Source organism: Vicia villosa, linkage group LG7, assembly GCF_029867415.1.
Source record: "Vicia villosa cultivar HV-30 ecotype Madison, WI linkage group LG7, Vvil1.0, whole genome shotgun sequence".
Lineage (NCBI taxonomy): Eukaryota > Viridiplantae > Streptophyta > Magnoliopsida > Fabales > Fabaceae > Vicia > Vicia villosa.
The window spans coordinates 101,871,557-101,923,184 of NC_081186.1; the positions used below are offsets into that span (position 1 = coordinate 101,871,557).

General features: G+C 35.1%; 3 protein-coding genes and 2 pseudogenes across 6 annotated transcripts; 2 read left to right on the forward strand and 3 right to left on the reverse strand.

The window, feature by feature from the left end:
- Positions 1–3,703: 3,703 nt before the first annotated feature.
- On the reverse strand, positions 3,704–4,529 carry LOC131619864 (uncharacterized). Its single transcript, XM_058890909.1, has 2 exons — positions 4,210–4,529; positions 3,704–4,133 (listed from the first exon to the last, which is right to left on the reverse strand). Exons 1-2 carry the CDS (start codon positions 4,527–4,529, stop codon positions 3,704–3,706), a joined length of 750 nt encoding a protein of 249 aa, XP_058746892.1.
- A 1,555-nt stretch (positions 4,530–6,084) lies between these two features.
- Positions 6,085–10,218, forward strand: LOC131616229 (pentatricopeptide repeat-containing protein At1g79540-like). 4 transcript variants are annotated; one of them, XM_058887502.1, is made up of 6 exons: positions 6,085–8,834; positions 9,251–9,328; positions 9,421–9,487; positions 9,733–9,830; positions 9,942–10,047; positions 10,153–10,218. In XM_058887502.1, exon 1 carries the CDS (start codon positions 6,441–6,443, stop codon positions 8,682–8,684), a length of 2,244 nt encoding a protein of 747 aa, XP_058743485.1. In that variant the 5' UTR covers positions 6,085–6,440; the 3' UTR covers positions 8,685–8,834; positions 9,251–9,328; positions 9,421–9,487; positions 9,733–9,830; positions 9,942–10,047; positions 10,153–10,218. The 4 variants fall into 4 exon arrangements, with proteins under 4 accessions (XP_058743485.1, XP_058743481.1, XP_058743484.1 ...); XM_058887498.1 differs by having other exon boundaries at positions 9,251–9,487; XM_058887501.1 differs by having other exon boundaries at positions 9,251–9,487; positions 9,733–9,802.
- Positions 10,219–10,856: 638 nt separating this feature from the next.
- Positions 10,857–12,033, forward strand: LOC131619865 (uncharacterized; annotated as a pseudogene).
- Positions 12,034–14,361: 2,328 nt separating this feature from the next.
- LOC131619866 (uncharacterized) lies at positions 14,362–32,792 on the reverse strand (annotated as a pseudogene).
- A 3,590-nt stretch (positions 32,793–36,382) lies between these two features.
- LOC131618076 (uncharacterized) lies at positions 36,383–38,333 on the reverse strand. Its single transcript, XM_058889345.1, has one exon. The coding sequence runs from the start codon at positions 38,190–38,192 to the stop codon at positions 37,080–37,082; it is 1,113 nt and encodes a 370-aa protein (XP_058745328.1). The 5' UTR covers positions 38,193–38,333; the 3' UTR covers positions 36,383–37,079.
- Positions 38,334–51,628: the final 13,295 nt, after the last annotated feature.

Sequence of the window (51,628 nt, forward strand, 5' to 3'; positions counted from 1 at the left end):
TGTGTGTATGACTACCTCATGATCTCTGGCCCACAAACTCATGTGTGTTATTACCTCATGATTTTTTGTCTAAGCTACTAACTTCTGTTGATGCTGATGTTTGTTCTGATGGGATATTCTTTTGCTACTTCTGATTGGTCTGAGTATGGAATGCCCTTGATATCCAGTTGTGTCTTGATTGAAGAGTTATTTTGCTAATTTTTTTCAAAGGGGGAGATTGTTGTTCCTTTTGATTGCCTGCTGGGTTGGTGTCATTATGCAAAACAACATGATGTTTGTTCAAGCCGTTTGATGCAGAAGGGACACATGTGGAACACAATGTTTCAACATGTGTGCTGCAACATCTGGTCTATGGCAACAGAAATATGGTATTGTAGTTTTGGCTTAGGCTTAATCCTATCTAAGATTCAGTATACAATAAAAGATCTACAAGTCATGGAGAAGAGTTAATTTGGATGTTCTCGTGCGACACGTGGAACGCGATATTCCAACATGTGTGTTGCCCAACATCTGCCCTTATCAGGAGGCCTTGATAAATGTTGATGATTGTGCGTTTTTTATTAAGACTTAATCAAATTTGATACAGTTTATTTAGCAATGTGTGGCTGATTTGTTTGACAGTTATTGAAGATCAAATCAAATTTGAATTTGAATATAACAAATATATCTTTTGGAGATTTTTATGGAGAAATCAAATCCAACAAAATTCTAAATTATTTTAGACGAATTTAAGTCAGAGATCCATGAAAAAAAGAGCCCAAAATACATTGTTATATAAGGAGACTCAACTCTCATGTTTTGGAAGGTTTTCTATGCAAGATTGATTTCTTTGTGTTTAGGGTTTGTGAGTCTTCTATTTCTTGTATTCCAAACTAATGTCATTATAAAAATTAGTGTTGAATCTTTAAGTACACCACTTTATGTTTTAGTAACTTGGAATAGTTGTTGGTTTGTCTTAGTTAAGTTATAAATTCAGCAATCAATAAGTTGGTATTGAGGTTTATCACTTGGGATTAGTGACTAAGGAAAAGTGATAGGGATTCTCATATTTAGGGGGGAGACCTAAATAGAAAGTCACTAGAATTAAGAAGAGGCTTTGAACATCATGGGGTTCATATAAGGCTAATTGTACTAATCGAAAGTAGTGAATTTCCTTTTTTGGGTATAGTGCCCTCAAGATATAGGTGTTGTTTGTATCAAATTGAGTTATCAATCTCTTGTGTTGTTTTATTGCTTTTTCTTTTGTGTTTCTATATTGTTGTCATACTGGTGTTAAAAGTTGGAACAATTATTCCAACATCGTGTCCAACATATGACCCCTACGGAACCAAATTTAATTATGTCCTTTTAATCATGATGAAATGTCCATATTTTCTATGATAACATGGAGTATTTGGAAAAAACTAAATATAAAACATTGGGAAGGTGTGATTATTCGAGCAACGTATATGCTTAGCTCATGGATACATGCTCGAAAAAATCAAATGACTCAAGCCATGTTAAATCCTCTATCAAGTATTTATCGAGAACTCCTCATATTGTTCTTTCAAATGTAATGTAAATGGTGTTGTATTTCAACAATAAGCTTGGTTGAATATTGGAATATGTGTGTGTAAGATGATATTGGTCGTTTTGTTATGGCTATAGAACATATTGGTGTCACATGAATCTTCAAGTAGTAGAGTGTGAAACTTGAAGTTTATAAAACACTACAATGGATTTTGGTAATAGGTTTTGCAAGTATCATTTTCGAGTTAGGTTGTAAGAAAGTGGTTGATGATATTCATCGTGTAACTTTTAATAGGTTGAGAATATGACTTTGTTATTGGTTTTTCTGAAAGGATATATATATATATATATATATATATATATATATATATATATATATATATATATATATATATATATATATATATATATATATATATATATATATATAAGAGGAATGCTAGGGATACTCTCTTTTCAACACTCTCTCAAACACTTACTTTTTTATTGGTTGAAACATGTGTGGGTCCCTCACTTTGGAAATTGGTGCCACTTAAAGTGGTAGGACCCACACATGTTTCAACCAATAAGAAAGTGAGTGTTTGGGAGAGTGTTGAAAAGAGAGTGTTCCTATCACTCCTCATGTATATAAAAGCGGGTCAGAGGGAGAAAACTCCCCAAAATACAAAAAAAAAATGCAGGTTGCACAATGAGTGTGAAGAAACCCAAAAAGCAAAATAAGAAGTTAAAGAAACAAAAGAAATATAAAATCCTGAGCATGAGGTCAAGGTCATCCTTCAACAGAAGACACCAACCAAACAAAGCTCACAAGCACCAAAGCAACGCCCAACAAAAAAGCGATCTAGGGCTCTATTATTGATGATTACAGAGATAATCTAAAGAGGCCCAACAACTTCAAGGTTGTTTTTACTAGGCGAGAAACTAATGATAATGTTCATGCTTTGAAAAGGGAGTCTATCTCTTATCCTCCTAAATTTATTTGGTAGTAATATGAGTTAATATGGTATGAGTAAAAAAGATAATTTAAATAGTTTATTTTTGTTTGAATTGGTGGCATGAGATATAATGTATATTTTGCGTTGAATGGATCGTATTTGAGCGGTTAAAAATACTTGTTGCTCGCTCTTGGAGACTGAAGTGTTTGTTTGTTTTGCTTCGAAATGGCTAAAACACATTCATGTTTAAAAAAGGTTTTTAGAATCGCACAAGGACGGAAAAAGAAGTTTGATTGGTTAAGTCGCTTTTATATGAACTAGGGTAACCGTTGAAGCAAGGTGTATACCCATCGTCGTTTACCCAAGGCTTTTAAAGAGATATGCATCTCTCGGTCCTTTGTCGTCCATTTTATGAAGATATAATCTTTGTGGAGTATCAGTAAATGTTTGAGCATAAGTGTACACCAGGTGCTCATTTACTCGGGTTTCGCATGGATGTGCTTCCAATCGTCCCTTTATTCCAAGTTTAATTAATGTGTTTTAGGGAGAAAGACCAAAATATTCAAAAGGTGTGCACCAATTGTCATTTGGTTTTTCAATTTATTATGAAAGATTTTAAAAAGAAAGAAAGACTATGATATTCAAAAGGCGTGCGCCAATCGTCACTTTGTCTTTCAAGTTTATAATGCAAAAGGTTTTGAAAACGAACGAAAGACTTGAGTATTCGAAAGGCATGCGCCAATGGTCACTTTGTCTTTCAAATTTATAATGCAAAAGGTTTTGAATTCGAACGAAAGACTTGAGCATTCGAAAGGCGTGCGCCAATCGTCACTTCATCTACGAATTTTATAAAAAGAGTTTAAAAAAGAATGAAAATCTAGGGTATTTGTAAGGCGTGCGCCAATCGTCACTTCATCTCTCTATTTTATCATGAAAAAGGTTTGAATTGTTTGAAAAGAAATTGATTTTATTTATCATTAAGTTGTTTAGATGAGAGAATTAATTAGTTAATTAACCAAAATCTATTTAATCAATTAATTAGAACGGGTTAAATTAACTATTAAAATTAGGTGGGCAACCCAATTTAGCTAATTAAGATTAATTAAAAGAAATTAGGTGATTATAATAATATTGGATTTTGGTAAAAAAAATAATATTGGATTTATTAATCCAACAAAAAAAGGTAAAAAAATAAAGTGGAGGTGCAAATGAAAGTAAGTTTGAGTGAATTGTTGCTTCAACTCTTCGCACTCCTCTTCTTAATTCCACTTGCTCTCGTCAGGACTCACCTCATATTCTGAAATTTGCAATTTCGTCCAAAACACATGAATAGATTCCAAAGGTATAGGTATGCCTAAAATATGGTAACCGACCAGTTGACACGCACACGGTAACCCATGTGTTGTTCTAATGTAACAACCACACCTCTGCTTGCTCGCACCAACAAATTTGACTCTTTCTAGTTCCTTTTCAATGAGTTGAATACACTGTCTTGAAACAAAACTATGAAATTTATAATAGAATGGAGTGTTATACCGATGCTCAATGTTGACGATACTTTTTTGAAACGACACTCTTATGGAACCTAGCTGCAACTTCAACATTGTGTTCACAGCCTCCCAGCTTGCACATAAATCACCACAACTGTTAGTCAACATGTTCTTTAGTCTCCAATGTGTAGACTCCATCCTATAAATCATAAACAAATTAAGTAAACAACTCACTGATAGAAAACATAAACACATTTTCCTTTAGAAGAATGTACCTGTTTGTTGTTGTGTTCCCTAAATGAGTGACTCTGTTAGTCCATGCAGCAACAAATCTTTCTGTATATGGTGTTAACCATGTTTCTTTCACATACATGACAAATGATGGAATATTACCACATATACCCTCTAAGTGGTTTAGATGTACATCAAATTCGTCTTTTGTATTTGAATACATCATATTGTTCCACTGATCTATGACATGTTCTTGTCTTTCTGATTCCACATATTCTTTACATTTCAGGCAAATATTTTTTGAAATATGAAACGTACACAACAAATGAGACGCATTTGGATACACAGAATCAATGACATTCATTAATGCAAGTTCTCGCTCCGTCACCAGGACATCTGGTAGCAACTTCTCAGAATAGAACAACTCCTAAAGCCTCTTTAGTGCCCATGTGAAGTTCTCCTCCCTTTCATGTTCCAAATATGCAAAAGCAACTGAAAACGTCAATTTTGTTGATGTAACACCAACAATCTCAAGTAGTGGTAGCCGATACCTACACGATTAAAAATGAATTCATGAACCAGGTCACTCGACATATTTTTAAGATGGGAGAATTAAAATTAAAATTCTTAACTATTTGTCTTGTACGTGCAATCAAAAATCAACACCAGAGGAAACATATTCAACAACTTGACAGAATGAGGGTGTGTCCAGAAGATATCAGCCACAATATCTGTATTCTCCTTATTTCTAGACTATCACATGTATTTCTCTTGGTGGATAAGGCTCAATAACATTTGCATTTCTGTCAGTGCACCTCTCTTGCCTAGTCTGTATGTTGCTCTAGCTCAGTATATCTGGATAATACTCATGAGATTTTCTAGGTCTTTGTCTTTCAAAGCAGACACGATGTACCTTGGTGCCATATTGTACTTCGTCATGTCATTCACAAACTTTCTTTCATCATCTTTTAGACGATCCAAGATATTATGACCTAACAAATCCTTATCTAGTCTATGATTATGCATCCGACATTTAACCACCACCTTCCAACCAATACCACTCAGAACATATCTCAACCTAAATCGACATTTAAGCCTCATAGTAGAATTGCCATCAGAAGGGGCTGCAACTTCATTTTTCTTTTTGCAATTTCCTCCTCTGTCACAGCCCATAATCAATTTATCCTTCCTTTCCCGCACTCCATTAACAGCAATACCATGATTTTGTTCCCAAAAGCACGTGCCCATTCTAGAACCTTATATCGTAATTCAAAAATCTGACATTCACAAAAACATACTATTAGATAATCACATCAATTTATAAAAACAAACTGTATGAAGTAAAGTAAACAAACTATATCTGTCACGAAGTACTGCGTAAGATCAATACATAAATCCCTAGAAGAAGCTGAAGCTGCCGGTTCAGAACCGCAAAGATATAAAACTTGGTCTGCCATACCTAAAATTTCATGTTTTAATTAAATTTCCGGTACACACCGAAAATTTGGAATTTCCGGTACACACCGAAAATTTGGAATTTCCGGTACTGGGTTTTCTACCAGAAATTTGAAAAATTTCTGATATGGGGTAATGAGTTTTGTAAATGTACCGGAATTTTTAAAATCTCCGGTAAATCGCACTGGAAATTTGAAATTTTCGATATATGGATACTGAAAATTTGTTAAAATCAAATAATTTCCGTTATCGGCCAAAAAAAATACCAAAAATTTACTTTTTGCCTGATTTTCTCTAACAGTAATTATTTTTTCATAAATGATAAAAAATTTAAATTAATAGTCTCGGGAGTATTTTGGGAATACCGTAAATTGAGAGGGTGACCAGTAAAATATGGAGTGGCATGTAGATTTCTCATGTGGATAACATGGTTGGCTTGTAGGGCTTGGGTCCAAACGAAATTGAGTCTGAAAGGGGGTGCTGCCGAAAAAATAGGAGGTGTATGGTCACTTGAGAACCCAAAACCCTGAACCGAGTAAAACCCTAACTGATCTAACCGCCCCCAATCCTTATTTTCATCTGCCTCTTGTCTCTCTTCTTCGTTATCTCTCTCGCATTTCCTTCCGTTCATCGCTTCCCCTGTTTCAATTTTCATAAATCAATGGAAATCAAACATGGCATACGAACCTAATCAATAATATTTCAACTTATGCTGCAGAATTACCCATTTTCACACATGCTCAAGTTCAAGCTGAAGCTTTTCATGTTCCTAAGGCTATCAAATTTGAATTCCAATTCTGATTGATTCTACCTAGAACCAATGTTGACCCTCTCCAAGTTGAAGAAATCGTTTGAAACCCCTTGCTTATGCGGCTTCCGCAGAATCCACAACAATTCCTCCGATCAACTAGCTGTTCGTTTCTGCATCTGGGTCGCTCTCAAATTCGACACTCTTTCCAGCAAGCCCTATCACTTGGTTAGTCGCATTCTTATCCGTAAGAAATGGCATTCCTTTTACTGGGAAGCTCTTGAGCTTCTCAAGAAAAAAGGGGTTTTAGTTACTTCAGATTCCGTTAGAGCTTTAGTTAGGTCTTATTCATACTCCGGTCATACCGAAAAAGCTATTGAGTCATTCGGTAAAATGCGCGAATTTGGTGTTATTCCTGATGCTCATATGTATAACACTGTTTTGAGAGATGTGTTGAGGGAAAAGTTGTTTGTGCTTGCTTTTGCTTTGTATAATACCATGCTTAAGTCCAATGTTGATCCTAATGACTATACTTATAACATGTTGATTGATGGGTTTTGTAAAAGTGGTAACATTAAGGGTGCACGTGAGGTGCTTGATGAAATGCAGAAGGTTAGTATTGTTCCTAGTGTTGTATCGACGACTTCGATTCTTTATGGTTTGTGTCGGGCGAATAATGTAGATGAGGCGCTTATGTTGTTTAATGTTATGAAAGAAAAAGAGTGTCCGCCGGATATGATTTCTTGTAATGTTGTGTTGGATGGGTTTTGTAAGATGGGGAGGTTAGAGGAAGCGCTTTCTTTTGTATGGTTGATAAAAAGAGATGGTTTCTCGCTCAATCAAAATAGCTATAGTTCTCTTATTAATGCGTTTTTTAGGGCTAGGAGATATAGTGAAGCACATGCGTTGTATACGAGGATGTTTAAGGAGGGCTTTGCACCTGATGTTGTTTTGTATGCCATTATGATACGTGGTCTGTCAGAGGAGGGCAGGGTTGGTGAAGCTGCTAGGATGTTAGATGAGATGACTCAGATAGGTTTAACTCCCGATGCTTATTGCTACAATGCTATAATTAAAGGTTTGTGTGACACGGGTCTTTTGGATCGAGCGCAGTCTCTTTGTCTTGAGATTTCTGAGCAAAATGTTTACACGCATACGATTCTCATATGTGAAATGTGTAAGCAGGGAATGGTTGAGAAAGCACAAGAGTTATTTAATCAGATGGAGTCGCTTGGATGTGTTCCATCGGTTGTGACCTTCAATGCGCTTATAAATGGATTGTGCAATGCTCATAAACTCGAGGAGGCAAGCCTTTTACTTTACAAGATGGAGATTGGGAGAAGACCTTCGTTAATCTTAAGCCTTTTTCAGGGTTCTGGTCAGGTTTTTGATAGTACTAGTCTCCAGAAAAAAGTGGAGCAAATGTGTGAGGCCGGAAAATTTTTGGATGCTTACAAGTTTCTCACTCAACTTGCTGATAGTGGGGTTGTGCCTGACATTATTACATACAACACTCTAATCAATGCCTTTTGCAGGGCTTATAATATTAAAGGTGCTTTCATGCTTTTTGAGGATTTGCAAAAGAAGGGTCTCTCACCCGATACTGTTACTTATGGGACACTTATTAATGGGCTATATAAAGTTGACCGAGAAAAGGATGCCTTAAAGATTTATGACCGTATGCAGAAGGCTGGCTGTGAACCCAGCCTTTCATTATATAAAGGGCTTATGACTTGGTTGTGTAGAAAGAGCAAGGTCTCGCTGGCGTTCAGTCTTTATTTGGAATATTTGAAGAGCCTTCCTAGTCGGGACAATGATTCAATCAGTGTGCTGGAGGAATATTTAGTTGGAGGAAAATTGGACCAAGTGATTCGAGGTTTACTTGAACTGGACTTCAGGGCCAAGGATTTTAAATTAGCTCCATATACAATTCTACTGATTGGATTCTGTCAGGTAGGAAGAGTATATGAAGCATTGATTATATTCTCTGTTCTTGACAAGTTGAATATCAAAATCAATGCTACAAGTTGTGTACATTTGATCAAAGGTCTTTGTAAAGAAGGGAGGCTAGATGACGCAGTAAAAATATTTCTTTACACTCTTGACAGAGGTTTCATGTTGAGGCCAATGATTTGTAATCATCTCCTCGTGTTTCTTCTTGTTTCCCGAGATTATAAGGACTGGGCTATTGATCTTATTGGGAGGATGGAATCTTTTGGATACCGTTTAAATTCAAATGAATATAGCAGGACAGTGTATCTTATAGACCAATACCAAAAAAGAAATCAAAGAAAAAATTATCTAAGAAAAGATTAAGTCATGTTGATTGATTCAGATGAACGCGTTTCTTTATGTGGTTCTTCATTGAATATCCCCGTCTAGGAAACTGGTCGTGAATCAAGTGGCTTGCTACACATTATGATGAACCAACGGTGCCCTTTAACCCTTACAAGAATCAATTAAGAGGTATATTCTTGCATGCTGCCTTACAAGGCTTTTACTTTAAACTAGGAAATGACATGTCTAACTAATACGGAATCTAAACATTTGATATTTCAGAATTTTCTTTATTGCTTTAGATTTTCCTTTCACTTGGACTTTTGGTCTCTAACATGAGATACCCACAAAGTTTCTTTCTTTAAGTGTGCGTTTGATTATTCATTTGCACGTGTTCCAGTGCATGCAAATGTATGAACATGTCGCTTGGTGCTTATAGAGAAATTATCGTTTGGGCTGGCTACCCCAATGGAAAGACAAACATGCACTATTTTATTTTTTGCTGTGGGATTGTTTTCTATTAAATTCATTAACATTTAAAATGTTTCCATGATGTTGGGATTATTAATGTCATTATTATTGACAGTTTCCTTAACTTCTTGCAGGGCTGATTTTATCGGGGCAATTTTTTGCTCTATTGTTCTGCATGATTGTCGTCACATCTTATAGACCATTCATTTGAGGTTTTTTAAGGGTGTTTCAGTTTGTTGTATGCTTCAGAATATTTCTTTGTTTACACCTCATAGTCTCAAACAAATAATGGCAATGAATACAGAAAGGAGTCAACCATTTCCCATACGAACATTAGTTGTGGTGATATCTCATATAGTATACACTAGTAGGTAAGGCTGTCTTTCTTTAGAGTGTGTTTGGATGGAGTATTTTAATGAGGGAATGTAATGTAATGAAGGAATTTAAAATGATTTCATCAAAATCCCTTGTTTGGATAAATAAATGACAGAATTTTTAAAATAATGGAATTTAATTTTATATTTTACATGACTAATTTTGGAGAATTTACAATTCCAGCTAATTTTATAAAATTGTGAATTCCCTCGTCCTCTCTATCACACGCGTTTAATTTCAGATCTCGCTCACTTCTCTCGCATGGTGTGTCTTCTGTGAGATTCAGATCCCACACTCTCTCCTCTCAGAAGGTTCTCAATCGTTCGCTTTCTCCTTCTGGTTAGGGCAATCTTTACATATCACATTATAGATTGCACAGTTAACCATTTGCTATTTAAATAGAAAAAAGGGCTTGAAACCTTTTGCCATTGATTGTGTTGTTTTAAATAGATTAAAAGCATGGAAGCTTTAAAAAGGCCTGGCGTGATCATCAATTTGGGATCTGCTTCTGGTCTTTATCCAATGTATCTTGATCCTATCTATAGTGGTTCTGAAGGTTTGTCATTTAACAACGAATTATGCATCCCCATAAAACTTATACTAACTTACTATGGGAAAGTTAACTTGCTATAGTTTCCTAAACTGTTTCTTCACTTCACAGGTGTTGTTATGTGCACTTCGTTTATACAAACGTCAAAGAATCCGAGTCAATGTGCTTTGCCCTGAGGTAAGACTTGTTTTTGGACTTGAAAAGATGAATATTTGTTTTCAGATTATTATTATAACCTATAAAATTTTTAGATTCCATTGTTTTACTTTTTATTTCACCTTAAATTGTTAAATTCTATGCTATATTACAATTTACTATAATCCCCCAAATGTTAATGTTTAGTGCAGTTTGTTGAAACTGAGATGGGCTTAAAGGTGGATCCCAAATTCCTTAATATGATGGGGGGCTTTATACCTATGGAAATGGTGGTGAAAGGTAAGTCTGCATATCTTTTTGTTATTTGGTGCACCTTGGCAAAAAGAGCGCGAGTGTTTGTACTTTGAATTGTAGACTTTTGAATCAGAAATGAGAATTTGTACCAAACCCGTTTCTTCAATACATCAAACTTCACTTACCTTCAGCCGAACTTCGAGTTAGTAGACCCCCCTTCCCAAGGTTTAAGACAAAAAAATACACATTATGAGAAGATTTAGAAAGTAAAAAACACACATGATGAGAATGTCCCTTATTTTTTTTGACAGATGAGTGTCCCTGAGTTAATAATTTAGTGATTGGTCTATATTTCTTATCATGTATACATAAATTTTGATGTGAAAATATTTTAACCTCTCAAGGTGCTTTTGAGCTCATCACGGATGAGAGTAAAGCCGGTGATTGCCTATGGATTACTAATCGTCGAGGTATGGAGTATTGGCCAACCCCGTCAGAAGAGGCAAAGTACACGATATGTTCTACACGTCTCAGGAGAAGAACTGAATACAAAGCTCCATCAATTAAACTACCCGAGAGTTTTGAGAAAATGTGTGTATTTCAACTCTGATTATCTTGTTATGACACGCATATTGAGTTCGTCATTTAAGGATAAGTTATTCAGTGGTTCATATTGCTGCTCACTGTTTGCAGAGTTGTTCATACATTGACTCACAACTTTCGGAATGCTACCGGCTTAGGGAGAGCACCACTGAGATTACCTATCAAATCAAACTATGTTCTTGTTAAGATCATTTGTGCTGGTGTAAATGCTAGTGATGTAAGTTTTTACGTATTTCTAGAGGATTTGTGTGTGAATTTATTTTCTAGCTAGAATTCTGACAAGAATTTGTATTGATAGGTAAATTTTAGCTCAGGCCACTATTATGGTGGCAATAACAATGACACTGCAGCCCGTCTTCCATTCGATGCAGGGTTTGAGGTATGATGTATCCCCAATCATAGATTTCTTTTATGAAGCTGATCACTTGATGCAGTATGCCTATACTCATGTGTGCTGAATTTCATTTATATTTTAGGCCGTGGGAATAATTGCAGTAGTTGGGGAATCTGTCACTGACTTGTGCTTCGAAGTTTTGAAGTTTGTGTTTCTTTGTTTTTGTCTCATTTGTTCACTCAGGTTGCTGTGGATACGAAGAAATTTATAGGCCTGCATTCTGTTGCAGATGCAGTTGAGTATCTCCATTCAGGCAAAAGCATTGAGAAGGTAGTTTTCTTTCTTGAGAAAAACTGTCGAGTGCTAATTTGATTTTGTAACAGTTGTGTAACAATCTAATTATATCGTTTCTCTAGGTGGTTGTAAGCGTGGATCCAACCTTCGTCAATCATGTAGCCAAGTTATGAGTCAACACATGCCGAATACAGAAAGAAGACACATTTTGAGCTCATAGTCTAAAGATTGTTCTCAAATAATACCAGTGCTGAAATATTCTCGATGTTTTTTCATTTTTGGATTACATGAAAGATTAATGCCTTGTTATAAAATGTTTAGGAAGTAAATGGCAAGTCCTTTCATAAGTAAAACTCTTGCTTTTGTGAAAACTTATCAGTCCTTCTATTTTCTTTGTTCAAAAGTTGAAAGAGACTCTTCAAATGATTATGTGCTAGTTTGTTTTCAATGTTGAAAGAATTTGGTGAGTAGTAATTCATATTCTGGAAAAAAAGAGAGAGGAGATACTTCAATGATTAATTAAAGAGAATATAATTCAAAAAATTTATAATCTGGTGAATTTTTATAATATGGGCATTCGGTGATGGCTTCACGCTCAACCTTCTTTCTTTGATGACGGCTCATGGCTTCACGCTCGACCTTCTTTCTTTGATGACGGCTCCACTGCGTCCATATCATGGGGTTTTTTCCCTTATAGTTCTGAGGGATATATGGGTGACCCTTTGACACGCTAGGTTTATTTTGGTTTGACAACCCTACCTTTAGGTCGACCATTTTTCATTTTGGTTGACTTGCTCCCTTTGGTTTAGAGGTTTTACCCACTTCCCCTAGGACACATTAGCAGGAGGATGATAAGTCCTTTGTTGAGACTGTCGAAACTGCCTTAGATATTCTTTGTTTCTTCGCGAGATACCTCGTTTGTTGTAAGTGAAACTAGAAGTCAAAACTCCTCCCTTCTTGGGATCATACATTAGGGTCTCTTCAAGCTTCTTCGCAGCCTCCTCGTAGATCACTGTGCTACACCTAGGGCATAACATAGTTTTTGAATCACTTAATTTGCATCTCTCCAAGAAGTCAATCAATCCCTCTTCAGCCTAAGGGTACACCAGTTGCATTTCTTCCTCCGCAATTGCAGAAATCTGTTCAGATTTCCTGACCTCCATGTCGAAACCATCAATAGCTTTTACCATGAGAATCTCGACATACACAACATAGTGTGTCTCTTCAGTATGGAGTGAATCAACATTCACTTGCATTGACACCTTTGACTTCTCGCCAAACTGAAATATTCCTTCTTTCAAGGCTTTCTGCACCAAATTCCTGAAAAACACACATTGAGAAGACTTATGACCTAGAAAATTATGCTACTTACAAAACCGTTTTTTTCCTTTTGTTCTAATGGAGGAGTTTTCAGGTCCGGAGGCACTATAATCTACCTATCAGTAACCAATAAATCAAATATTTCATCACATTTAGTTATATCAAAAGTGCACGTTTTTGTGACGAATTCATCATTCTTGCTGGGTTCGCCAGGATTCTTCCTGTTAGATGGTTTCAACAATTTACACAAGTATGGAGGTCCTAGCATAAGTTCAACAACATTGACCTCACTCTCTTCGACATACTCGTCGCCTAGATCTGAGAGATATTCATCTGTCACTACATATGTGACCTTTCCTTTCTTATGGTACTTATTTGTAATGACCTCATCGACCGATATATATATATATATATATATATATATATATATATATATATATATATATATATATATATATATATATATATATATATATATATATATATATATTATAATAATAACATATTAAAAAGTTATAAGCCATAGTATTATTTTTAAGTTATGAGGATTCAATAAATAATAAAAAGAGACGCATATCAATGGTTGACTAATACATTTTTATGTGTACGAGTGTGTAAGAGAGAAACATTCGTGTGAACTAGACAAATGTTTTTAATATTATTTACAATTAAATATTTTAAAATTCATCATACAACTATATCATTTATTATTAAATTTTTACGATTAAATATAAGTCATTATCATTTGTAGAAGTGAATCTTTAACAACTATTTTTGTGTAACACTCTAACATAATACGTTGATTTTTTTTATGCAACACTCTCTAACTCAATACATTGATTTGATTTGATTGTATCGATGTCAACATTCGCCTCCCACGCGCCAACCAATGCACCGTACCGCCGTCACCTATGGTGACAACCACAACTAATGTCAATCCCTTCAAGGCTGACACGGTGACCTTCTCCTCTCTCTCTCTAAAACAAAAGAGAAAAATAAAACGAAAAAATTAAAAATTCAAGATTAGTTATCTATTTTTTATTAAGAACTCATTTTTATTATTTGCCATAGACTTTTAAAAACGGCCCCGCCTAACAACATATTTTATAGGAAAGAGTAGCACAAAACAAATTATGATAAGCAACACTACATGATTAAGTCTGCGCCTTGAAGTTTTTGGCACTTTGCAATACCATTCTTAGCCACAATTACAGAAATCCCAAACCTTTCAACACTATGGTTTCACACTATCTCTTGATCTCTCAATCTCTCTAATATATTGCAGCATATGAATGTTAGATAGATGATTGCCACAACAATCTACTTGTAACAAATTATGAATCATATGAGGTTAAGTTGTTAACAAATGATATAGATGTATGTCTAATATGATACTATAATTTACAGTGAAACGTCATTGTTGGTCGATAGCTGAAAGTGAAAATTATAAATGGTATAGCTAACATAAACTTTTTTTGACAAATTTCTATTTGCATGTTACACAGGTTCTCGATACTAGTTCCCCGTCCGTGTCAATTATACCCGTCCTTCTCAATTACACTGTCATATCACTCTCATATGAAAAACATTGAAAGGTTAGTGTATTGGGGCATGCATCCTTTGTCCATATTAGAAGGGATGACAAGAGCATAATTAATGGCTCAAGTCACCATCATAAATTACCTTAATTAATACTATTTATTTCTTTAATTGTTTAATTAAGTAGCTGTAGCGGTATAAATTGCCGTGGTTTGAAGCCAATTTCATTCCATGCAACTCAATATCACTTTTCTATGGGAAAAACCATTGTTGTTTCACTTGTCCTAGTTCTCCTTGTTGTGCCGATATTTCTAGATGGTTACAATGCTGAGTCAGAAGAAATATATACTCAACCGAATAAAGATGATGGTATTTACAAATCTCAAAAGCCTTGGCATTGTATAGATTGTTCGACTTTGTATAACATGTGCATGGCTACTCCTTACCTTTGGCCTTTGTATCATAGGTTTTGTCCACTTAACGATAACACAAATATCGCACCTTATAGCAGCGATGCTCCTACACCTGAAAGTGGTCCTCTTCCATGATTAAAGAAATTGTAGTCATGATTAGTTTGTGTGTTACTGATATATATCTAAAATTATGTTGTTTGTTGTGTGAGTGTTGTGTCGAGGATAGATATATTTTATTTCTGTGCTGAGTTTTGTATTATGGTGTCATGTTATTATGGTAATAAATAAAAGTGAGGAGTGTTTGTGAACTAGTAAATTGAATGATTAGATATATATAAATATAAAAATCCTTATATATTTTCAACAACACTCTTAACAGAATGTTCTGAACTTCATTAATCGAGTTATCTATTCTATTCTGGGTCAAGCATAAACGTTCTTTCACTCTCTTTGCAAGTCTTGAAAAGAGCTTTCTATTTGTCTTCGATAATGGCTCATTCTTTAAAATAAGCGATGCTCCATTTTCACATTAGGTGATGGCTGCCCTTACACTTCATGTAATGGCTCAACTTCTGCAATAAATGATGGCTCGACTTCCATATCATTTCAATCATATATTAGATAGACACTCGTCTCCTTAACAATCAATCCATGCCTGATAGCTACAAAAATCTCTACATTGTCACCAACTCCTAAATTTGATACCACGCCTTGCCAATCTTCATCATTAAAGGACATTATTGTGTCTGACTTGTAAACCTGAAGAGTGAATTTTGTGTAATTAATGATTAAGATATTAGTGAGACATTCTGTTATCGTGGTTTCAGGTGTTGATGAATAAAGAACGCATAAAGTTATTCCCTTTATGCAGCAATCATTATCCTCAGGCACTTGGAAAATTACGGAAGATCCTTCACATGTATAGGCTAACCAAGAAGGATAATTGTCGCCCAGAAGAAAAGAATCAATAGAACTGGCTGTGAATTCCTGTGTCATGAACATATGCTTAGTTATACCAAATGAAAGCATGCAATATAGTTCCTTTCCGTTTTCCAACAACGCAGCTTTCACAGTAACAATCTTAACAGATATAAGTTAAACGCTTTTTATGTGTCAAATATGACATTAGACAAATAAACAGATATAAATTGTATCAACTTTTTGTCACATTCAGAAACTTTTAAACTACCATTTAGAGAAATAAGGAAAATCATTTCATGTTCTCTTAATTAATAACAAATATTGGTAAAGGTGAAACGATAGAGTACGGACCTCTGATAAGCTCTTCCCAAGAGTATCCATGATTATTTCGGAACTTCCCATTCCAATCACAAGCGATCTCAAGGAATAATTTGAGGTGTCTGATCCCCGTGATGTTGTTTCCAACTCAGTAAAATTCACATCATATAGATCATCGACAAACTTCTTTAATTCTTGAGTTAGTTGAATTTCCGAGTGGCATTGAACCCAAACACATCTAAGTTTTGAGAGGATGGTAAGCATTGGTGAATGATAGTTCATATTACTCTCTACATCCAACGAAACATGAAACAATGAATTGCCTCCAAAAGGAGAAACACGGGGCATGGGATTTCTGGTTGGTGAAATCCAAGACAAAATGAGAGACGGAAAAATATCACGTGATAATCCTTCATATCCACATAAAGATATATATCCAAAGCTTTTTATTCTAACAATTGAAAAAGGGACTTGTTTAACACCAGTATTTGCTGCAATTAGAGTCGTCAAGGACTCCATTTGCTCTATATCTTCTTTCAGTTTGTCAATCTTGGAACAACCAGAAAGAATGAGAGTTTTCACTGTTACCAATTGATAGATCTCTCTTGGGAGATTGACGAGACTAGTACAATTCTTCAAATTTATGAAAAGAATCTTCTTAAGATCTCCAATGGACTGGTGTACCTCGGACAAACTTTGACAATCCTTCATAATGAGCTTTTCTAAATTCGGTAATTTTGAAAAGTCAGGGGTTCTTTTCAAGTACTTGGAATGACTGAGATTGAGAATTTTTAACTTCTCCAACAACTACAAGAAAATATTTGTTTAAAAGAAAGAAAAAAAGAGAAGAAAATGGGAAATGAAAAGGAGGCAAAAAATCTTATGGTCATCAACCTTTGAATTTTATAAGAAAATATTACTATACCTTGGTCTCCTGCCACACTTGTTTAATACTATTGTGTTTTAATTCAAAAACAACTAGATTTCCCTGATCAAATTCATTGGGTATAAATTTGAAGGTAGGTCGTTGCCAATCAACCCATCTCAATTGTTTGGAAATTAATCCATAATCTCCTTTGAGGTTAGCACCATCAAGTTTTAAAAGCCTTAATTTTTTCATCTCCTTAAAAGCATTAGTACTGAAGCGAATTCGGCCTGTTCTATGCAACTTCAAAATCAATCCCTCAACAGATTCTGTTCCCTGCATGAGAAGTAAAAAAGCTGAGAAAACTAAAGAAAATTATTATCATGTCTTGCTTGCTTGCTAGAAAGCTAGGTAGCAAAAACACTTCATATCGAGATTGTGTTTTGTATCAGCGTCAGACAATACCGATACATGTGATTATATTCAATTATTTCTTTTTCTCAATTTATTTTCATTGTCGACCGTGTAAGTGTAAAATATTGTGTTTGTGTTAGTGCTTTGTCGCTAAAAGCCAACACGAGAGTGCAAATCATGCATTCAAATAATTTCAGCAAACATTTGTAGTACACAAAACTAGTCTAGAAACAAAAAAAAAAAAAAGTCTTATGATCTTGATAAGATTAAAGAGGATGCTCAAGAGTTCTTACAATATTATTTGACAAAATATCCAACACATGCTCACGAAACCATAATCGACTATGCTTAGCAGGATCTTTTGCTGAACATTCGCCAACAATAGCTCTTCCCATGTCTCTTAGCAAATCATGCATTTGAAGCTTGTTATTCTTTTCAACTTTTACGAGGCTGCGCTCTATGAGGATAGTTATTCCAATATCAGCATGAAATCCACATCCATTAAGTATCTCTGTAACATCAGCTCTGTTCTTTCCAATGAAGAAACAACATATGTCAAGAAATATATCCTTTTCTTCATTATCTTCTAAGCCATCGTAGCTGATTCTCAATTTCCGTAGCACTTGATTGTTAGGAATTTTCTCTAATTTTTCTAGTGCACTTCTCCATTCTTTCGGCGTCCTCCCAGATAAGTAAGATCCAAGGACTTCAAGGGCCAGTGGCAATCCTCCACAATAAGCAACTACATTTCCAGAGAGTTCACTAAAATCTTCTGTAGGACTTTGTTGCCGAAAAGCATGCAAACTGAAAAGCTCAAGTGACTGGTTGTTGTCCATTTCCGTCATTGTGAAGACATGGTCCACCTTGAGTGATTTGAGAAGGTGTACATCTCTAGTTGTAATAATCAATACACTTCCCGAACCAAACAACATACGATTTCCACAGAGGGCTTTTAATTGCTCGGACTTGGTAACATCATCGAGTACGACGAAAGCCTTTTTGATAGGAAATAAATGCAGAAATTAAATTCCCTTTTGTGTCAGGGAAAGTCTGAGAGAAAGAGAGAGTATTTTGGGAATAATATTTTCTGCTTTTTCATTGATTTTCTGCATCTTTAAATAGACTGCAAGGAGTACAAATTGTGCCTTAATTATAGGATCTAGAGACACTTGTCATGATCCACTACAATTGATAAAAACTCATTCATTCTTATCCTAAATGCTTGCAGGTACTAACGGTAAATAAAAGAATAAAAGAAAGCTGGAGATAGTACTATGACAGCTCATAGTCTTATCACAATACAAGATATTTTATTTCAGTTTCTAAACCTAATGGGCAATTGGGCTGATCTCTTGGGCCTTTCCCTTGGCACAATAGTGGAGCTGCTGTTGCTATTTTCTTTGTTTGTTTTGTTGGGCCCTATCTTATCTGTAACATTACCGTACCCATTGAGACAAATCTTGTCCTCAAGATTAAAGTGAGGGTATTCCTTCCCATTGTAGTTGTCTTCTGTTCCCAAGTAGCTTCAGAGATTGGTATTCCTTCCCATTGAATCAGTACTTCTTTGATTTCACCATGCAAAGGTTTATGAGCTAACACAGCAATTGGGGTCAGTTCCAGAGGTGGAAAAGCTTCTGGATCGGGAAGGGGAACGACCTGAGTGGAAGGTTGGCCGTGACAAAGCTTGAGGAGAGAAACATGGAAAACAGGGTGGATACGGGAAGATGCGGGAAGTTCAAGCTCATAAGCCACTGGACCGATGCGTTTGCAGATGCGAAAAGGGCCGTAGTATCGTTTTGCTAGCTTCTGTGAGATTCGGTGATGGACTGAACTTTGTCGATATGGTTGCAATTTCAGAAAAACCCATTGATCAACTTCAAACTGTTTGTCTTTGCGATGGAGGTTTACTTGTTGGACCATACGATTTCTGGCCTTGGTGAGATTTTCTTTGAGCAGACGAAGGATGCGGGCTTTGTTGTGAAGTAACTCATCCAGATTGTTTATTTTGGATTTCCCGGTAGTGTAAGGAACCAAGGTGGGTGGCTTGCGTCCATAGAGGGCTTCGAAGGGGGTCATACCTATCGCAGAATGATAAGCTGTGTTATACCAAAATTCCGCAAGTGAGAGGAAGCGTCCCCAAAGGTGTGGCTCGTCGCTCACGAAACACCGTAGGTATGTTTCCAAACAACGATTTAAAACTTCAGTCTGCCCGTCTGTTTGAGGGTGATAAGAGCTACTGAAAGCAAGTGTGGTTCCCAGGTGTTTAAACAAGGAGCGCCAAAACTGACTGACAAATATACGATCTCTGTCGCTAACAATTGTTTTGGGAGCCCCATGAAGTTTGTAAATCTCAGCGATGAAAATCGGGGCTAGGGAGGCAGCAGTAAAACTTGCAGGAAGTGAAATAAAATGGGCGAATTTGGTGAGGCGATCGACAATGACCCAGATGGTGGTTTTGTGGTTCGATTGGGGAAGGTTGGTGATGAAATCCATGGAAATGTCATCCCAAACTTGTTGAGGTAAGGGTAATGGTTGGAGTAAACCGTAAGGAGCATGAGTGTTGTATTTGTTGTGTTGGCAAACGGTGCAGCGAGTGACAAATTGTTTGACATCTTTATGCATACTCGGCCAATAGAATGATGCTGATACACGTGCCAATGTAGCTTGGATTCCGGAGTGTCCGCCTACAGGTGAAGCATGGAGTTCTTGTAGAATTTCCAATCGAAGCCCTGTTTCTTCTGGAATAAACAGTCGATCTTTGAAGTAGAGTAAGTCTGATTTGTGTGAAAAATGTTGCTGCATTTTGTTGTCCTCTTGTGCTTTCCTGATTAGATTCTGACCTGCAGGGTTAGTAGAGAAAAAGGACTGCAATGTAGAAATTAAAGGAGAAGAAAGGGAACTAATAGATGCACAGATTTCCTCAATTGGTGGCTCAGTTACTCGAGATAATGCGTCCGCGACAACATTGTCTTTTCTAGGTTTGTAATGAATTTCATAATTATAACCCACAAGTTTAGTTAACCACTTTTGTTGCTCTGGGGTTTGGATTGTCTGTGTCATGAGACATTTCAAACTTTTATGATCTGTGAAGATCTTAAAAGTGGATCCTAACAAATATTGTCTCCATTTTTTTATAGCTTCCGTAAGGCCATATAACTCGCGCACATATGTGGATGAGGCTGACATGCGGGTGTTCAGTTTTTTGCTGAAAAAAGCGATGGGTCGGGAGTTTTGGGACAGGACAGCTCCAATTGCTGTGGTGGACGCATCAGTCGTGACTTCGAAGGGTTTGGAAAAATCAGGTAAAGTAAGTGTAGGTAGTTTTATCATTGCTTCTTTGAGTTTGTCAAAAGCTAATGCTGTTTCGGGTGTCCATTTGAATGAATTAGCTTTGAGTAAGTCGGTGAGAGGGCTAGCAATAGATGCATAATGCAACACAAAACGACGGTAGAAACCTGTTAGTCCCAAGAAAGCTCGAAGTGCAGTAATATTTTTGGGAGGAGGCCAAGAGATCATGGCCTGAATTTTTGAGGGATCAGCTTGCACACCCTCAGCTGAAATAAGATGTCCTAAATAATCAATAGAAAGGACCCCGAATTGGCATTTGGACAGTTTAGCATAGAACTGGTTGTTATCTAGTAAAGCTAGGATTTGGGTGATGTGAGTGAGATGTAATTCCCATGTTGGGCTGTAGATTAAGATGTCGTCGAAGAAGACGAGGGTGAATTTGCGGAGGTAGGGTCTAAGGAGGTCATTCATGGCAGCTTGGAAGGTTGAGGGCGCATTGGATAAGCCGAACGGCATCACTAAGAATTCATAGTGGCCGTCAAACGTGCGAAAACCTGTTTTGTGAAAATCCTCCGGCACTAGGCGAATTTGGTGGTAACCCGACCTTAAATCGATTTTGGAGAAATAGGTTGCTCCATGTAACTCATCTAAGAGCTCATCAATGGTCGGGATGGGAAAACGGTCCTTTATGGTAATGTTGTTAAGGGCCCTATAATCCACGCAAAAACGCCAGGATCCATCTTTTTTTTTTACTAGTAAAACGGGTGAGGAATATGGGCTAGTGCTAGGTTGTATTATCCCATCTTGCAACATTTCTTTAATGAGGTTTGTCATTGTTTCCTTTTGATAGTGTGGGTATCGGTATGGTTTGATGTTAATAGGATTAGCATTGGGTTGGAGGTGAATGTGGTGATCATGATATCTTGGAGGTGGCAAACCTTGTGGTTTTGAGAAAATGTGAAGGTAAGTAAGAAGGATAGGTTGTATGTCAGGGTGAAAAGTTTGAATGATAGTTGCGTCTGTTAAAGGGCTGGTGCCATGTGGTGGTGAGGTATGAGGGTGATTGGTAGGGACCATGGAAATAGAGTGGAAAGTTGCTATGGCATTAGTGTGTAGCATGCGGTGAAGTTGATGGGCAGAAGCTTGGGTTAAGGTGTTAGGTTTAGAACCAGTGATGGTGAGGAGTGTATCTTGGTGATAGAACTGCATAGAAGGGACACTAAAATCAGAGACAAATGGTCCTAAGGTTTGCAACCATTGGACCCCAAGGACCACATCGGCCCCTTGGATAGGAAGAACATAAAGTGAAACCGTGAAGAGATGTTGATCGACCATTAAAGGAGTATCTTTGCACAGACCTGTGCACTGTAAGTGATCACCGTTACCCACCATTACAGAAAATGAGGACAAGGGTTGGATAGGGAGGTGTAAGAAGGTGGCTATGCGAGGCTGAATGATATTATGAGAACTGCCAGAATCGACCAAAACCGTAATTTTGTGACCATGAATGGTTGCAGTGAAGCGTAATGTGCGTGGGGAATGGTGGCCGGTGGCAGCTTGTAGGGATAACTGGAATAGTGTTGGTTCAGTGTCATTTTGGTCTATAAGGGAAATCTGTGAGGTTTGTGTAGTGATAGTAGGGTCTGTTTGGGGTTCTATTAATGGGATGGGTTCTGTTTGTGTCATGACAGCACATAGATTAATATCTGTCAGTGTTGAGTCATCTGGATCCATGAGTAACAAAAATTGTTTGGTTTTGCAGCGGTGTCCAGGTTGAAACCTCTCATCGCAGTTAAAACACAACCCCTGTGTGCGTCTTTGTTGCATTTCTGTTGGGGTTAACCGTTTGATAGGGAAAGGGGTTTGAGGGAGAGTGTTGCGTAATGGTAATTGCTGTTGGGGTGTGGGTAAAAGAGGGGGTTTTGGGTTGGAATATTTAGATGTAGTAGCTTGGAAAGGACGTGTGGCAGAAGTTTTGGATTCGATGAGTTTGGCAAGGCCTATGGCCTGGGAAATAGATGTCGGTTGGTGGACAGCAAGTTCATTTTGAATGTGGAATTTTAAACCGGAGACAAAACAGTCAGTGATAGCTAAAGGTGAGAGACCCGTTACCCTATTGCAAAGTCGTTCGAAATCCCGTTGATAGTCAGCAACTGATGATGTTTGTTTGAGTTTGAAAAGAGCTTGTTGATGATTGTCGTATGCAGAGGGACCGAAACGAACCTCTAGAGCTCTTGTGAAGGCCTCCCATGTGGAAAGGAGGTGATTGTTGAACATCCATTGGTACCAACCAAGGGCGTCACCAGTCATGTAACCGGCAACGTGAGCGAGTCGTTGGTGATGTGGAATGGAGTAGTGAGCGAAAAACTGGTTTGCTTGGAAAACCCAGTCGAGGGGGTTTGTGCCGTCAAAAGGTAAGAGGCGTAACTTGGGTGGTTTCATCGTGGAATCTGTGTTTTGGGTGATACGGCTAGGAGAATTCTGGTCTTGGGTGAGGATTTGGGATTGTAAAGATTCCATGGAGACTAAATAGCCATCATGGCGTTGGTCTTGAGTGGTTTTGAAAGCGGAAAAAGCTGCAGTGAGGTTGTTAATGGATTCTTGTAGTTGGAGGAGGGAGGGTGGTTCAGGTGGCTGTACGCGGGGAGGCATGATATCAAGTAATGAGAGCACCAAATGATAGGAAATAAATGCAGAAATTAAATTCCCTTTTGTGTCAGGGAAAGTCTGAGAGAAAGAGAGAGTATTTTGGGAATAATATTTTCTGCTTTTTCATTGATTTTCTGCATCTTTAAATAGACTGCAAGGAGTACAAATTGTGCCTTAATTATAGGATCTAGAGACACTTGTCATGATCCACTACAATTGATAAAAACTCATTCATTCTTATCCTAAATGCTTGCAGGTACTAACGGTAAATAAAAGAATAAAAGAAAGCTGGAGATAGTACTATGACAGCTCATAGTCTTATCACAATACAAGATATTTTATTTCAGTTTCTAAACCTAATGGGCAATTGGGCTGATCTCTTGGGCCTTTCCCTTGGCACAATAGTGGAGCTGCTGTTGCTATTTTCTTTGTTTGTTTTGTTGGGCCCTATCTTATCTGTAACACTTTTGCCCCCGAAGTCTTGTCTCGATCTTAGTCATCCCGAATGCAGTGCTATGAATCTCCTGCTTTTTTTTTAAAAGATCTGAAAGAAGCTGCTGTTGTAAATGATTAATTCCTCTAGTATCATTTTCACAACTCTCTCGTATACTTTCAATGAAACTTGTTCTACCCTCAAATTTACGATGGATTCGGTTGTAGACAGCCTTGGCCGTAGTTGTTTTGCCGGATCCACCCATTCCCCATATCCCTATCATACAGGCTTTCCTTGATTGATCATCAATAAACTTGGTCACTTTTTGCACATGGGATTCTAATCCAATCGGAAATTCTGTAATAGACAATAATGATACATCTATTTTTGTCAAAATGTCCTCAACAATTTGCTTCACTAGGTCACCTTCACTGTTTCCATAATAATAAATAATAAAAATTATGAAGATAATGAATGATCAAAAATTTTGAAATTCACATTATAATCTAAAAAATATTGGCTTTATTCTCAAATAAGTTTTACCTGAAACGGTGGGAATCCCAGCCGGCTAGATTTGCAACTTCAGTGAGTGCACCTATCCACTGGTAAAAGAGATGTTCTTTTTTTCTTGCTGTGACTCTCAAGGATTTTCCAAACTCACCCATCTGGTTACGAACAACCGATGGGCCAACACGGTAAAATACCGGTATAACAAACTGGCCATAAGTTTTGCGGCACTCCATGATATGTACCAGTTCGTTAAGACACCAGTTAGATTTTGTATAGTTCAGTGAGATAACAACAATAGATATTTGAGACCCTTCTATTTCTCTCTTTAATGCTGACCCCAGCTCCTCTCCCTTTCTAAGATTCTTGTTATCAAGAAAAGTGTTGATTCCCGCGTTTGCAAGTGCAGCATAGAGATGAGAAACTAAGGCATCACGAGTATCACCCCCTCTAGAACTTATGAACACGTCATAGATCCAAGGATGATCAGAGGAGAAAGACATTATTTTGACTGATAAATCAAATCAATGATTATACAAAGTCACAAATGCAGAACAAAGAGTTATAATAATGGGATAAGATAAAATACAACTCATCTATCTTTCTTTAATCATCACTTATATTATTTAGAAATACACTAGTGGTGTTTTAAAATACACTAGTGGGTTTCTTACAAATTTTTTTTCCATATAAGTAGAAGACTTTTTCTAATTTGTTTCATAATAAAGTATAGTATTCTAAGTTATCTTAGTATTAGTTTCCATTTTTGCTTATATCATGATGGTTACTTATTTAATTAGTATTGGGATAAATGAGAATTAGTTATTAAATATTTGTGTAACTTCAGCAATGAAAAATAAGAGAAGCCAGGATCATACTTCACAATCGTAATCACCTAATTACAGAATTTAACAGAAAAGATAAAACTTGTTTTTTTTATAAGCAAAAAGATAAAACTTGTCTACCACAAGGAGTGTCCTGTCCTTGCTTGTTGATTTGATGGAATCCTCTTGTTCTTCGGTCTTCTCCCCTGAGAAAAAAATATAGATTTAATGCATTTTTTGAGAGAAGTCCCATAATCTTTTAATCACCTCACTGCTACTCATGGGCTACTTCTCTTGAGCTTATTTATATGAGAGCTACTTCTATACCCAACCCCAATGATTTCTGAAAGACCACATCCCGGACGGGAAAAAAACATAATTTTTGTCCAGATTTAAACATTTGGAGGGCAAAATAAATGTGGTTTTTTTAGCCATATGAAGTACATGTGGAGGTGGCAAAAAAAGGTCTCTATATAGCTAAGGTTCCTAGTTGGCTTTAAGATGGAAAGAAATGAGGTTATATTTCAGTACCGTATTGCTAGTATCACAAACCACTGTGCAACAAGTTCCACCCAGTTGTGGTTCTTAATATGTAGATAAATGTTTTTGCCTTTTCATATTTACCAATGTGTAGTTCCAATGGACAAGCCATGGTTCTTGGTGTCCTCTATTTTGAGCTTCTTCTTGACTCCAAAGATGCTCTAGCATCTCTTTCACAAAACACCTGAAGTCATCAAGGCTGGAATCCGTTGACCTGTATCCCAGAAACTCAAAACAGTGATCTGGAGTAAAAGGATGAAAGTGCTGTAGTAAGAAATATAAAAATTGATGTGCATCACTATATATTATCATTTTGTTAAAACTTAGGTGGAACTATAACCATATGTGTGCATACATTACTGATTACATGTAAAAACTCCTCAGTTTTCCTATATTTCACACAGATATAACTTCAGTAAGCTTGTAAAATCCAACTACCTTCTCCATTATTGGTTCTAACAAGATAGTAAATTATAATTCACAAATGAAGGAATTTACTTACCAATGCCTCATTTGCCCTTTTCACTTGAATATTAACCTATACAAATAAAGGAGCTACTCCAAGCTAGCGCTCAAAGTTAGAATACATGTATTCAACCAAATATTGTCGTAACAGTTTTATAGCATCAAGCCTTGTCTAGTAAAGAAATAATGAGGTCCGCAATAATGGGAAATGAAACTCTTACCAGTTTTCAGAAACACGTTAATTGAAACAAACAACACCATAAAGATCTCGTCTATGTAGATAAAACATAAGAATTGTTCTGTCTTCCCTCCAAGAAAACTATTGCCAAACACATAAAAGGAAACCCCCATATTAGGATTATTGAATTTGAATTCTGTGTGTCAAATGAGACTACACAAAGCTGTATTTATAATGTTTTTACAATAAATACAAGTTAATGTGATTGTTAATTCCAATCCCATTAGCAACAAATGCCGCAAATTTTACATGTGACTAATTATAAAAAGCATGTGATTCATTCTAACAAGGATAAAGGCGTTCCCGATGAAAATTGTTGAGATCTCAATTATGGTTCAAACATAAACATCCGCCCACTCTCTTTGCAAGTCTTATAAAGATTTTTTCGTTTGGCTTCGGTAATGGCTCATTCTTGACAGTAAGTGGTGACTCCATTTTCACACCAGGCGATCGTTGTGCTTCCACCCCAGGTAATGGCTCTGTTTTCACATCAGGTGATGGTTGCACCTCCACTTCAGGTATTGGCTCAACTTCCACAGTAATTGATGGCTCAATTTCCATTATAGTTGACTCACCATATATTAGACAGACAGTAGTCTCCTTAACTGTCAATCCATGCCCAAAAGCTACATAAATCTCTACATCTTCACCAACTCCTAAATTTGATACTACACCCTTCCAATCTTCATCATTAAAGGACATTATTGTGTCTCTCTTGTATATCTGAATAGTGAATTTTGTGTAATTAATGATCAAAACACTAGTGAGACATTCATGTGACATATTTTCAAGTGTTGATGAATAAACAATGCATAAAGTTATTCCCTTCATTCCACAATCACTATCCTCAGGCACTTGAAAACATACTGAAGGTCCTTCACTTGTATATTTGGTTTGCAATCCCTGTTTCATGAACAAATGCTTAATTATTTATGTAATTATGCATTCAAATGGACATTGTCAGAATAGTACACTACACACAAAAATACATACAACTTACAAGGATACTGACTGAAAGAAAACAAGCAATAGCTGCAAAACTATTTGTAATATGGATATGCTAAACACATTTTTTACTTGCAATATGCCAATGGTCATTTTGTCAACTTATTATTACACACTTATTCACTTTCCATATGATATATAATGCTTTTCTTTCCTACGGGTTCTATCATTTTCTTAGCTTGTTTCATTTGCATCTCTAGATATTTGGGCTGTTTGCATTGGTTCACTCCAATTCACTCGTCAATCATCTATTATATCCTCGAGCTACTTTGAGTCGCAAAGTCACAACTGCAAGCAATCTTCCAATTTTTATTTTATTCTAGTTCAAGATTATATCTAAAAGCAGTAAAGCACTGTACTTATTTTATCTAGCTGTTGTCCTTGAGACAAATTTTGGAATTTATTCTGAGATACACGGCTTACGGTGTCTAACTAGCTCTATTACTGCAACACTGCAACAAGTATTCCCTGTATACATAAGGCCTAATATTGACATGTTAGAAAATCCCATCATTTTCTGCCTGTCAGATACTTTCTTTTCAAACATTAGGAAAGATACTGTTATCAGTTATGTAGAACAGTTTGTTTCCTTATTAAAGAGACGATTCTAGCAAGTAAATCACTTCTTCATGAAAATAAAAGGGCTATGAGCAGACTATATGCATCTCAAAGCTTTATTTTCTAATAAAGTGTAATGTTGTACCAACCAGGTTACCGTTCTCGATTCCTGCTTATATAGAGGAAAGAAATAATATATATCAAGACTTTAGAATTCAGTAGTTGTAAAAAAATATCAAGTTACCGCTAGTTCTTGTTAGGTTGTAGTTACATGATAAAAATATTTGAAACTACAACTGTTGAATTAGAGCTTGGTATTCTGTAATAAGAAAATCTAATATATCATTCATATAAAACCAAATATAATTTTTTTATGTTCCTTTTTTTCCTTATATATCTAAAGTTCTTGTGTGACTTCAGAAATTATTCAATTCTTGTTTTCAAGTTAAACATGTATATGTATAAGTAAAAAGATTGAAGACAAAACAAATGGAATAAATATAGACGTTAAAAAATAAAAAAAGTAATGGATATAGAGTTAAAGAAAACTATAGAATCTACAGAAGAAAAAAGGATATAGTCATCTAAAAAAAATAATCGCTTCTATGCTACATGTCTGACCCTATCATTTATACTAGTTTATCTGATAGATACTTGAATAATTTGTATCTTTATGAAAAAATTCCTTTTAGGAAAACAAATGCAAGGGGATATCATTCTAGCTTCTCTTTATTAAAAATCAAAATATCAGTAAAGGTGGAAGGATAAAAAACCTGCGATAAGCTCTTGTGAAGAGTCTCATTCATTATTTGGCAACTTCCCATTCCAAACAAAATAGATTTAAAGGAAAGATCCGAGGTTTGTGAAGCATGTGATGTTTCCAACTCATTAAGATCATACAGAAATCTTCTTAACTCTTCTCTCAATTGAATCTCTGAGTGACATTGTACACAAATTCTTCTAAGTTTTGAGCTGCTGCTAAGAATTGCTGATTGATTGACCAAACCAACATTTTTACCATCTATATCCAAGGAAACAAGAGACATTGACATGCCACCAAAAGGGGGAATATGTGCTAAGGAATTCATAGTTGGTGACGTCAAAGACCAAATGATAGCAGGAAAAATGTCACGCGATAATCCTTCATATCCACATAGGGATATATATCCAATGCTTTTTGATCTTACTATTGAATGGGGAACTTGCTTGACACCAGTATTTGCTGCAATTAGAGTTGTCAAGGATTCCATTTGCCCTATATCTTCTTCCAATTTGTCAATCTTTGAGCAACCAGAAAAGATGAGAGTTATCACTGATCTCAATTGATAGATCTCTTTTGGAAGATAGCCAAGACTTGTACAGTCCTTCAAATTTATGAGAAGGAGATTCTTGAGATCTCCAATGGACTGGTGTACGTTGGATAAACTTTGACAATCTTTCATAATGAGCTTTTCTAGATTTGGTAATTTTGAAAAGTCAGGGGTGCTTTTCAAGTTCCTAGAATGACTGAGATTGAGAATTTTTAGCTTCAGCAACAACTGCAAGAAAATAATTGTTTAAAAGGAAAATTAGAGAGGAAAATGGGGAATGAAAAGATGGAAGCAGATACTAGAGTCTTCAACTCCTACATTTTTGAAGAAGATGTAATTATACCTTGGCTTCCTTCCAAACTTGGTTAACATTGCTATGTTTTAATTCAAAAACAACGAGATTTCCCTGATCAAAATCGTTGGGTACAGAGTTGAAGGCAGGTCTTTGCCAGTTGACCCATCTCAGTTGTTTGGAAAAATTACCAAAATCTCCAGTGAGGTCAACACGATCAAGTTGTAAAAGTCTCAGTTTCTGCATGTCTTGAAAAGCATTGGTACTATAGCTAACTCTTCCTGTTCTTTGCAAGTTCAAAATCAATGCCTCAACAGTTTCTGTTCCCTGCATGTGAAGTAAGAAACCTGAGAAAAGTAACGGGAAATGCTTTTTATTTTCTTGCTAGAAAGTTATGCATAAAATGGCAGAACCAAGAACACTTGGAATGAATGTGAGTAGGAAAACATACTAGGATTATTAATCCCACAATTCGTAGCCAATAGTTATGAAGAACAAAAACAAAAACAAACAGAATTTCACGATCTTGATAAGATTATGGAGGATACTCAAAAGTTTGAAATTGTATATAGAGAAAGTTCTTACAGCATTTTTTTCCAAAACATCATGTACATCTTCGTGAAACCACAACCGACTACGCTTCCCAGGCTCTCTTGCTGAACTTTTGCGAACAATTTCTCTTCCCATGTCTCTTATTAAATCATGCATTCCAAGCTTGTTATTCTTCTCAACTTTTAGGAGGCTCCGATCAATGAGGACAGCTATTCCAATATCAGCATAAAGTCCACAGCCATTTAGTATCTCTGTAACATAGGCTCTGTCCTTACCAATAAAGAAACAACATATGTCGAGAAATATATCCTTTTCCATGTCATCCTTCAAACCATCATAGCTTATTCTCAGTTTCTCTTGCACTTCATCATTGGGAATTTTCTCTAACTTTGATAGTACACTTGTCCATTCTTGTTTTGACCTTTCAAATAAGTAGGATCCAAGGACTTCAAGAGCCAGTGGTAACCCTCTACAATAAGCAACCACATTTCTTGCGAGCTCACTATAGCCTCCTCTCGGACTTGCTTGTCTAAAAGCATGCCAACAGAAAAGCTCAAGGGACTCATTTTTGAGCATTTCCTTCATTTCATAGACAGAAACAACTTCAAGTAACTTAAGTATGCGGACATCCCTGGTTGTAACAATTAATACACTTCCAGAACCAAAACTTTTATGATTTCCACACAGGGCTTTTATTTGCTGAAAATCCGTCACATCATCAAGTACAACAAGTGCTTTTTTTCCAGAAAGCACTTTCTGGATCCTAGTTGTCCCCAATGCAATACTATGTATCTTCTCCTTTGCTTTAAGGATATCCGAAAGAAGTTGTTGTTGTAAATGAATGTGCCCTCTACTATCCTGTTCACAAACTTCTCTAATATTTTCAATGAAACTTATACACTCAAATCTACGATGAATTTGATTGTAGATGGCTTTGGCTACAGTTGTTTTACCCGATCCTCCCATGCCCCAAATCCCTACCATACAAACATCACTCGGTTGTTTCTTAATCAACTGAACCACTTGTTTCACATGGAACTCTAATCCAACCGGAAAGTCAGTAATCGGCAAGGATGTGTTGTCTAGTTTTGGCAAAATGACCTCAACAATTTTCTTCACTAATTCACGGTCACTCCTTCAATATATTAATTATGAATCAGACATAACGAGCATAAACATCAAAAGACTATATAGTAAAAGGCACATACAAGTTTCAAATGCTGGTCAAAACAGTACCTAGTGTATGTTTAGTTTCACCGTTTAAACATTTAGAATTGATTCCAGAAGTGTAGAATTGATATTAACATATTTGGTTGCACTCGATAAGAATTGATTCTACTTTATAGAATTGATTTTATTTGATGTTGGGATCATAGCTTTTGAGTCTAAACATAATTTTTACACTTGTAGCATGTTTGGTTTGCCTTTTAGATGAGCCAAAAGCAAATTTAGAGGTATAAAATTGATTCTAAGGTGATTTTGAGGTGTTTGGTTCTTTTAAAGTAGAATAGATTATGCCTCCAGAATTTATAATTTCTATTGAAACTAGAATTTATACTTGAAACTAGAATTTATAATTTCTATTGAAATTTGTTGTTCAACTCACTTTTACATAAATGTATTCAAACATAAATCATTTCTGCTAAACTCAATCATGTTAAAATCAATTATGTCAAACTCAACTCTATCAAAATCAATTATATCCACGGTCAATCCAAACACACATTTACATTTATTGTTCAACTCACTTTTTCTTTTTCATTAATTTATCTAAACATGAATCACTTTTAGCCAGAATCAATTTCCATAATAAAATCACTCAGAATCAAACTTTTTCACCGCATAACCAAACACACGCCAAAAAGCACTAAAACATCACTAAAAACTATACTAAAAATGACTTAATAATTAAGCTATACCTGAAAGCGCTTCCTTCCCAACCAGATAAAAAGGATGCGTCAGTCAACACCTTTTTCCATCTAATCAAAACTTTCTGCATCACTTCCTCAATGATATATCTACTCTTAGCACTAACTTCCAACGCTTTCCCAAACTCCCCCTTCTGATGCCGAACAACAGAAGGCTCAACATCATAAAACACAGGCAACACCACCTGACCTAGAGTTCTACGACACTCCATAATTTTATCCAATTCATTCAAACACCAACTAGATTCCGCGTAGTTTTTCGAGAAAACGACAATCGCTATACGCGACACTCCAATCGATTGAACTAGTTCATTTCTAATGTCCTCTCCTTTTTCTAGCTTCTCGTTGTCGAGAAAAGTGTTGATCCCGGCGTTTGAGAGGACGGCGTAGAGATGAGAGACGAAGGTTTTGCGAGTGTCTTCGCCTCTGAAATTGATGAAGACGTCGTGAATCCATCGAGGATTTGAGGAGGAGGAGGAAGATGAATACATTGATTTTTGGATTTGAATTGAATGAAGTCAACGTTTACCTGAAGAGTGATACAGAGAACGCTTTTGGTTTCTATATGTGGTGGGTGTGTGAACTAGTTCACGCGTAATACTAATCAAATATCTCCATAACTTTTTATTATCTCACCTACATTTAGAAAGTTACATGAAGAAACACTCTTTTTTTGGGGTCAAAGTAAACAACAGTCATGTTAAGTAAACACTCATTTAAATCTACACCCATTTAACTACCAAACTTATATAATATGGCCAAAATTAGAGATAAGGTTGATTTCCTTCTGAGAAATGGTCAACTTGTTATGTTATGCGCGCGGTTTATATAGACTAAATTTAAACATAAGTCTGAAAACGTTCTAGGATGAAGAATCTACTTGGCATCTCCTACTTGTATTTTTTTTTTTTTGACACATCTCCTACTTGTATTTGGCATCCCCTACTTGTACTATTTGGCATCCCATATATTTTAATAATATTAAAAATATTTCATTCATTTTTTTTTTATAAAATGCATTTATTTTTAAATCTATTGAAAATTTTGTAGGTATTGTATTTTCCGCAGAAGTTTTGGGACAATAGCAAATTTCGCAAGTAATAAAAATTAAACAATTAAAAAAAAGTAACAAAAAATTGCAAAATTTTAACTTTTTTATTAAAGAAGTATTTTGGTCATATTACTCCACTTGTAGAGGGGTCCGGTAGATTCTTCTTCTCGGATACATGTGACAAATTTATAAATTATAAAATTGATTGACATGACTAAATACATTATTAAGAAAAGCACAAGATACACCGAATAAATTTAAGTTTAAACTCCATCTATTATTCAAAAATGTGCAATTAAAAAAAAAAGACGATTAAGATTTTTTAAAATAACATCAAACTAACGATAATCATTATGATTGGATATTTAACGTCTCACTAATACTAATCAAAGTAGCAAGACAATTATTCAATAATCTCTGAGCAAACAAAGAATCTTCAACAACACCATTTTATTTTAGACTAAATAGTTAAATTATTATTGGATCCTTTTGTTCACTTGAGTGAGAATGCGGTAAGTATCTTTAATAGAGTGTCCTTCACTTTGAGTTGATCTTAACATCTAAAAGTTATCTAATTCGATACAACAACCTTATGTAAATCTTCTTCCTAACTAAAAAGCATAGGTTTGCACCTTCATCCTTTCCCATAAAACTTTCACCTCTCTTTGAGTATAAGAACTATTGAAACATCTTTTACATGATACAAACTAAAAAGTCTAGAATAACAATCGTTGAGACAACTCCCACCAATCTAAACTAGAAAGTCTAGAATAACAATCGTTGAGACAACTCCCACCAATCTAAGAGGTACGCCAAAAATAAGTATATTTCTCATTACCACTCTAACCAAGGGATTTGAAAACTATTTTCCCACCTCACCTTTCATCTAAGAAAAAAATACTATGCACGACTTTCCACTATTTCAAAGACGTATTTTTATTCTTAATCACACCTCATCAATACTATATTTGCAAGATAAAACCTTCAAACCATAAGCTATCTTGATCTGTTTTCAATCTCCAACTTCATTTCCTCAATAAAACAAAATTAGAATCCATAATTATATGCCCCTAATCATCCTTGATAACGATCTAAGCAAACTTATCTTAATGCATCCAATGAATCTTACCATGCTCATTTATTCCCGATAAACAAATATAAAAAAGACATTTGATTAAAGAAATGATACTTGTAGGGATCTTAGAGAAAGAAAGTACACTGGCATGGACGATAATACTGACTTGAGAAAAATAAGAAAGCCTTAAAAGGCAGGTTATAGCATTTCAAACGAGATAATCCTTACTCAAATTCTCAATCAATAGGTCCAAAAGAAAAATCATTGAATTTCCACTGATACGGAGGCTAAGATATTTGAAAAGAACATGAGCAACTCTACAATAAAGAATATTACCCACCCCATAAAGAGTGTGATACGGAGGCTAAGATATTTGAAAAGAACATGAGCAACTCTATAATGAAGAATATTACCCACCTCATTTAATAACTCTACAATGAAGAATATTACCCAACTCAGTTAATAAAGAGTGTAATACATTGACACCTGCAAATAAACTTTTATAGAAATTCACCTTCAAATTAGGTATAAGTTTAAAGAAGTAAAATTGATTTAATTGCGCTAATATTAGTTAGGGGTGACAAAATTGTTTTTTTTGCGAGGCGGATCAAGGGTTTAGGCCTGCATCCTCTAATGTGTTCATCCCTCCCGCCCAATTTTTTACGGACACAAACATTAACATAAATTTTTGTAATTTTTAAACTATAAAAGTGCATGTTCACAAGTCTGCTCTATCCCGCCTTCATTTTGTTATAGGACACGTCAATGTTTTACATCCACACCCAACAATGTTTGTCCCACTCTGCCACATTTTCTTGAACGCTTTTGCAGGACAGACCTAAATGGTACTTGCATGCCCATTTGTCACCTTTAATATTAGCCCAACTTTTTTCACTCAAGATTAAAGTTTCATCGTCATATGCTGCTTGTGACCTTCCTCAACTAATAAGAATAATAAAAATGGTGATAAAAGACCTCTTTATATTAAGTTTCTCTCCAAATTCACTTATAGCATTCTCGTTAACAAGAATTTAAGTTGATGGATAGTGCATACATTTCATGATCCACCTTCTCTATTTTTTATTTATTTTATTTTTTTGAAAAATTCATAAGACTAAGAGTCATAAACTCTTTCAAAAAAATATTAATCAATAACTTTAAAAGTTTTTTTCGAAATCAACTTTAATTAAAATCAGTTATTTCTTTTTTTTTTCTTTTTTTCTCATCTACCATTTCATTAGCAATCAAGTTACAAAAGTCTATTGATTATTAGAAATGAATGACCCCTCTAATAACTTGTTTTAGTCTATTAGCTAAGACCTTCACAAGAATACATTATTTGATTTCCTTTAAAAGTTTATTTGTAACCGGTTATTACTTTAGTCTCAAAATCTATTTCACTAACTTTTTAAACAAACTTTATAAAAAAAATTGATGTATATATTATTTATACCATGTGCTTAGAACGATATGTTTAATTCATCTTACATGCACATCTTAAATCCTTAAAATTAGTCTAAATGAAAAAAAAAATTAAAAGAAAAATAACAAAGTGTAGAGATACCTTAATTTACTATCAAACTTCTAAAAAAAAATGAAGTTATGTGTCTTGATAAATGTAGAGAGAGTTTTATACATGACATATACATCAATATAGAGTTTTATATTTGTAGATGAAGGATAAATTAAATACCACATTCATGTCATGTAGAATAAATATGAATGCATCCCATTAAATCGACTTAGTTGATTGGTAGTTGTGCAATGACATTAGATATAGGGATATAAGTTCAAATCTACAATATTTCACTTATTCATTCACATTTAAAATATAAAATTTTAGACATTAAACTACTTTATCAAAAAACAATAACAATAAAGTGAATGTGCTTAAAACAACTTAAACATTTAAATGTTAAAAGTTTGGCCTAGTGGGAGGGTGTTGGGTCTCAAGGGTTTGCTCCCTTTGAGGTCCTGAGTTCGAAGCCCCTTGAGGTGGAGACCACTCTATAAAAAAAAACTAATTTGTTAAGAGGAAACAATTTTTCACCTTTAAGTTGAGAGTCTTAGTATGAAGGCAAAGAAATAGAATATATTAGTGCAAAAACTAGTGTAGAATAATCACAAACAAGTTTTTTGGCCAAAACACATGGCCAGTGAATGGATTTTACATGTGTTGATTCCCAATCCCTAGTATTCAATAATGTCTAAATCTAACACAATCCTTTATGAAAGAGCTCTTTAAGTTTGATCATAATGTGTAAACCATTTTTGCTTCCATATATAGACATTTAAGTTGTTTATGAATGTTACAATGTCTAAAATATATCAACTCATCATATTCTACTATATATTGTGTTAGCATTTCACCGTTCTCTCTTTTCTTGATGAAATTCACATGTTCAAGACAGACAGAGCAACAAGAGTATGACTTCTCTGAGAGAGATTTATTTTTCACATAATATCAAACCAAGAACCTCTCACTAAAGACTTTGGGTGCGTCACATGCTTCATCTAGGCCAACCTCGTTGGAATCTTGTCTATGTTAGCATTGTTATGTATAGCCGGAATAAAAGGAGAGGGTTGTGTAAGACAATCGACTGTCAACGTAAAACTTTGTCAAATCTCAATGACATAGATCAATAGGAGTATAATATAAGCATAAATAAGGATTAGTGCATTGTCATTTGTAAGAATATTCAGCATTTATTTTACATCAATATGAATATAAATTATTTCCTCACTTCAAAACTTAGCCGCTCACCTGTCAGGCTGTTACAAAAACTGACAGGAAAAATCTCCATTAAGATTTAGACAGACAGAGAAGCTAATACGAAGCATCAGAAAAATAATAACCACAAAACAGAAATCTACTTCAGCTCTAAACTTATCTCAAAGCATAGAAATGTAGTTCAAAAAGGGAAACCTCTAGAAGTACAAGTCTTTGATGAAGCTGCTAATCTTTTAACCTCTTTTGTCCTTTTATAAAACTCCATTAATTCGTCAGCTATTTCCTTGTCATGACATTCAACAAACAATTTTAAAAACCTCTCCTCTGACATCCTCAATGCCTTATGTATTGAGGGTATTTTCAACTTGGAATCCATATCTTGTATCTTCATTGCTAGAAGCCCTCTTGGCTTCAAAACAGTCTCCATATTTGCAAACAAGAGATTCGGGTACTTTAAGATCGTCTTAGCTTCAAGCTTCATTGTACCTAAAATGAAAGTCATGTTCCTCTGAACCTTATCGGTCGACAATGTCAAAATATTAGGAGACCTCCCAAAAAGAGCAAGTATCTCATCATCCGAAAAACCAAACTTTGCTAGATTCAAGACCTTTTCACGAATCGTGTCCACACGAGAAATCCCTATTAGTGTCACCACATACTTGTACAATTTAGCATCCTTCGAAACCCTAGACCTACTTATATACTCGAGTTTCTCATCGTCAAAGGAAGTCCTTGAAATGATTGTCGGCCGCAAAATCAGCATTTTCACAAAGTCCCTTTTCGGCACACCTAACTTTTCATATTGTGCAACAATACCTTCGATATCATAGCTATTTTCACATAACAATGAAGGGTTTCTTACAATGGCCTTGTGAAGCATTTCCTTTGACTCAAATAATGACATAAGAGAGTCAAGCCTCTCTCCGAACTTATGGTTAATCCGCGTCCTGAAAAACCGAGGCCTGCAATTGATAATCTTCACTAGCTCAGATGACCCTAAACCCAAGTCACTAAGCAAGCAGAGTTTTGATTGAATCTGAGAAGGATCGGCATAGCGCAATGCGGGGCAACGGGTAAATATTCTCTTCATATCGTCTCCACCACAACCCCATTTAGTTAAAACTTCAGTGGCATCCTTCCATTTATCTCTAGTTTTTTGTAATTTAACCTCATTTTCGGCTGGGACATTTGTCGAATAGGTGGCAGGCGTCAAAACTGACAAAGATTTTATGATAACAGGGATGAATGTAAAATGCTGAAAAAGATTTGAGCCATTGGAGAGAAACCGAAGCATGAGTGAGTGTTGAAATGAAGTAAAAAAATTGGAACGGAGTTCAGTAATTGCATCAAAAGAGTTAAAATCTCTTCGAAGTTGGAATAAACAAGCTAATGAAGGAAAAGGATATTCTCACTTTCACTAGTCGTTATTCCGAGATACAAGAGACTTTTGTTTAATATTTAATTACAAAAATATTTTGACACCATAAGATAAGATGACAATTTTTTTTTTAAACTGAGATATATAATAAAACAAAAAAGAGAACAAACAACACAAAAGGGGGGATGAAGCCAAAACCCCTTTAAGAACACAATCTAATTCTAGGAGTGCCTACCTTGTCTAAGAGGTAATCTTTAACTAAACTAGAATGAACATGATTAAACCAAAAAAATTTACCGAAAGATAATCCTAAATTCGCTAGAAGATCAGCACAAAAATTGCCTTCACGGAAAGCATGAGAAATCATAAACTCGATCTTACGAGTGTAATCAATACAGTGGAGCCAACGAGATCTAATCTTCCAAGGAACACGACTAGGATCAGAAAAAGCAGAGACAACCAGCTTGCAATCGGTCTCCATCCAAACATTCTTGTAGCCAATCTCTTTGGCCTTTTCAATGGCAATAATAACAGCCCATAACTCAGCCTGAACAGCATCCCCTTCACCCAAGAATTTGCAAAAGCTTCCCAAATGCAAAGCTTGGCTATTACGGAAAATACCTCCACGCGCACTCAACGAAGGAGAGCCACGAGCGAGACCATCCACATTAATCTTTATCCAATCAATTGGAGGAGGAGACCACACAACCTCCAAGAGACTCAAAGGCTTACTAGGCAAGATAGTCACATCAAAATTTTTAAGGATGGTGAAACTGTCAATACAGTTATTAGAGGTACTAGAAGTGTTATTCCCCACCAGTCTAGCTCTTGAGATTATGTTGCTAATGCAGACTTTCCAATGCATCCCCTTATCTTCAAATATCCTCAAGTTTCTGGCTCGCCAGACAGTGAAGAAAACACTGCTAATGCAAGAAAGAGCTACCTCTTTTGTTTGCCTAGACCACGAGGCATTCACAAGGTTAGAACAGTCCTGCAAACAGAAAAGATTGCCAGCATACTGCAACCTAGGAAGGAGCCAGTTCCAAATATTTTGAACAAAGGAGCAATGGAAAAAGATGTGAGCAGTATTTTCAGAACTATTTCTACAAAGAACACACATAGACGGGAATTGGAAACTTCTGACTTTCAAATGCTCATCCGTGGGCATTCTATCATGAGCAATTCTCCATATAAGCATTGAGTGTGAGGGAGGCACGCATTTGGCCCAGGGATAGAAAGGCAGAGTATTAGCAAGGCCCTGATTCTGAAGAAACTTGAAGGCCAATTTAACAGTGAGCTCCCCAGTGCCAGAATTCCTCCATATTAATTGATCCTCGATGTCAAAATTTGGGATTTCCACCTTCTCCACTAAATCTCTAAGACCAGGATAAGCTGCTAACACATTAGAGGGGATTTTCCATCTATTATCTTCAATCCAATCTTTAACCAACACAACAATCTTCTTATGAAAAATCTGAGGAATTTTATACTTCGTCACCAAAGGCTCATCTAACCAATTGTCAAGCCAAAAATTAATATTCTTTCCATCACCTATGATCCACTTAGAATTATCCATCACCACTTGATAACTTTCTTTAATGCTTGTCCAAATAGAAGAGCTTAGATGGTAAGAAATTGCTCTTTTGTTCCTTAACACCCTAGCAGCCAGAAGATTCGACCAGCAAGATTTCCCTTTAACAAGCTGCCAGCAGAGATGCAGATTAGTTGCAGAGTTGAAATCCTTGAGAGATCTTATGCCAAGCCCCCCATTTGTTAAACTTTTACAGCAGTGTTTCCAAGCCACAGTTACAATCTTTTTCTGCTCTATATTCCCACTCCAAATGAAATTCCTCATCCATGTCATGATTTGCTTAGTGAGAGTTCCAGGCCAATTGTATACAGAGATACAATGAACCACCATGCTTTGGATGACAGATTTGACAAGCATGAGTCTGCCAGCCATGGTGAGCATACTTGCCTTCCAGCTAGCTAATCTGAGCTTTATTTTATTTGTAACAGACAAAAAATAAATTGGCTTAGGTCTGCCCACAAAGATTGGAGCACCAAGATACACAAAAGGTGGGTAAGCCATATTAAAACCAATCAAATCAGCAAGATGTTTGAACCTCCCTGTTGACATGCCACCAGCATATATAAGAGATTTACTCTTGTTGCAGAACTGCCCTGAGCAAACAGCATATTCCTCAAGCAAGTTAGCTATGGCATTAAGAGACTTGTGGTCCCCCCTGCAAAAGATCACTTTATATACACTTATATATCGTGTTTTTTTTTTTCAATTTTTTAAAATGAAAAATAATACATATTTATAAAAAAGAAATTATTTTAAAATTATCTACTATCTATTATCTATCCATTAATAATAGATTCACCAAACTCCCCAATATGCCCTTCCCTCAAAAATAATTTACACTATAAATTAGACATTTTGATAAATAACAAAATAACTCTTCACTTTTTCATCTTTTTGTATTTCTTTTGCCAATTGTTGCATTTTCATTGGTCTAAAGGGAAAGACATTACTCCTCCATTTTTTCTACCTCTCTTTCTATTACATGTAGAGTTGTCCAATGGCCGGCCCAACCCGCTTCGGCCCGGTGGGCAACGTATTTTAATGGGCTGGGCTGGCCCAGTCCAATTGCTAAATGGGCCACATAAAATGAGTCTGACCCATTTATCAAAGGCTCGTGCGGCCCGATGGGCCAGCCCGGCCCGTATTTCAATATTATAATTTTAATTTTATAAAAAGGATGTATGGATAAATGCAATACAACATAAGTAAAAAGTCATCATAAAGATATACAAGTAATGTTTAAAATATTTATCCACAAATATATATATATATATATATATATATATATATATATATATATATGAATACCACAAAATCAGCCATGTAAAAGTATAAAGTAACTTAATATTATCACCAATACTTATCAAATTGTTTCTACATCTCACAACCATTTCCTTGATCACATCATTTTGAAAATATATCTTGATCCTCTTTAACTTTTCTTTATGACTTGAAAACACATTTATAAAATCATATCTTATCTCAATCTTTTTTCTCCAAAATTTACCAAAATCTTTTTTTAATGGGCCAGCCCGAAGCCCGCTTGGCCCAGCCCGGCCCATCCCATAAAAAACATAGGCCCGGTGGGCTGGCCCAAAAAGACAGGGTCATCTTTTTTTAAGGTATTCTGCGGCCCGGCCCACGCTAAATTGTAGGGCTTATGGGCCGGCCCATTTCGACAACTCTAATTACATGATACCAATGGTTCATTTTCACATTTCAAATTTCAAATCCAACATCAATATCCCTTTCCTTTCCACTTTGTCATTTCTCAGTCTCTCTCTCCCCCATTTTCACTTTTCTCTTTCTCAAGATTTATCTGCTCCGTCTCTCTTTTCACTCCCCTTTGTTCATGGTCTAAATTACCTTCCATTTTTCAATTTTGATCTTCAACTAGCTATCAAAATAAACAGTAACCTATTTGTTCATTTATTCTATTTGAATTTGAAGTTTTGATCTTCACTCACTCATTTCTTTTAACCATTATCTACGCTTTTTTTCATTTTGTTCATTAATTTTGTAAGAGCATCTCCAATGGTGCAACCCATTTTTGGGTTCTTTATGAGTCCCACTAGCCACATCATCTTAAAATAATTTTTATAATTTTTATTTTAATTGTATAATTCTAAAAAGTTATTATTGGGCCCACAACTTTACCTCATAAACTAATTTGATTGGGTACCACAATTTTTTCATAGTTGCATTGCAATGCAATGGTACTATGATGTGGCATGTCTAGGTGGAGAACTTATTAGAAGGAACTACCATTGGAGATGGTCTAACTAATCAGTGACATACAATCAAGTGAGGTATCTAGATCGGATAACACTTATTAGGTGAAACCATGAAAGTCCTTAGATCACACATGTTTTTCTATTAGCTGAAGTAGAAAAATATTGAATAAAAGTATAAAGGAAAATATAGTCAGATATTTCTCAACAATTTTTTACTTCAGAATACTTATTCAATTTCCATCACTTGACAGGTATACGGTGCAGAGTTCTTGTCTCGAGTCGTGTTTGCTTGACAGTGTTTTGGAGTTCGTTAAGTTTTCATTGTTTTATTGTGTTCTTCAGGTTGTTTGTTGCTGGTTAGTGGATTATCTATCCCAAGTTTTGAATAGGTGGCAGCAGCGGTTTGGCATCCAACCGATTTTTTTCTTAGTTTGTTGCTTCTATTTCTTATGTTGTTAGTTCAGTCTTGATGTATATGCTATATGGTGTTTGGATTGCATTGTTTAATCTACTTTTTAATTTGTACTGTTAGCACTTTTTGTGGAGTTCAATCCTTTTTGGCTTTATTAAAAAAATAAACTATGAAAATGAACTCTTCAAAATTTTGTTTAAAGGAATAAAATCATATAAACTACCAGTTCTTATTAAAAGAATCACATACATCATTGTTTACCAAATAGGCGGACTAAGATAAAATAACATGTAAAGAGACAACACTAAAATATACAAACCATTGTTCAAATGCTAATTTTTTTCTTGGTTCCTGCAAAATTTAGAGTGTCCTGTCAATATCATCCTGCAGCAATCACTTTCACCTATCTCTTTTCACAAATGTACTTTTTCTAACCCAGAGTTAGAATAAAAAAACATGTTAACCAACTAACCAATTTTATTATACTAACTAGACTAATTTACTATTTCCTTGAGAATATTTTGGTTGGAATAACTGTAACATAATAATAATAGTACAAACATTATAATTATAAAATTAAATTAATCCTGAAAATTGCATTATTTAATTTTACAAAAAGCCAACCTGATTTCCCTTAACTCACGTATTCTCTTTTTAAACATTTCATTTTTTTTAAATTAGTAATGTTATTTGTAAGAGTTAAATAAAATGTTCCATGTCACGTGTTACTATCAGTATAAAATCTATTTTATTTTAGTTTATATGATTATTATTTATTTTACGGGTTCTTTTTTTAAATGTCAAATTTTTTTCTTTTTTTCTTTTTCCATCTCACATATTTTTTTCTTTTTTTTATCGTATTTAATACCATTAATTATTGTTTTTATTTTACAATTAAATAGTTCATTTCAAATTTCGTTGTACGTCTAAGTATCTTTTATACACGGTATCAAATAAGTTTACCCGTGCGGGGGCAATTTGAAAACAATTATTTCAAATTGCTCATTCACTCCAAAATCATTTACAAATAAAAAAAGACAATTATGTAACTAACAATATAACATACGACTTTTCTGCTTTTCAATAACTAGAAACCAATTGTTAGTCTCTCATTGATCCAATTTAATTTTTTTCCTCTTTCCCTCCACAACATCCTTATCAATCATATTATCTGCAATAAATAAAAATTAATATCTAAAATTTTACAAATAAGTTAATCATTTAAAATTTTATATTTATATTTAAAACTTTACATTTGTATTTGTTAAATTTTATTTTTTTCTAACTCACATGTTTTTTTATATGGTTATTTAATATAATTGAGTTTATATGATTATTATTCATTTATAAATAAATTATTTATTTTAAATTTACATGTTTTTAAATATATTTTATATAATATTTAATAAATTTACATGTTATTAGGATATTTTTTACGAGTCATTATCAACAGAATACATATTTTGTTTGTTTTTTCAAATGTTAAAATTCTTTTTATTCGCTTTCCGTCTCATGAGTCAACTTTTTTCTTTGTATAATTATTTAATAATTAAATAATTCATTTAAAATTTATTTATATTTAAATAATTTTATACCCATCATGATAGTATAATATTTTTTAATTTTAATAACATTAAAAATGTATTTATCTCACGAGTCACTAACAAGATAATATTTAGTTTAGTTTAATCAATCATTATTTTAATTTAAGTGACAAAATTTTTATTTTTAAATATTAATGTTTTCTCCATCTCACAATCATATTCTTTCTTCTTAGTGTATTATTATTTAATATAATTAAATCTATATGACTACTATTCATTTTTAAAAAAGTAAATCATTTCAAATATTGTATTTATATCTAAAATTTTACATTTGTATTTAATACTCCCTCCGTCCCAAAATAAGTGTCGCATTTGATAAAATTATTTTTCCCAAAATAAGTGTCGTTTTAAGTTCCCAATACAATTTTAATTTTTATCTTGCAATTATGCCCTCTAATTAATACTCTTAATTTATTATTCTCTCACTTTACATTTATGATCACTCAAATACACCAATAATAAACAGGGATAGTTTTGTAAAAACACTATTCTTTCTCTTTCATTTATTACATTTTCTTAATCTGTGTGAAATGACCAATTATGACATATATTATGGGACGGAGGGAGTACTATTTAAGTATTATGACATTAAGATTCATTAATGTGTTTTCACATTAACAAATATTTTATTGTTATTTTTATTTCATAATTATTATTTGAAGATTCTAAATTACTATATATTTTTTTAGTTATTAACACAATATCATAATTAAATTACTCGAGCGGAAGCACGAGTCTCTTACTAGTTTTTATAATATAAATATAAAATATATCATTAACTAACTTTATTATTTCCTTAATCATAAAAATATATATTATTAACTATGGTTTATCAAATTTACAACTTGATTAACCAATAAAATACATACTATTAACACTAAATTATGATATTAAAATATAAAATATAAAAATCCGAATTCGTTTTTATATTCTATTAACTAATTTTATTTGTTATCCTTCATTTATTTTTTTTTTGGGAAAAGCATATATTTCATATTTTAATATTAGAACTTGGTTAATATAGTAGAAGAAAAGATGACTAAAATATTATGAGAGTTTTTTTTTTCTTTTGCTAACTCATATTCAACTGGGTTGTTGAATATTTTTTCTATTATATTGATTATGGACAACACATACAAAACAATTAATTATAGACAACCTTTATTTGTAATTGTTGGTATAACATCAACCAAGTTAATCTTTTTTGTAGTATTTGTCTATATGAAATTTGAGCAGACAGGAAAATTTTATTGAGTATTAGATAATCTAAAATAATTGTTAATTAAGGAAAGGTTATATCCACAAGTGATTTTGACCGATAGAGATTTTGTTTTGGTGAAAATAAGTGAGATTATGTTTTCAAGGACAGTTATTTTGCTTTGACGATTTTACGTCAACAAAGATGTTCAAGCAAGATGCAAAGAATATGTTGTGAATGATATGTAAAAGACGATATAAAGACTATGGATGTAACTTGTATGAGACAATGATGAGGTAAAGTATCATCAATGGTTGCAACAACTTGAGCGAACATGTTTGATTGTAGTTAATTTATTAATTATGTGAAAGAAACATCGTTGATTTCTCATAGGCGTAAGTTTATCAAGGCGTAGATTAATCGAATGTTATATTTGGGCAATACCATGACTAATAGGTATGTACTTTTAGTATTTCTAGTTTGTATTGCTTTTATGCTTTTTTTCATTTTAGGATTTAATTTGCTTATTTGATTTTTTTTCATTTTAGGGTTGAGTTTGCTAATTGGAAATTATAGTAGTTATTGGAAAATAATATAAGTGACTTGTGAAAATATTGGAAGGGTGTGATTAACAACTTGAACTTAAAATTAGCAACATTAGACTTTCTTTTCTAAAGATTTTCGAAGAAATTGAGCACGCCACTAGTCTATTTAATGAGAATCTGTGAGGATCAATATCAATATATGTTTTGAGACACATTGCTAAAAAGTTTTTGAGAGTTGATTATACGGGAACCGACACTCAAATCTGTGTGTGTGCTATTAGATCATCATATGGACCGTCTTGTGCTTGTGATTTAGTAAGATACATATTAGATGGTGATTTAATACCAATTAATGATATTCATATTCATTATAAGAAATTAAGTATAGAAGGTCAACAAGATATAGATGCGGATGGTGGATCATAGGTGTACATGACTAGGGCAATGGATGCATTTTGGAAAAGTTTCATGTCATTAGATGTTGTAGGAACATATTATTAAAACTAATGATATTCAAATTGGTTATTATTCCATTGTGGAACCATAAATGGAAAGGATTGTGGAAACTACGGCGGAGCAAAGCTTTTTGAGCAATTCAGTGATGCGGCATTGTTGAATGCAGTATAGGGCAAGCAACGAAAAAAGATTTGGAAATATTGATCCGGGAATTATCGTCCTCAGAGATGGAGAGATGCCATTCAACAGTTTTTACGATTTCGAACTTTGGATTTGAATGAGCAAAAAGTAAACAAAGATATAGACAGGAAAAGAATAAACACATTCTTAGAAGAGAAATAACTTATCAGGAATGTAAATATATTCACTCTTCACAAACATACACTTACCAACCCGTTATACTCAACCTACGATACTCATCTATGTCATCACGTATCTCTCACATAAGCGTCCATCTCTGGAGCACAAACGAGATCATCTCACAACCAAGGTTATCTCTAACGCGAAGTCGCGAGAACATCCGTATTCTCGCGTCGGCGATCTCTCGCGCGCCGCTCAAACACGAAAGCATTAAGTACAGATACCCACAGTGAATGTTAGCTCTAAATCTATCTCTAGAGTTCAGAAACTAACAGATAATCATCTTAGATAAGGATTCAAGAAGTTTATCTCTAAAGCACCCCAAATCCCCAGCATAGAGCAAAAATCCAGGATAACATCAACACAGATTCGTAAAGCAAGTTAAATATAACATTATAATCGGTAAATATACATAAGATTCAAGTAAATATACAAACAAAACCAACCAAAGAGAAATACACAAAGAAGAAGAGAAATGAACCGAAGATCTCCCGGTTTGTCAACTCCGTTCGACGCTCAATCCACCCCTGATCATCCTTATGCAACCTCCGAAGTTGTTTTCTAAGCCAATTTTACTCTAAGAATGAAGTTGATGGTGTTGGGACTCAAAAATACCCAACCCATTACCTAAAAATATGATTTTGGCCCCTTTTAACGAGCTGCTGTCTTAGCAGGTCCGCTTAGCGGACCCCCTCCGCTCAGCGGACTCAAAATTGCATCCAGACGCTGATTTTCTTCGCTGGAGCTCCGCTCAGCGGACCCCTCCGCTTAGCGGAGTCTGCTAAAAATCAGATTTTGTTTTCGCCATAACTCGAGAACCGTAACTCCGAATTGCATCCGGTTCGAAGCGTTGGAAATCTTATTCAATGCTCTATCCAATAATGAATGAATGGAAACCAAAATGATGATTTTGGTCATCCTTATTTTGAGTCTTTGGAAGTCCGCTTGATGGTGGCTAAGCGGGCTTTCACCAAAATTGTGAAATCGAAGCCGTGCCTTTGACACTTTATTCCTCAAGTCTCCAATAAGCATGAATACCTATAAAAACAAAGGAAAAACTATCAAATGGTATAAAAGTATATGAAAATACAACTATTTACAAAGTATACGTATTTATACACAAAACGGGGAATTATTCAAACGGTGTTAACAAAAGTAATGATAAGTGCCACTATTTGTTAGAACAAGATTTGTTCTGATCAATTATCTTAGTTTTGATGATAACAATAATATGAATTTTGCTTAAGATAATATGGTACTCTAATCCAATGCAATTTCCTTTTCAGGAAATATATAAAGAGTATGCATAATTCAGCGCTCAGAAGCTTTGTCTCAAAGGGTTCAGCATGCAACATCAGAACATGGTCTGGCAAGACATCAGAAGATGGTCGAAGCAGAATCAGAACATGGGTCTATGGAAGCATCAGAAGAACATGAGATCAGAAGCACTGAAGTTCTGATGGTATCACGCACAGAAGCACTTCAAGGTCAGAAGATCAGAAGATGCTATGCACCAAGCTGTTTGACTCTGATGATATTCAAACGTTGTATTCACAAACATCAGATCAGAAGGAAGTACAAGTGGCAGGCTACGCTGACTGACAAAAGGAACGTTAAAAGCTATTAAAGGCAACGTCAGTAGACACAGCATGAACAAGGCTCGAGGTAGTTGACAAAAGCGTATAACATTAAATGCGATGCTGTACGGAACACGCAAAGCATTAAATGCACTCAACGGTCATCTTCTCCAACGCCTATAAATATGAAGTTCTGATGAGAAGCAAGGTTAACAACTCTGAACAAGATTATTCAAAAAGACTTGCTGAAACGCTGTTAAACCAAAAGCTCAGAATCTTCATCTTCAACAAAGCTCACTACATTGCTGTTGTAATACATTAGTGAGATTAAGCTTAAACGTTAAGAGAAATATCACAGTTTGTGATTATAGCTTTTAAGAAGCAATTGTAATACTCTTAGAATTGATTACATTAAGTTGTAAGGAACTAGAGTGATCGTGTGGATCAGAATACTCTAGGAAGTCTTAGAGGTTATCTAAGCAGGTTGTAACTAGAGTGATCGTGTGGATCAGAATACTCTAGAAAGTCTTAGAGGGTATCTAAGCAGTTGTTCCTGGAGTGATCAGTGTGTGATCAGAAGACTCTGGAAGACTTAGTTGCTGACTAAGTGGAAAACCATTGTAATCCGTGCGATTAGTGGATTAAATCCTCAGTTGAGGTAAATCATCTCTGCGGGGGTGGACTGGAGTAGTTTAGTTAACAACGAACCAGGATAAAAATAACTGTGCAATTTATTTTTATCTGTCAAGTTTTTAAAGCCACACTTATTCAAACCCCCCCTTTCTAAGTGTTTTTCTATCCTTCAATTGGTATCAGAGCGCCGGTTCTAAGGTGCAAGCACTTAACCGTGTTTAGAAAAGATTCAGGAAGAGAAAAACGCTTCAGTAAAAGATGGCTGATGAAACTGCAAAATCTACATCTACATCTGGCTCTGCTGAGCAACACAACGGTAACAATGGTTATACTAGACCGCCGGTATTTGATGGTGAAAACTTTGAATACTGGAAAGATAAACTGGAAAGTTATTTTCTTGGTCTAGATGGTGATCTATGGGATCTTCTGATGGATGGTTACAAACATCCAGTAAATGCCAGTGGCGTAAAGTTGACAAGGCAAGAAATGAGTGATGATCAGAAGAAGCTTTTTAGGAATCATCATAAATGCAGAACTGTTTTGCTAAATGCTATCTCTCATGCTGAGTATGAGAAGATATCTAACACGGAAACGGCCTATGACATATATGAGTCTTTGAAAATGACTCATGAAGGAAATGCTCAAGTCAAGGAGACTAAAGCTCTCGCTTTAATCCAAAAGTATGAAGCCTTCAAGATGGAGGATGATGAAGACATTGAAAAGATGTTTTCAAGATTTCAAACTCTTACTGCTGGATTGAGAGTTCTTGACAAGGGATACACCAAGGCTGATCACGTAAAGAAGATCATCAGAAGCTTACCCAAAAGATGGGGTCCAATGGTGATTGCATTCAAGATTGCAAAGAATCTGAATGAGGTTTCTCTGGAAGAGCTTATCAGTGCCTTGAGAAGCCATGAAATAGAGCTGGACGCAAATGAGCCTCAAAAGAAAGGTAAGTCTATTGCATTAAAATCAAATATCAAAAAATGCACTAACGCTTTTCAGGCTAGAGAAGAAGATCCTGAAGAATCAGAATCTGAAGAAGAAGATGAACTATCCATGATCTCCAGAAGGGTAAACCAACTCTGGAAGAGCAAGCAAAGGAAGTTCAGAGGCTTCAGAAGTTCAAAGAGATTTGAACGTGGAGAATCTTCTGATGACAGAAGATTTGACAAGAAGAAGGTCATGTGCTATGAATGCAATGAGCCTGCACACTTCAAGAATGAATGTCCAAAACTTCAGAAGGAAAATCCCAAAAAGAAGTTTCATAAGAAGAAAGGTCTTATGGCAACCTGGGATGAATCAGAAGATGATTCAGACTCTGAAGATGAGCAGGCTAACTCTGCGCTGATGGCGACAGAAGATGACGGATCAGAATCTACATCAGAATCAGATTCTGAAGAGGTATTTTCTGAACTTACTAGAGATGAGTTAGTTTCTGGTTTAACTGAACTTCTGGAATTCAAGTCTCAGATTAGTCTCAAATACAAAAAGCTGAAAAAGCTATTTGAATTTGAAACAAAGAAGCTTGAGTTGGAGAATTCTGAATTAAAAGAAAAACTTTTAAAATTATCCAATAATGTTGGATCTCCTTCTGATTCAGAAAAATCCACTCCTAGTCTAAACCATATTCTGAAAGAATATGATTTAAGTTTCAGGAAGTTCTTATCTAGAAGTATTGGCAGAAGTCAGCTAGCTTCTATGATATATGCTGTGTCTGGAAACAAAAGAGTTGGCATTGGTTTTGAGGGTGAAACCCCATACAAACTTGAACCTGTTGATGAAATGAAATTCACATACAAGCCATTGTATGATCAGTTCAAGTATGGCCACTCCCATGATATTAGGCACACTTCACATGCTCAAAGTTTTCACATAACACACACCAAAAAGCATGTGACACAACCTAGGAAATATCATGAAACTCACATTAAAAATTATCATGCTGTTCCTCCTTTTGCTTACAATGTTAAACCCAAGTTCAATCAGAACTTGAGAAAATCTAACAAGAAAGGACCCAAGAAGATGTGGGTACCGAAGAAAAAGACTATTTCTTTTGCAGATTCTCTTGGCAACAAAGAAGATAAAAGTCAACATGTCAAGTCACCTGGACTCAAGTTGGTCTCAACACTTGAAGGGAAGAAAGACTGTCTTCCAAGTTCTGGTACTTAAATCTGTTGAAGAAACTATGTTCGTAGGAGATCAGAAAAGAAAGTTTATTAGTCTTGAAACCATTTGTTTTGTTTGTTTCTAAAGCAATGGTGTTTCGTTCTTGATTATTCTGAATGCTCTAAGTGCTACAGAATATACAATATTGAAACATTGATTGTGGACGAATCAATAAATATCTGGTTTGATGATAAACTTGTTTCTGATGAAACAAAGCAGCTTAAGAATCTCTGCAGATACAGTTTTTATCTTATCAGAAGCTGCAGAACAAAGATGTAAATCTCCAGAAGCTGTGTATATCAGAAGTAATGGATCAGAAGATCATTCAGATTTACATCAGCACACTTCAGAAGAAGTGTTTCCAGAAGAGAAACTTGATCAATTCAGAAGCTGTGATCGGAATCAGAAGGCGTAAAGCCTATTGAATATTTCACACCTGTCATCCATTATCTGATGATGAACACGTGTCTGTACGTTAGTACAAAGCGTGCAGTTGAAAAGACGCCGACCTAGGTAACTGTTCTAAATCATTTCATTTACCACGTTCTCTCTCCTTACGTCACTCATCATTTA

What these genes read in the sequence shown, in the direction of transcription:
- LOC131619864 (XM_058890909.1), bottom strand. Translation starts at nt 4,529, where the DNA reads ATGAATGTCATTGATTCTGTGTATCCAAATGCGTCTCATTTGTTGTGT. An exon ending in GGGAACACAACAACAAACAG is followed by an intron (nt 4,134 to 4,209) that starts GTACATTCTTCT and finishes TATGATTTATAG; the next exon opens with GATGGAGTCTACACATTGGA.
- LOC131616229 (XM_058887499.1), top strand. Translation starts at nt 6,441, where the DNA reads ATGTTGACCCTCTCCAAGTTGAAGAAATCGTTTGAAACCCCTTGCTTA.
- LOC131618076 (XM_058889345.1), bottom strand. Translation starts at nt 38,192, where the DNA reads ATGCTTCGGTTTCTCTCCAATGGCTCAAATCTTTTTCAGCATTTTACA.